Here is a 67,794-nt window from a genome sequence, read left to right as displayed (position 1 = left end):
TGTGCTTCCCATCCGGGCCACCTTTTCCTTACCCAGCTGCAGCAGGCAGCTAATGAGAAAGCCCTGGAGACAGCGTGAACAGGGAGAGACGTAATGCGAGGAGGCAGGAAGCAACTGCTCCGGCCAAGCACGGAAATCCCTTCCCTCGGCTGGTGCAAAGTTCAGCAAACATCCCCTGTTTCCCACTCCTTCCACCCAAACCACCAGGATGCTGGGGGCCCAGCACTCCAGAGGGATTTGTGGATCTTACAGCAAGCACAGCCCAGCAAGACAGCGTGCTGCAGCATGATCCAGTCCCTAATGGGGTGAATTTGTTTGTGAGGCCTCTATATGTTAGAATGTATAGGCATGCAGACCACATCTGGGCTGCCCTCATCCTTGTAGGGCACTCCCTGGGATATGGGGGAAGGATTTGACCAGTGGGAGCTGTGGGAGGGATGCATCCCAGTGCCAGAGGAGGCAGGGATGGGGTGCTGAGCTGCTGTACCTGGTGTAGCCGATGAGCACATTGGTGGAAGGGAGCCTGGTGTAATCCCACTGCATGCCTCCGTCCTGGTACAGCATCAGGATGTAGGACCTGAAGCCATCAGTGGTCAGGACAGCCTGGTACGTGATAGTCTGGGGAGAAGGGTTGCAGACAGGTAAGAAAGTGAAGATGTGGGGTTTAAAATTCAGGGTGTGGGGCAGTGCTTGCTGGGGAATGGCCAGACTGAGGTCTGGAGGGAAACAAGGCAAACACAGCTAGGCCTGGTTCACATTTCACATGGAAAATGTGATGGCTTTACTTTGAAACTGTTCCATGACAAGCTTCAAATTCACCCAATTTTATGCCTCCGAAAAACAGCATTTCTGGTGCATAATAAACTCCCACCACCTTAAAGAGAAAGGTTTTATGGAATGGGGGAAGTTCAACTAAAGGTGTCCCTCAAAAACCCTGAAAACCACCAAAAAATGGCACAGCCCAGTCCTTTTGGGCAAAATTCTTGAAGACTGGCCTTTGTCACAAAACTGGTCCTTATATTCAGGCACAGAGAAGGTCATTGCCTGCGGGTCTTGGTGTTTTTTGACAATTCAACAGCGCCTGTGTTCCATCAGCCCTTACCTTCCGGGTGTCAGTCCGTGCTGCGTGCACAGGTGCCTTCTCCCAGGTGATTTTCAGGGTCCAGGCTGCAGAGTAGGAGGACCTCAGGTAGCGCCGGACCTTCGCTTCCACGTCACGGACAAAGGGCGGCTTGGCCGTGTTGAGGGTGGAGAACTCCTGGTGTTGGGAACACCAACGTCTGTGTCAGCTCCCAGGGGGACAAAAGGCTGGGGTCACAGCTCCCAGTGGGCCTAGGCTGGGGTCACACTCAGAGCCCTGTAGCCAAAGTGCTGGATGGGATTTGGATGGCTCAAGAGGTGACATAGCACCAACAGCTCTTAGGTTTGGCTCAGAAAAGGGAAAAAATATTAAGGTCCATTAATTACACATCTCAAGAGGCATCCACAAAATAAGTGATGAGCTTATAATCCAAAGGTGTTTGTGCAATCGCGCTCCCAGGTGGCTCCACTCACCTGGTAAAAGGTGGTGCCAACACCTCTGGAGAAATCAGCGTTGTCCCAAAACACAGCGATCATGGGGACCTCTTCGTGGCCATTGAAGCCACTGGCAGGAGGGCTGGGGTACGTGAGGACGTTGTTGTCCGAGGCTGGGAAAATGATCTGTCCATTGTCTGTGAACTGAGCAGAGAGATCCCTCCATCAGGTGAGGTCAGGACCAGCAGCACTCCCAGGCATGGGGGTGGCAGCCCTCCCATTTCCAAGTCCATTTTGAGAATGCCCAAGGAAAGCCACCACCTGCCACTGCTGAAATGGCCACAAAGTCACCTTCTGCTGCAAACAGAGCCCAGCAGCATCCCAACAGCTGCAGCCCCACAACAGTCCCATCCCAGGCACCTGGTCCCTGGTGCCTCTCTCAGGGATTCAGGTGATGGCCAATTGCCCAACGAGTCAAGCCCAAGTGGACTCACGTAGAGAGAGCTGCGCAGAGTTCTCCCAAATGGGAATCCAGTCTCGGGCTTGAAAAGTGGAGAATTAAAATCCACTTTCCTTTCCACGTACTCCTGATCATTTTCCCTTGCTCCATACGCATAGAGGGGCACAGCTGGCGCTGGGAAAGAAAACAAACAATAAAACCAAACCACATTTACAGCAAAGCTTTTGGTTTGTATCAAAAATTTAAAAGGGCTGAAATTATCTTGCTTCTACTGGGACAGAACCTGGGCAGCAGAAGGATGGGGGAACACTGCTTAAAGCCTCCAGGGGCACTCTGCATGTCACCTTCCCTTGCAGGAGCTTGTTCCCCCTCCTTTCACAGCCTTACACAAACACAGCTGCCCTAAACCTCCTGTGATGGCCTTTGTGGTCACTGTCCCCTGCTCCAACCAGCCCTGTTGGGACACTGCCATTAGGAGGGGAAGGACATTGTACAAGGACTGTGGCAGGGGACAGCACAGAATTAAACACCCACAGCTCTTTCTAGAGACTTCTACAGCCTCCAGCTCCCTATTTATGTCTGAAAAAAAAAAAACATTTGGAGGGGATGGGTTTTCCAGCTGATGGGACTGTATTGAAAGCAGGCTCAGCTTGCCAACATTGCAAGCTCATGTGCAGGGGCTCCTCAGGCCGTGTCTCCCCCAGGATCCTGCCTTCAAATAGATCCCCTATTTTCTGGGCACTGAATGTCCCTTTTCCAGCTGATGGGACTGTATTGAAAGCAGGCTCAGCCTGCCAACATTGCAAGCTCATGTGCAGGGGCTCCTCAGGCCGTGTCTCCCCCAGGATCCTGCCTTCAAATAGATCCCCTATTTTCTGGGCACTGAATGTCCCTGAGGATGGGGACATTAGTTAGTCCCACCCAGGCTGCTCTGTGAGCATCACGTACCTGTGGGACTGGGCAGCAGGGTTGGGGCAGCTGCTGGCACTCCTGGTGGAGCTGGAACCACAGGGGACGATGCACGGGAGGTGGCAGTGGCTGCTCCTGGCCTGGGAAGCACCGCCTTGCCTCTGGGCAGGGGGGCTGCTGGGGCTGGGGCCAGGCTGCAGGAAGTGCCTGGGGACCCGCCCTGGGATCCCCCCCGGCCTGGGGAGCCTCCAGCAAAGCTTGACCCTGGGGTGGCAGCAGGGGCTCTGTTTGCCAGGCTGGTGGTCAGCTCCCTGCCCAGGGGTGGCTGCAGGGCAGTGGGTGATGAGCCACCAGCAGGTCCTGGCCCCAGGGTTTGTGCTCCGGGACTGCCAGCAGTGATCCCAGAGGGAGGAAGGCCAGGGAGCCCAGGTGGGGAGTGAGCCTCCATCTGTGCCCCGGGAAGGAGATGGGTTACATCCCCCTGTCCTGTCCCGGTTCCCTGGAGCACAGCACTCCCTTCTCCAGGGGCAGGGCTGTCAGCATCCCCAGAGGGGGCTCCAGGGCTTCCCAGCTGCTGGGGAGGCAGGAGCAAGGCAGCTCCCCCTGGCGCAGCAGCCCCCAGCTCTCCCTCTCCCCCTGCAGAGGACCCCACTATGGACTCACGTGCCAGAGGCCCAGGGCTGGCAGACACCTCCTCTGCAGAATTCCCTCTCTGTGGAGCAGAAGGCGGTGCTGGGGCAGCGTTGGGGGATGTGGGAGCACGAGGGGACGCTTCTCCCAAAGGTGCCGGCATGCCTGAGGCCACCTCATCTTCAAGAGACCACGACTGAGCACCACCAGCTGCTTCTGGCAGCCCCCCTGGCGACCCTGGCAGCAGGGGGCTGCCCCCACTCTGGGTGCTTGGGGCAGAGTTGGGTGCCAGCCCCGAGCTCAGCCCCTGTCCAGGGAGAGGCACAGAGCCAGGCACCGAGGTGATCATGCCACTGGAAACACCGCTGTTGTCTGGAGCCACTGGGACCAGGCTGGCACCAGGGGAAGGTCCCCCATTCACCGAGGCTCCTCCAGGCACCTCCACCACATCGACCTCGCTCAGTTTTCCATTGGAAAGTTCAGTATTGGCACCACTTTGGGATCCAGGGGCAGACACAGAGGCTTCCTGAGGGCCAGCAGCCCCCAGGCCTGTGTTCAAGCCAGCACCAGCTGCAGTAGCTCCAGGAAGGCCTTTTTCATCAGCAGCCTCGCCCGTCCTCCCAGGTGATGAAGACCCCTCTGTAGATGAGGAAGAAGATGCAGACTGCAACACACCTCCCGTTTCTCCATCAAGGCTCTCTGAACCAGCTGGTCCCATTCCAGGAGGAGCCTGGGACTGCCCTGTGGACCCTACAACACCAGCCCCTTCACTTGCCCCTTCTCCTGCAGCAGGAAGGACCCCAGTGCCAGCACCCAGGGCAGGCTGAACACCTCCAGCAGCACTGTCTGTGTCTCCCAGTGCACCCAGGCTGGATGGATCTGAAACAGAGGATGCTGCGACATCACCACTGGGAGAGGCTGAACCAGGTGAGGAATCTGCACCAGGCACTTCACCCTGCTGAGGGCTGACAGCTGAAGGACTTGTCTCCATGTTGGGATTTCCACTCTCTGGGTTTCCTGCCTGTGCTACATCCCCTGCACTCTCAGCCCCCTGCACCAGACCAAGCCCTGGGCCAGTTTCACCTTCTGGAGAGGCTGGGGACAGACTGTCAGGACCAGGGGCTGCAGATGAGATGGGTTCTGCTTCATCACCCCTTGACACAGAAGGTGCTGCCACATCATTGGGAGAGGTAATACCAGTTGGGGAACCAGCACTGGGCACTTGATCCACCCCAGCTGCTGCTGCTCCACTCCCTGCAGTGGAGCTCAGGGATGGCTCAGACTCAATCCCACTGCCTGCTCCTTCCACTGCTGGCTCTGCCACGCTGGCTCCTTGCCCTTCTGCTGCTGGCAGCCCCACGTTTGTGCCGGGCTGGTCCCCAAGGCCAGGTGAGGGGGGTCCCACTGGTTCATGAGCTGCTGAGCTGGGGGTACCCCACGCTGAAGTGGAGTCGGTGTCTGGCCCTTGGACCCCAGGGAGTCCTGCTGCCCCAGGAGCACCAGCTGCTGCTCCCCGTGGCTCTGACCCTCCAAAGGATGGAGACCCAGGTGCTCCCTGGGCAGCACTGAGGTCTGGGCTCACTGGTGTCTCTGCCTCAGACACGGGGCCAGCAACAGATCCCAGGGCTGGGGACACAGCCCCAGGAGCACTGGCAGATTCACTGGGCAGGTCCCCTGGTCCTTCAGGCCCTGAGAGATCAGACTCCATTCCAGCATTGCTGGGAGGTGCAGAACTAGATGAGGACACTTGTCCCAGTGCCGGGGCTCCTCCTGTTGCTGTTTCTGTTCCATCCCCAAGTGCTGATGGAGGGGAAAGTTCAGCAGGCACGACATTCCCGGTTTCTTCTGCTGGCAGCTCTCCAGTGTTAGTGAGGTCCTGCTGAGGGCCGACAGCTGAAGGACTTGTCTCCATGTTGGGATTTTCACTCTCTGGGTTTTCTGCCTGTGCTACATCCCCTGCACTCTCAGCCCCCTGCACCAGACCAAGCCCTGGGCCAGTTTCACCTTCTGGAGAGGCTGGGGACAGACTGTCAGGGCCAGGGGCTGCAGATGAGATGGGTTCTGCTTCATCACCCCTTGACACAGAAGGTGCTGCCACATCATTGGGAGAGGTAATACCAGTTGGGGAACCAGCACTGGGCACTTGATCCATCCCAGCTGCTGCTGCTCCACTCCCTGCAGTGGAGCTCAGGGATGGCTCAGACTCAATCCCACTGCCTGCTCCTTCCACTGCTGGCTCTGCCACGCTGGCTCCTTGCACTTCTGCTGCTGGCAGCTCCACATCTGTGCCAGGCTGGTCCCCAAGGCCAGGTGAGGGGGGTCCCACTGGTTCATGAGCTGCTGAGCTGGGGGTACCCCACGCTGAAGTGGAGTCGGTGTCTGGCCCTTGGACCCCAGGGAGTCCTGCTGCCCCAGGAGCACCAGCTGCTGCTCCCCGTGGCTCTGACCCTCCAAAGGATGGAGACCCAGGCGCTCCCTGGGCAGCACTGAGGTCTGGGCTCACTGGTGTCTCTGCCTCAGACACGGGGCCAGCGACAGACCCCAGGGCTGGGGACACAGCCCCAGGAGCACTGGCAGATTCACTGGGCAGGTCCCCTGGTCCTTCAGGCCCTGAGAGATCAGACTCCATTCCAGCATTGCTGGGAGGTGCAGAACTAGATGAGGACACTTGTCCCCGAGCCGGGGCTCCTCCTGTTGCTGTTTCTGTTCCATCTCCAAGTGCTGATGGAGGGGAATGTTCAGCATTTGCCAAGTCTTCTGATCCTCCGGTCAGCAGCTCTCCATTATCAGCAGGCGATCCTGAGGGCTGAAGGGCTGGAGGACTCGTGTCACTCTGGGTATCTTCATGGGGACTGGCATCCCCTGACCCTTCTGCCAGTGCCATGTCCCCCGTCCCCTCAGCTCCCTGGCCCTGGATCCCAGCACTGGGCCAGGCCAGTCCATCAGGTACAGAAGGTGCTGAGCTGGGGGTACCTGAATCTGAACTCAAGCCAGTGCCAAGTCCATCAGCATCCTGGGGAGCTCCAGCTGGCTGTGACTCCCCAGGAGATGGAGACACGGCTACTTCTGGGGCAACAGCGAGGTCAGGACTTGCTGGTGTCTGTGCTGCAGCATCAGCGTCAGGCAGGGCGCTGGCTCCAGCCTCTGGGGCTGGGTGAGCATCCCCAGGAGCACTGGGGGTGTCTGTGGGGGGTGTCAGAGCATCAGGAAGCAGCAGTGGCTGCTCTCCAGTGGGGGTCTGCCATGGGGCAGGCTGGAGGGATGGACTGGGCAGATCCACAGCTCCCACATCCCCTGCGGGCAGGGCAGCGGCCGAGACCGGGAGATTGGTGTCGCTCTGTGCCTCAGTGGGAGCCCCTGGTGCCGGCACGGAGGTGGCAGCGTCCTCTGTTTCCTCGGGCGCCGCTGGTGCCCTGCTGGCTGCAGGCGGCGAGGCTGAACCAGGAGCGTCTGATGGCATCCCGGGAACTCCCTGCCCATCCCCATCCCCATCCCCATCCCCATCCCCACCATCGGATGGTGCCAGCGAAGTGACCGGGCCAGGGAGGAGGGAGGACTTCCCAGGGCTTTCCACTGTTCCTGACAGCACTGGGCTCTCTGCAGGTAGGTGGGATGAGCTGGCTGTGCTGAGTTCACCCTTTATTGCATCTCCGGATTCTGAAGGCAAGGGACTTTCCTCACCAGCTGGGGCCGTTTCTCCTGCTGGCTCTGGGTTAATGCCCTCATCCCCACCAACTGCTCCATCCTGCTGGGCTGGAAGCAGCTCCCCAGCGCCAGGACTGGAGCCCAAGGAGCTGGCACTGGCTTCACTTTGGATATCTTCAGGCAGGATCTCACCTTCCTGCACTGCTCCCTGGGCAGTGCTCACCCCTTGGCTGGGCAGCACAGTGACACCAGCAGTTGGCTGTGGCACCCAGGTGACTGCCAGGGGAGGGGTGCTGTGCAGGGATGCAGTGCCAGGACTGGGGTCTGTAGTGATGCCCTCCTTCACATCCTCAAGGACAGGGGTGGTGCCGAGAGGGACATCAGGAGGGACCTCTGGTTCATCTTGCACTACTTCTGGGGTGACAGCGGGGTGCTGTGCAGTGATGGCAGCAGCAGTTGTGGCCATATTGGGAGCAGCAGATCTTCCCTCATTACTCTGAGTCATGTTCAGAGCCTTGGTCTCATTCCCCAAAGCTGGCACTGAAGGGCTGTACTCGCTCGTTGCCATCACCGGGTCCATCTCAGTCCAGGGAGGGAAGGTCTCAGCATCAGCTGCTGTGGCACTCCTCTCTGTGGTTTGGGGCCACTCGTCCTCTGTTGTCATGGGGAAGGCTGTCCCCACAGTGAAGGACCCATCGGTGGTGACGGGGACAGCAGTAACAGCCCCAAGCCCTGCAGAGAAGCACAAAGGGGAGTGTTACAGTGGGAGCTGGCAGCCTGCCAGTTCAGACACCTCTCCGTGAGAATCTCGAAGCTTCCACCATTTCTTAAACCTCTTCTGTCTCATCCCACAGCCTCACAAGGCCCTGATTTAAAAGCCAAGGAGTGCAGTCTGGGCTGCCTTGGGTACAGCCCTGCACGTTGCATCCTCAGCATCAGCAGCTGGCAGCTGAGGCCGGACACAACTCATGGCAGCTCAGAGGGAGACACTGGTGCAAGCCTGGAGGAAAAGCAGCTGCTGAAACCCAGTCCAGTCGTGCTGGGGGTGGTACTGGGATGCCTGGCCACCGGCTAGAGCTGGAGCCCAGTAAGTCTGGTTGATAGCCCTGGGGGTGTCTGTGGAGCTCTGCCACCCCAGGGCAGCCCTCAGCCCTCTTTCCATCACTGCAGGGACAGCTCTGCGCACAGTGGCTTCTGCAGAGCCTGGGGGGTTCTGTGTTTTTTCACCTTTTGAGTGTCTGAGGGACATTTAAATGCCTTTACACAAAGCCCTTTGTCAGACAGGAAAGCCAAGGCTTAGGGACGCCTTCCCTGACTGCAGATGGATTCTGATCTGCTGCACTTCAAGCAGGTTCAATAAAACTCTCCTGGGCTGGGCGCCTGCCTGCTCCTGCCCCCATCCCTCTTGCCTCCAGCTCAGTGAAGGAACCAGGGGTTCCCCACCCAAGGAGGAATATTTGCAAGCTCCCAGGACCAAGCCCTTCTTACAGTTCTCTCCTCCTGCTGCCAAAATCCTAGCCCACATCCAGGAGCTCTGCAGAAAGGAAGAAACACCTGCCCACATCCCAGACGTGTCTCCCAGAACCTGTGGGCACCCATGGGTGATGTTTCACACGGTCTCATTTTCAGGACAGGGACACAGGCTCTGGGGTGACCAAGGTGCTGCCGCTGGCTCCGTGAGGAGCCGGCTGGATCTGCTGACGCTTGGCTTTAGGGAGCTCCAATTAGGGGAGACCAAGGGCACCCCGATGGCAAGATCCAGCAGGGCTCTGCCACAGCCTGACAGCCCCAGCCTGTTCCCAATCCCGGTGCTCCAGTTCATCAGGTTCCCCCTGACAGGCAACCAGATCTCCCTGCAGCAGAGGTGCCTCCAGCCTCACCGCAGGCTCAGCTCGTTAGCTCCCAGATAGCTTGTGCAGGGTCATTAATGAGTACAGCTCCTGTGCCAGAGCAGTCCTCCAGGGGTCCGTCCTCTGCTAGACCCACATTCCCTTTCCTGGCAGGCTGCTTCAGTGTCATCTTCCCTGGCTGGAAAAGGCTCTTTGTAGCAGCCCCCTCAGCCAAAGGAGCTCAGCAGCTTCCCTCCCCATCTCAGGGAAAACAAAGTACATCAGTCAAGTCACCCCAGTTTAGTTCGGCCCACTCGCCCTGGTAAATCATTGTTTTATATTAATTCTTCAATATGAAGCAGGAAACGCCATCTACCCCACACACCCATTCATGGGAAGTTTGTGCAAGAGGGGGCCCCAGCATGGAGCAGCAGCATTTGCTCTTCCCTGGGACGTGGGAGGGATGGGAGCATCCCTGGGTCCTGCTCTGCCAGCTGCCTTCCCTTGGCTCCTTTGCTGGAGGGGCACAGCTGCCTGCAGGCTTCGGGGCTGGGCTCTCATCTCTCCCACGGCCCCATTGGGCATCACCTCGGGGTGATGCCTGCCCTGTAAAATGCTTTTCCAGCTCTTTGGCTGCAATGCCTTGCAAGGACTGGTCCTAAGAGGAGTTTCCAGTACAGCCAGGAGAGAAAAGCATCTCACAGAGTACCTGCTGCACTGTGGCAGGGCTCAGGGAGCACATGGGCTAGCAGAAGAATACAGGACATACCGTGCAGAATCCATGCGCAGCATCCCAGCAGCGTGGAGAGCGTCCATGCCCTGGTCCCCATGCCTCAGGCCTCCACACAGGCAGAGCACCAGGAAGCTCAAAGGGAGGAGAGAGCAGCAGGGAGCAGCTCCCTCCGTCCCTCCCTGCCTGCCTCTCCCGCAGAGCTGGAGTCCCACAGGTGCTCCCGCTCCTGCTCCCTCCCATTTATAGGGATGGCAGGAGGAGGCAGGTTGGGGACGTCCTCTCCCGCCCCCGGTCCCTTCCCTCCAATGTCCCTGTCACCCTTCCCTTCCGGTGGAGCCCTCCCCTGCCCAGGGGCTGGATGCCCTGCTCAGCTGGGCATGGGCGGGGGGTACCCAAAGCCCACCCTGCAGGGACCCACATCTCCCCAGGGACCTGGGCTCAGCCTGGTGCAGCTCCCTGGGCTGCCAGCACCAGGAGGTGAAGCTGAGCCCAAAGCTGTGTGTGGCACTGCCAACAGGGGCATGGCAGTCACCCCACTGATCCCACACAGCCTGTTCCCATGGCAGTCACCCCACTGATCCCACACAGCCTGTTCCCATGGCAGTCACCCCACTGATCCCACACAGCCTGTTCCTATGGCAGTCACCCCACTGATCCCACACAGCCTGTTCCCCATGGCAGTCACCCCACAGACCCCACACAGCCTGTTCCCCATGGCAGTCACCCCATTGATCCCACACAGCCTGTTCCCCATGGCAGTCACCCCATTGATCCCACACAGCCTGTTCCCATGGCAGTCACCCCACTGATCCCACACAGCCTGTTCCCCATGGCAGTCACCCCACTGATCCCACACAGCCTGTTCCCCATGGCAGTCACCCCACAGACCCCACACAGCCTGTTCCCCATGGCAGTCACCCCATACACCCCACACAACCTGTTCCCCATGGCAGTCACCCCACTGATCCCACACAGCCTGTTCCCATGGCAGTCACCCCACTGATCCCACACAGCCTGTTCCCCATGGCAGTCACCCCACAGACCCCACACAGCCTGTTCCCCATGGCAGTCACCCCACAGACCCCGCAGACCCTGCTCCACATGCAGGGTATGGTGCCACAGAGCAGTGTGTGGTGGTGACAGGGCAGTGCCAGCTGGTGTCACCATGTCTGTGAGGACACCATGGACACTAAAATCACCAGCTGAGCCATGTCTCAGCCCAGAACAAGGCAGGACACAGGTCTCCACCTGGCTCCCGCAGGGCAGAGGCAGGTTATGAAGCAGGGAGAAGCAAGGCTGGGGCGAGGCCCTGGGGTGTCAGTTGAGCTCCACAGTGCTCAGCTGCAACTGGGAGCCCTGGGGATCCCTCTTCAGAGCCCCAGCACACCCCAGTGGGGTTTGAAACCTGCACCTCAGGCTGGGCACAGCAGTGCTGGGGTGCTGGGAGGGGGTAAATGGTCCAGGGAAGCTTCTCTGCAAGGTTGGACCAGCATCCTCAGGGGATGGAGCAGAAAAGGAGCAGACCCAGACCCCCTTCCCTGCTGTGGGGATCCTCTGAGTCATTCACCCCTCTGTCTCACCCCCCTCGTCCTCCTGGAGCAGCAATTCCTGCACGCCCCCTTGAACACTGCTGCCAGCTCCCCTGTGAACAGCATTATGCAAACTCCCACCACTACATGGTTTTGTAGTCAATTAAACACTTCTTAACCAGAAATGCCCCCGGGCAGCTCCTGCAAAGTGTTATGAGGGGTGTTAGGCGGTACACGGTGTCCCGCTGGAGCCGGGCAGGCAGCACTCAAGTGACACCCGGAGCCAGCAGCGGGCACTGCGGATGGGGAAACGCCGGGGGAGGCCGGGTCACGGCTGAGCAAACCCGTGCTGTGAAACCCCCGCAGCACCCCCGGCAGGGGAACCGCGCACAGACCATAAACCGGGAACTCGCTCACCTGGAACCGAACACCCGCCCACCCAAATGCCACCGCGGGGGTGCACCGGGGGGACACTGCACTGGGGTCTGACAACCAGCCCTGCAGGTCTGGGGGTGACTGACCCATCCGGGACCACCTGAGCAATGAGCACACCAGGGCTGATGGAGGATTTGAGAGGTGTAAACCTGCCGTGGGAGAGTGGCTCCTGCCCGTGCTGACGATGCTGGATCACTTTGGAGAGCAACCCCAACGGGGAATACATGCTGACGCTGGGGAGTGTTGCTGCAGATGGTGTTTGAGGTGCAAAATGTGGTGGGAACCACAGGGATTGTTGCAAACATGCTGCTCAGCATAGAGGAAAACAACTCAGCTGAAGCAAGGGCTGGCCCCAGCCTGCCCGCAAGTTCCTGTCCGTGCTCCACAGAGGCCAGCACTGCCTGGAGACCCTTGTGCCTGCAAGCTCCTCTCTGTGCTCCACAGAGGCCAGCACTGTCTGGAGACCCTTGTGCCTGCAAGCTCCTCTCTGTGCTCCACAGAGGCCAGCACTGCCTGGAGACCCTTGTGCCTGCTACTGCTGCCCAAGCTGTGCCCCAGAAATGCCCATCTCCCAGCAGAGTGACAGGGCTGACAAACAAAACTCATCCCTCTGCTCAGGCATTGGCACACCCTCCCAAGAAAGCTCAGAGCCACCAAGGGATGTCTCATCTTGAGGACAGTACCCTGTTACCACTCTGGGAAGGGGCTTCTTATTGATCCTTTTGCTGTATCTGAAACCAAGGTCCTGGAAAAGTGCTGGTTCCTGTAAAAGTCATTAATCCCCTGTTACCAAAGACAAAGCGTCATGTGGGCACTGGAGCCCTTCAGGAGCCTGTGGCCAGGGGGCAATTCCATGAATCCCAGCAGCCAGGGGCTCTGCCCCATGCAGCATGGCAGAGCATGGCCCAGCACAGTGCCTTATCAGCTTTCCTGGAATTAATGGGCTGGTTGTTCCAGTCCTGTGGAGAACACAGCATCTCCCACTGGCTCCCCTCCAGCCTCCTGGCAAGGGCACTGGGAGAGGGCTCAGGGGTGGCAATGGGGGAAACCAGGTTATCCATCAACCCCACAGGTTCTGGATGACTTGGCATGCTGGGTGTGTTGCAACACCCTCCTGCCAAAGAGTGGGAGCTGGGCTAGAGCCATCAGCAGGGGTGAAGGGAAGGGGGACACTGGAAGGGACACCTGAGTCACAAGGGTCCTGAGACACGCCCCATGATTCTGCCAGGTCCTCTGAAGGTGACATCATGTTGGGCACAAGATTTGTTCCTTTGGACAATGCTGAGAGATTGCAATGTAAAGAGGCTGAGAACTCTGTTGTGGACTGGGAAAGCAGCAGGACTTGGATCCAGCCTCCCAAGCCCCTCTGGGCAGCAGTCTGTGCCAGGCCAGCAGCCATGGGGTGAGGGTGGCACCTCAAGGACAGCAGGCACAGAGAGTAAGGGCAGTGTCAGGGGCTTGTCAGAGCTCTGTGCCACCACTGCCAGGGCAGGGACACCCCTCCAAGGGAGCCACATCTTCCCTCTGTGCCCCTCTCCTCCCTCCCAGGCTGGTGACAGGGGGTCCAGAGCATCTCCTCCCCCCACGACCGCGGTGGAAGGCGGCTGTGCCAGCAGGGAACAGTGAGTACCCTGGTCACCTTTTCATCCCAGCACTTCAGGACCTTTTCCTCCCTTTGTGACGCAGTTTGGCTCCATTACCCTGGCCCTGGCACCCGGCCATGTCCTGGGGTCTGAAGTTATGGATTCAGCAGCCGGAGCAAACAGCCCAGTGGGACGCGCCGTGGGAGGACTCCTGGCCCGGCTCCAAGGCGTAGGCAGACCACAAGGATTTCTTTCCCAGCACCCCACCAGGCAGCCAGCACGGGGACTCCTTCCAGCAGGCTTTGCCCTGCTCCCCAGCTCCTTGCCCAGCTGCCAAGGGACCCCTCTCAGCCTCAAAAGGTCCAAGGAGCCCACAAAAGCCAGGCAGCATCCTAAAGAGCAAAGGGGCCACCCTGGGACGCAAGGGGCACCCCAAATGGGAGCATCCTGACAGGCTGCCTGGGCACAGCCTCTCCCAGGCCCTGTGAACTGGCAGGCAGCTGGGTGACCCCACGGTGTCTCTCCCCATCCTGTCCAGCTGCTGGCTCCTTCCCAGCCAGCTGACAATCCAGGCAGCCTGAGAGAAGTCCCCAGGTTAGGAATCCCACAGCCCCACACGCCCCCTCCCAGCCCTCCCTGAGCAGTGAGGGCTGCCAGGGAGGAGCAGGGATCAGCCAAAAACAACCCCTGACACGCAACGAGGCTATTTTGCTAATTATTTCAGTTTTCCATCTCCAGGAGAGGTGGCTTGCTAAGGCTAATAATTGCTTCAGTTGGATTTTATCTGGCTAATTAATCAGTTAATAAATGACTTTGCTGCAGGGGGTCAGATGTTACAGTGTCTCCTTAGTTGGGGACTGGAAAAAACAGGGAAGGAGCACAGCCCACGGGATTTCCACAGCCCCACAGTGCTGCCCCTGCAGCTGTGGGGTGTTTTGGGCCAGAGAGCTCCAGAGCAGAGACCACCAGTCTGCCAGGGTGCCGAGCCATCCTTGGGAATGTCTGCAGCAGCCCCTGGTGGGAGGGGACAGCACTGAGCCCGTCTCTCCACACAAAGCTCTGGGGACTCAGTTTTCATCACCGGTACCTCCAATAGATGGCAAAGCTGAAAATTGGGAAAGACAACTTGGAAAATAAAGGAGTCATCACTTCAACACAGAAAACAAGGAATTTCTATTTACTGCCCGGCATGGGTGTCATCCTCTGTCAGCAATGCCACAGGTGAGCCTTGGGCACAGCAGTACTGGGGGCTTCAGGTCTCCTTCCTCTCATTCCTCTGTCCCCAGGGTGGCTTTGATGGCTGAGGCAGCTCAGTCCCAGATGTAAAAGCCCAGTTCCATAGGGTCCCCTTCTCCCAGCCCCCAGCAGAGCTGGAGGAGGAATCAGGTCTGGAGCAGGGTGGTGGGAGGGCTCAGGCTCTTCAGACAGGCTGTGGGAAGGGTCAGGAGGGGACTGGGGGTACAGAGTGAAGGACAGGAAGCCCCAGGTTCAAGAGGAGCTGTATGGGATTCCCCAGGGGCCTGCACCACCATGGAGTGAGGAGCTGGCAGCAGGTGCGTGGCAGTCCAGGTGAGAGGCAGCAGTCAAGTCCTCCTCTTCCCTCGCCATGCCAGTGACAGGCCAGCACATGGGAATGCTGTCTGCAGGTCCTCACGGAGCTGGGGGGAAGGAACAGCCATCAAACTGTGCCAGACATCTCCCTCCCCCTGTCCCCACAGACAAAGGGCCTGATCCTGGACTGTGGCAGCCAAAGGAGGGTCTCCCCTTCACCTGAAAGGGCTCTGGCTGACATTCCATGCAAGATGCAGCCATTCCCCTCCCTGACTGGGGGAACCACAGCTGGCAGTTGCAGGATCTCCTCCTGCACACCTCACCTTGGACAACAGCAGCTCCTGCACCGTGGTGTTCCCCAGGTCCAGAGGGGTGGTGAGCCTCAGGGACAGAAACAGGTGAGATGCACCTGGGGGTTAAAAACAGGACCCTGGTTATTGCCCTTGAACTCTGGGCTGGGCCAGAGGACCTGGGGGTCTCTCCCCAGGGTTGCTGGCACAGACATGGAACTTCCTCCCAGGTGAATTGTGTCATGGACACACTGCACTGCCAGAACAAGCCTCTCACTGTAGAGCAACCCCACGTACCCCAAAGCACCAGCACCCCCACACTGAAAGCACAGCAAGAACAGTGGGGCTCCAGGGCCCCCTGCATGGCCCCAAGCACTGATGCTGCCCAAGGGTGGTGATGCCCACGGGCACTGCACTTACTGGTGTTGGGTGAGGCAGAGGGGCAGGTTGGCAGCAGCGTTGGCAGGGCTGTAGGTGTGCTGAGGGCAGCAGCCTCTGAGGTCTGGGCTGAGCTGGAGGCAGGGGAAGAGGGCTCAGTGCCTGGGCAAAGCAATGATAGGTTAGGGGTGCAGGGGTACAGGACGCTCCTGCAGCTGGGCACAGGCCTGGGTGAAGCCACCTGTGTGAAGCCACCCAAGTACATGAAACTCCTATGGGGATTTGTCACCCTGACCCCTCCCTGCCTTCAGGTGCCCCCCAGCTGAACCCACCCAGCTGCACTGGGGGTCCCAGACACTGTCAGGGTACCTGGAGTTGACTCCACAGTTGAGGGGAAGATGTCAGGAGTGGTCCAGTCTGGGTAGCTGGAAGAGGGAGTGCCCATGGGGTCTGATGTGCTGATAACAGGGCTGGCTGTGGTGTCTGCCAGGGTTGCCAAGGTCTCTTCTGTAGATTCAGATGAATCTTCTGTAGTTGTGGTGGGAGGAAGCACAGTGGGAGGTGAGGTGTTTTCAGTCTCTGTGGATGTGCTGGACTCCTCTGGGGTGGAAGCTTCTGTTTCAGGGCTGGAGGAAAGGAGGGTGGCTGTGGTGCTGGAGTCAGTGGTAGGCAGCAGTGTTGAGCTCTCCGTGGGTGCTGAGGAGGTAGGGAGAGCTGGGGACACAGTTGCTGTCACACCCAGGGCAGTGGTCTCTGCAAAGAGTGGGGACAATGAGATGCACAAGGGTTTGTGGTGAAGGGCTGGGTCCATGGCTGTGCTGGGCATGGTGCAGCATCACCAGCACAGTAAGCTCCTCCAGGAACTCAGAGCTGCATCAGCCAGGGAGCACTGGGAGGGGGAGCTCACTGTCCTGCATGGATCAAACACACAGATCTCTTCAATGGGTATCAGCCAGGCTGACCACATAAATCCCCAGCCTGACAAAGCAGGAACAAGCCATGGCCATTGCTGGTTTCAGGGCAGAAACTCCTCTGGGCACCAGTCCTCAGACCCATTCTCCCATCTTCACCCATCCCTGGAGGAAGTCAGACAAACCCGTCTGGCAGGAAGAGCCAAGCAGGAACTGGTGACCTGAGACAGTCTGGAAGTGCAGCAGCAGCAGTTTAAACAAACCCTCTGTGCTGCAGATAGTCAGGAACTGATAGCAGTGGGTGTAAATAATGGCAGGGGGGAAGCAGCCCCACAAAGGAACAGATCCCAGCCTGCAGCTCAGGATGAGCAGACGTGCTGTGACCCACAAAAGCTCTGGGAGGGAGGGAGGGGGTAGGGCACAGGAGGAATGTCCTCTCTTCCACTGTGGACTGTACCAGAGCAATGTGCTGTCCCCAGAAAAGCCCAGGGATCTGTAACCCTCTCCACAAGACAGGCAGGACAGCTTGGCTACCTGGACCTTTGTCCAGGGGTGTCTGTCAGGTGGTGGCTTTGGGATACCAGACTGGATTCCCCAGTGATCCCAGCACAAACCCAGTGAGTCTGGGGCTCTGCTTGCATGAGAATGCGAAACCGAAACACAAGCTACCATCTGCTTTCAGCCAAGCCAGCCAGAAGCTTCCAAAGCCCCTGGCAGCCAGGCCCTCTCTGCACACAGCAGCTGGGTAAATAAAAATACAGAGAAGGGCAAAGGTCTGACCCTAGCCCACGCCAGGTGAGCATCTGCACAGAAGGGCCTCGTCCTCACAAAGGGAGAAGCCAGTCCTCCTCTGCTTCCCATTTAAGAAGCAGGAAACAGCCCCACAGCATCCCAGCCCCCTGCACCCCAGAGGTGCCACCCCTCCACGCTGGGCATGATGCTCCCCACTCACCACCCACCCAGCAGAGAGCACTGCAGCCCACTGAGCCCTTACCCAGAGCCAGGTGCAGCACGGAGAGGCAGGTGAGGCTCAGCAGCAGCAGCAGCAGCAGGGGCCAGAGCAGGGGCAGGGCCAGCCCTCCTCTCTGCCCAGCCATGTCCAGGTGAGCAGGAGCTGACAAACCCCCACGGGCACTGCTCTGAGTGCTCCCCACAGCCCCAGCACTGCGTTTTCCAGGTCTCCTTCACCCAGCAGAGCAGGAGCATCCAGCTGGGTCCTTTCACCCTCCAGGTGCTGGCAGCGAGGCAGCGGCTTCCACCCGGCACGAACACTCCCAGGGACTGCTGCAGTGCCCAGCAAACATCAACTGCACGGCTGGACCCAGAACAGCCACAAAAAGTGGGCAGGACAGGCCACCAAGGCCACCACTACTACAGACCTGGCTCCTGTGGCCGTCCTCTGCCTGCTGAGGGGAGGGTGACAACGGGGAAGAGCCCAGGAATGCTCCAGGCTGCCCGGAACCCCGCGCTCCGCCGCGGGGGTGATGTTTGGTGCTGGCTCCCGGCACCAACGCCCTCAGGAGATAACAGCCAGCTCTGTGTGAGCCGAGGAGCCGGCCAGGGAACAGGCACACAGCTCAGGAAGGGCGTGCCTCAGGCTGAGGGTTTGTCCCCTGGGCTGTCTGTGCAGGCATCACTTCCCCGTGTCACAGCACGGCCCAGGAGCACTGCTGGGGCTGCTTCCTCCTTCTGGGCTCAGGGACAAGAGCAGGCCCTGGGCCAGGTATGGCATTCCACAGGCAGGCAGGCATGCTGGAGGACTGTCAGGGCATGGCCACCCTGCTGCTGAGCAGCTGCATGGGGGCACTGCCAGGGCACAGGCACACAGAGCCCACCACCAGGGTGCTGGCACTCTGATGAGGCGCTCTCACTGCGCAGGCACAGGGCCAGGGTGCTGCAGGTACTCTGTGAGGATACAGGGGCTCTGCTGGGGTACAGGGACACCAGGAATATGTGCATGGCAAGGGGTACTGGGGCAGGGTACAGTGTCCCTGTCCTGGCTGAGGTGCACGGGGTGAGCTGTCACCAGGGTACATCTGCAGTGCCAGGATAAAGGCTCCTGCAACAGCCACCAGGACACAGCCACAGTGACAGGACACAGGCACCCAGAAAGCTGCACTGCCAGGGCACAGCTCCCTGGGGGACTTCAGGGGTACATCACACTTGTCGGGGTACAGGGTACACAGATTGTTCACATGGGGGTGTGTACACACAGGCTCAGTGCTGGGGGCACGGCCACACGGCTGTACTGTCACACCACAGCACAGGTCCCCAGCCTGGCACCCAGCCACTGCCCTGAAGAGCCTGAAGACCAGGTGGCCCCTGGGGGAAGAAGCCAAGTGCTTGGCTGAGCAAGATGGGAGATCCTGTGGGGATTTACCACCCTGATCCTACTCTCCGGGTGCCCTGAGGCTGCACTCACCTGCAGTGTCACTGGGGGTCTCTGGCTCTGTTGGGGTGGAAGTACCAGGGGCGGTCCCAGGGACGTCTGTGGTGGTACCAAGGGAGGTCACGGTGTCTGATGGGGTCGTCAAGGGCCCATCTGAAGTTTCTGTCACTTCTGGGGTGGTGGAAGCAGAGGTGGTGCTGGTCCCTGGGGATGGGCTGCCAAGCAGTGTGGTCATGGCTGGCTCTTGGTGGGGGCTGGTGGCAAGCGTGGTGCCCAGCCCAGTGGAGGAGAGAAGAGCAGAGCTGGAGGGAGGCAGCATGCTCGTTTCAACTCCAAATGAGCTGGCAGCCAGGGCTGTGCTGGTCCCCACAGATGTGACAGTGGTACTCTTGTCATAGCTGGGTGTCATGGCCGTGGAGGTTGGAGGTGGCTTGCTGGTGGTGGTGAGCCCCAGCCCTGCTGGGGTGGTGGTGGCGCTGAGTTCCAGCCCTGCAGGGGTGGTGCTGGTGGTGGGTGCCAGCCATGCTGGGGTATTGCTGGTGGTGGTGAGCCCCAGCCCTGCTGGGGTGGTGCTGGGTGCCAGCCCTGCTGGGGTACTGCTGGTGGTGGTTTCCAGCCCTGCTGGGGTATTGCTGGTGCTGGGTGCCAGCCCAGGTGACCCAGGAGTGCTGTCAGCTCTGCTGCCCCTTGCCTGTGGTGTGGTGATGTTGGAGGCTGCCAGGCTGCTCTGCTGAGCTGTAGAAGCACTGGGTGTGAAGGCATCCATTGGCATCTCTGGGGTGGGGGTTGCAGGATGAGAGGAAGGGAAGGTGGCTACAGTGCTTGAGCTGCTGTTGGACAGTGGTGCCGTGGTCTCTGTGGGTGTCAAGGAGGTTGGGAGAGTCAGAGATGTAGGGTTTGTCATATCTTTGACAGTGGTCCCTGCAAAGAGGTGGGAGACAGCACACAAGGGCTGGCAGTGAAAGGCTGGGACCATGGCTGTGCTGGGAATGGTGCAATATTACCACCACCATGAACTGCCCAAGTCTTGCATCAGCCATGGATCATCAGGAATGGGGATTCCCTGTCCTGCATGGACCAAGCACGTGGATTCCCTGAACAGCAACGTGACAATCAGCCAGGCTGACCACATAAATCCCCAACCTGACAAAGCAGGAACAAGCCATGGCCATTGCTGGTTTCAGGGCAGAAACTCCTCTGGGAACCAGTCCTCAGACCCATTCCCCCATCTTCACCCATCCCTGGAGGAAGTCAGACAAACCCGTCTGGCAGGAAGAGCCAAGCAGGAACTGGTGACCTGAGACAGTCTGAAAGTGCAGCAGCAGCAGTTTAAACAAACCTTCTGTGCTGCAGATAGTCAGGAACTGATAGCAGTGGGTGTAAATAATGGCAATGGGGAAGTGCTTTGTGGAACTAGCCCCACAAAGGAACAAACCCCAGCTTGCAGCTCAGGGCATGTCCATGAGGGACCTGTTGCAACCCACAAAAGCTCTGGGAGGGGGTTGAGGGGTGCAGCAGGAGGGGATCTATAGCTGCAGGTCAAGGCTCTCAGGAGGTACAAGCTGCAGGTTTATTCCCAGTGCTCCACTCAACACTGCTCTTACTTTGCATCAAGTGCAAATGTTGGGATGGCATTTGAAGGTCTCCAGGCCTAGTACCTCCCAGTGAGGTTGCCATTTGGGCAGGGCCTACTGGGCAGATTGTAGCAGAAGCAATGACCCCAGCAAGGACCAAGGCTCAGCAAGGGGTCCAGCTGAGCCTAAGGTCTTCTCTTCCCAGATGGAGACCCACATCAGAAGCAAAGAAATAGAGCTTGTTGCTTGTGTTCTATAAAGCACTGCCCTGTTTGCTCACTAGGACAGGGATGTCGGAGAGCAAACAGCATCCAAAGTGTTTCACCTCAGGGGGCAAAGTCACCCCAGGGCCACCCACCACCCTGGAGTACGATGCTCCTCCTTCACCCCTCCACCCCATGGATATCTCCACACACCGCTGAGCCCTTACCCAGTGAGAGATCCAGCACAGCGAGGCTCAGCAGCAGCAGGGGCAGCCCTGCCGTGCCCCGAGTCATGTCCAAAGGCAGCGCCCCAAGGCCGTGCAAGGTGAGGGACCCGAGGGCACAGGGCGTGGGGAAGGCGCCAGCAGGGAAATACGCTGCCGAGTGATGGCTGGAGGTAGCTGGAGCTGCTTCCTTGTTCCCGGGCGGACGGAGGGGAGGCACCAGCGGGCACGGACACCCCTCCCGGGGCAGGTGCAGCGCCCTGGGCGCGCCGGGGCCATGGGAGCAGCACCTGCGCCCCTGCGTGGGGGCGGCGCCGGTGGCGGAGCCGCGCCCCTCGGGATGGCCTCGCCTGTGGGCACGCCCTCAGCGCCCGCCCCGGCTTGTGTAACACTCGGGCCGCGTGGCTGCCAGCAGGCATCGGCATCGGCACCGGCACCCGGAGCCCAGGTATGGACACCAGGAGCGGATCGGGCCGGGGACCGTAACACCGTTATTACCCGGTTCCCGAGGAGCAGCACGGGCTGGGGACCGGCATCCCCCGGGCTCTGGGGGCGGGCCGGGCCCGGGATTCCCGGGAAGCGCGGGCATCAGTCCGGCCTGTGTTCCTCTGGCAGCGCAGCCACGCTGCTCCGGGCGGCGCTGAGGATGCGGCGAGCACGGGGGAAGCGGAAGGCCGAGGCCACGGAGGTGCCGTGCGTGAATCGGAGGAGGACGGAGGGAGAGGAGGCGATACAGGAGGCCCGTCGGAGGGCGGCCCCGTCCGTTCGAGAGTTCAAGTACAACAAAAAGCGGGTTCGCCTTGTCTCGCAGGGCTCGGACCTGAAGGATGATGCTCGGTGCATCCTTTACTGGATGTGCCGGGATCAGCGAGTGCAAGGTGAGAACCGGCTGGTGGAAGGGGCTCCCAGGGGTAGTAAAAGCGCTGGTCCCTCCTTTGATAACTTTGGTGCTGGCCCCACTCTCTATAGGGGGGTCTGGGGGGAAACTTCCTATGAAGCCCCCATCCCCATCCTGACGCTGCCCTGTGTATTTTCCCCAGATAATTGGGCTTTCCTCTACGCCCAGCGCCTGGCCCTCAAACAGGAGCTGCCTCTGCACGTCTGCTTCTGCTTGGTGCCCAAATTTCTGGAGGCCACCATCCGCCACTACAGGTTCATGCTGAGGGGTCTGCAGGAGGTAGCAGAGGTACAGCCACGGGATGTCCGTGCTGGATGGGACAGGGCAAATGGGGAAAGGGGAGGCAGTTCCTCCCTTCAGCAGATCCGTCCCTTCAGCAGATGCTGCTTGGGTGGGGTTTGCAGAGCCATGAACTGTCCCACAGCCATTTCCGTGTCGCTGCAGGAGTGTGCAGAGCTGAACATCTCCTTCCACTTGCTGCTGGGCTATGCCAAGGATGTGCTGCCCACGTTTGTGACGGAGCATGGCGTGGGTGGGCTGGTGACAGACTTCAGCCCCCTCCGCCTCCCCCGGCAGTGGGTAGAGGACGTCAGGGAACGCTTGCCAGAGGATGTGCCATTTGCACAGGTGGGTGCCAGCACTCTGGGAATGGAAAACTGGCTGGTGAGATGTGGGACAAACTTGTCTCCTGTGTCTGACTTGAGCAGAGAGCATGTGTGTCATGTTGCCAGGATTGTTTGCTTCTCACACCCTTCTCCTCTGCTTTGCTGCCAGGTTGATGCCCACAACATCGTGCCCTGCTGGGTTGCCTCCCCCAAGCAGGAGTACAGCGCCAGGACCATCCGGGGCAAGATCCACGCTCAGCTCCCCGAGTTCCTCACCGAGTTTCCCCCTGTTGTTCGTCACCCACATCCGCCCTCCTGCCCAGCAGAGGTACCAGTAGGAGACACTCAAACCCATTCATGGGCAGGCCTCAGAGTGTTTCATAAGTCCTTTGTGATCCTGGGAGGGGTTGGCAGGGAATGAGGACAGTGGCCTGCCTGAGGTCACACACAGATGGTGTGGAGATGAGGATGCCCTGGGGAAAGGGAGGTTCCCACCTCATTCATTTAGTTCCCACATCTCTGCCATGCAGAGAGCTAGTTAAAAGGAAGAGGCTGGCATGGACTGGGGACTTTGCTGGTTGGGGACATAACATTCAGGGCAGCCCTCACTGAAGAGATTCTGCAGATGCACTCACTGCTTGGTTGCCGCCCAGCCCATCGCTTGGGAGGCCTGTTATTCCAGCTTGCAGGTGGACCACACCGTGAAGGAGGTGGAGTGGGCAACCCCTGGCACAGCTGCAGGGATGGCTGTGCTCAAGTCCTTCATTGCAGATCGGCTGAAATCCTTCAGCAGCCACAGGAATGATCCCAACAAGGCGGCTCTCAGCAACCTCTCCCCATGGCTTCACTTCGGTGAGTGTCCCAGGCTTCCCACTCTGCAGCAGGACTGAGCATTGTGGCTGGGTCCAGCAGCCTGACTTGGTGCTTCCCCATGTCCCCAGGCCAGGTTTCCACCCAAAGAGCCATCCTGGAGGTGCAGAAGCAGCGGCGCAGTTACAAGGACTCGGTGGATGCTTTTGTGGAGGAGGCTGTGGTGCGGCGGGAGCTGGCTGAAAACTTCTGCTACTACAATGAGAACTACGACAGTGTGCAGGGTAACATCCTGGGTCACGTGGGCCATGCTGGGTGCCCAGCTGCTCACTCCAACTTGGCAATCCTAGTTCTGCTAGGAGAAGGGCTGTGGGGGCACTAATGTCCCATCATTTGGTCTCTTCTGGAGGTAGGACAGAAGCTGACGAGTGCCCTCTTCAAGACTGGTGCCTCCAGGGCACAGTGGCCTCAGTAGACTGGTTGTCAGCACCCTGCAGAACAGGTTGCTCAGTGTTGCCCTTCATCTCTTGCTCACAGGTGCCTATGACTGGGCACAAACCACCCTGAAGGTCCATGCCAAAGACAAGAGGCCTTATCTGTACAGTCTGCAGGAGCTGGAGCAGGGGACCACACATGACCCACTCTGGAACGCTGCCCAGGTACTGCCCTACATCTTCCCCACAAAATGTTGAACTTTTTTCTGAGGCATGGAGGTGACCTGCCATGGCCTGACCCTCATGGCTGTCTCCATCCCTGCAGCTGCAGATGGTCCGGGAGGGCAAGATGCACGGCTTCCTGCGGATGTACTGGGCCAAGAAGATCCTGGAGTGGACGCACTCCCCTGAGGAGGCCCTGCAGTTTGCCATCTACCTCAACGACCGCTACGAGCTGGACGGGAGGGACCCCAATGGATACGTAGGCAAGCTGCAGGCTGGGGGCACAGGCTGGGAGGCCGTAGCTCGGGTGGCCAGGGCTGCAGTGGGGGCTCTCTGCAGGCAACTCCAGCCCATCCTGCCTTGCACTCAGATCCCCCTTGCTCTCTGGGTGCCCCTGAGCAAGGGGGAGAGCTAACACCGGTGTCCCTGTGCCCGGCAGGCTGCCTGTGGTCCATCTGTGGCATTCACGACCAGGGCTGGGCGGAGCGGCCGATCTTTGGCAAGATTCGCTACATGAACTATGCCGGCTGCAAGCGCAAGTTCGACGTGGAGCAGTTTGAGCGTCGCTACAGCCCCACACACTCCCAGTGACACCCTCTGGGCTGGGCAGATGTGCCTTGGCCCAGCTGCCAGCTTGCAGGGGTCACCCTGGGATGTCAAAGGGCTCCCTGTAGCAGCAGCACGCTCCAGGGTTTTGCAGGTCTTTGCCATCACCCACTCGAGTTGCTGGAGCCCTTCTGCTGGCACAAGGTTGCTGGCAGCTGTGAGAGCCCATCCTCAGCATGCCTGTACCTGCCAGAAACCTTTCTACAACCAAGGCCTCAGGAGTAGCCCAGGTCACCATTGCTGCTGGTAACCACAGCTGAGATTTGGGCTGAGCAGGGTGTTTCTAGGGAAAAGCCCCCAGGAAGAGGCTCTTCATGGAGCCAGTGCTGGTCTCTCATTTTTTAACAGTTTTAAAGTTTACAGTTTTTATCACCTGTGTTGATGGTGTTTATGGGGAGGTGCACAACACTGCTGTGAAGGGAGAGCTGGGTGGCCTGGAATAGGGATGCAAGCATGGACAGGGCAGCCAAAGCCAGGCCCCTCTGCCAGCAGCAAAAGCAGGCTCTGGAAGGGGACAGACATTACAGAGAGCCCCTCACTCAGTGCCTTGCACCTCCTGCCCTGAATCCAGTGGGCAGTTTGCAGGGGCAGGCCACAAACCAAATTAATCAGTCAAGGGGTAGTGACAATAACCCCCTCCCAGTGACTGCATCACCAGCTACATGAGCTGTCCCTTCCACTGCTCAGCAGCACTCCCTGCCTGCCCCATCACCTCCAGGTGGGATACACACCATTACCCCACCTGAAACAACATCACAACACAACCAGACTCCTTATTAACGTCGTTTATTAAGGACGGCATTTAATTGCTGTGCTGTGCAATAACAATCCCGTTGTGAGGGCTCCAGGTGAGGGCCAGGGCAGCCCCCAGCTCTCCCTCCCAGAGCTCCCTGTCGTGGCCAGTTCCAGTGTTAGCTGTAGTGGTCAGTGCTGGGCAGCAGTGTCAGTGCTGGGCACAGGCTTGCCCTGGAGACCTGTGCCAGGTTTGGGGGTCCTGCTGCTTCCACACAGTCCATGGTGGGGGGTGGAAACCATAACTAAGCCAGAATTCCTTCCCTCTTCTCAAAAAGTACTCAGTGCTTTTAGAAAGGGATCTGGGCAGCCTCTCAGCTGCTGTCCCATGACGTTAAAGTGCTTCAAACAAAAAAGGGTGGATGGAGGTGTGCTGCTGAGGCAATTCCAGGGAAGGGGGTCTCAGATCCAAGCAGCAGCAGGAGGGCTTGGCTTGGGCTTGGGGACAGGCAAGACCAAGGCAGACCAGCATCTGGCAGCCCCAGGGCTTGCAGAGACAGAGTGAGAAGAGCAGCTGCTCTTCTGGGGAAAAAAAGCAGAAGCAAGACACAAGGCAGGGGAGCCAGTGGGGAGCTGAACCCTGATTTTAGGACTTGGTCAGGATGCTGCAGGCAGGGGAGAGATGCAGCAGCCCAGCCCTCAGCAGCAAGGCTGCAGCCACATCTCCTGGACCCAGCCTCTTCCCCTCTCCCCAACCCTGCCACCCCCACAGGGAGAGCCTGTAAGCCACATCCCAGCCTCGAATCAGGGCATGTGCTGAAAGAGCCACTGCCCCCTGAGGCCTCCTGCCAGTGCATTGCTCTCTGGTCCCTCAACAGCCTCCTTGCACGTACACAGGCCACACCATCCTTCCTAACACCCCACATCCCACCTGTGCTCAGGTGGTGCTGCACATGCCATGGCCAAAGCATCCCCCCACGATGCAGAGGCACCTCCTCAGCTGGGCACAGAGCTCACCTTGTCCCACTGGGTCTGACCCTGCAGAGCTGTCACTTGTGCCAGGTGACACAAGTGCATCAGTGAGGAACCAGTCCTTGGCAGCACCCCAGTGCCAAACCCCTCTCCCCTGGGTATCCCCACTGCAATCAGGCTGCCTGACCATCCCACCACAGCAAAGCTGGGAAGCTTCAAAGCTTTGCCTGGCTCAGGGACCCTTCCTGCCCCAAGGGAAGCAGGAGATCCTGCTGGGAGAGAGGACCAGCTCCATCCAGGGGTGAGGAACCAGGAGCAGGAGAGCCCTGGTCAGTCCCAAGCAGATCACATGCCCCCTAAGAAGGCATTTCAAGCAGCACCTCCTTGAGGGGAACACACAGTTAAAAATACAAACAACCACATTAAAAAAATAAAACCAAGTCCAGCAGATTAAAAAAAGAAAAACACACAGCTAAACAGAGGCTTGGGGATGCACCTGGAGGGATAAGCCTTCACCTGCATCCTGACAGGTCAAAGGCAGAGAGGCAGCTCCACACAAGGCAGGTTCTGGTGCCACCAGAGTGAGGTCCCATGACATCCTTAAAGGAGGACGTATCTCCCTGGTAGGACAAACTGGCAGCATGAGGAGGAAGTAGGGTCAGAAGCCTCACCATGTCCCATGGAGGCAGATTTCTATGGAGCCATGGGGATCTGCCTGCCCAAAGTCCATCAGCACATTCACTTGTGCAGCTGCTCCAGGGGCAATGTCCCTCTGCAGCACAGGGAAATCTGGCATTTTCATCATTGCCACGTCCTCTGCTCTGATTCTGGAGTGAGAGCAACTGCTCTCCAGCAGTGTCCCACAGCACATTTGAGAAAAGGAGCTGTTAAATACACAACCAACCCCAAACCCCACCCTCCCTCCATGCACACAACCCCCAGCAGCAGAGTGGAGGATCACAGGACTGAGACCTGATTCCCTCCTCCAAGGAGCAGATGTGACCAGAGCTTCCTAGTATACAGCTGATGAGCAGCGAGTGCTGACCCTTCAGGGGACCCACAGGGATGGACAGCACAGCCCTGCTGGGTCCAGCATGAACAACTGCTAGGAAAAGGTCCCTGTTCTGCCTGCAGGACAGGCAGGAGCAAGCAAAGGCATCAGGGAGTGGGAGCAGTACCTGGAGCAGATCCACTTGGTGGAATATGCTCCTTTCCCAGCCCAGCAGAACTGTGAAAAGAAATCCCTTCAGGACAGTGCTCCAGGCCTCCCAGCAGTCCTCATCCCCAGTCCGTGTGGCTCAGTCTCTGGTGATGAAGGCCATGCACATAACAAAGCCATGATCTGCTCCTTGGCTGCTCGTGCTCACGTGGCTGGCCCTGGCTCTGGCAGCTGCAGCTCCCCTTCGCAGTCCGAGCTGTCGGGCTCCGTGCGCTGCCTGTCCAGCCGCTCCCTGCGCGCCTGGAGCCGCGCGCACCGCGGACAGCGGCTGCTCTTGAAGCACCACTTGTGGTAGCAGGCCTTGCACTCTGTGAGGGAGAGCGTGGCTGAGTGCTGGACAGGCTGACAGACTGCCTGACACTCCACACCCCGGGTCCCTCACTAGCTCATGAGCTTTGGAAGCACAGGAGGGAGGATTTCTGCTCTGCACAAGGTCCCTCCCCAAGCCTTCCTGATACTCCAAGGAAACAGTGACTTGGTCCCAAGTTTTCTCTGGCACTGCACCTAAAACCAGGGCTTGCATGTTGTCAGGAGCCATTTTATGCCAGTTCAGAGGCTGGTCCCAAGATGTAGGGCCATGCTCTACTCAGCCATTAATACTGGGCATTATCAAGGATGTCCCCTGAAGGGGCCTAGGGATTTCTCAGCAGGCAGGAAGGGCACAGAGATAAAGCCTTCAGGCTCTCTCTGCTCTGCAAGCTCAGCTCCAGCCATCCAAGCAGGGCAGGGGAGCTGCGTGCAGGCTGCAGCCTGTCCTGTAACTGCAGCAGGAGGGAAGCCAGGACTCCCAGACACCCACTCCCTGCAGTGACAGCCCAACTGCCCACAGCTGCCAGGGCAGGCAGCACAGAGCGTGGTCAGGAGGGGACCTACATGCTTTACCATGCCATCAATAACTGTGACAAGGATTATCTGCTGCTGTTGTAACATTGCGGACACAGGCCATGCATAGGGGCACTCTGGTCTGGCTGGCTACAGCTCTGTACCTCTTGCTAACACAAATTCCACTCTAACTGGAAGAAGACCTTGGTGGCCCCAGGGTCTGTCCCCCCTGTTTTTCCCCAGTATCTCACCTTCACACGTCTTGCATTTGTTGAGCTCAAAGGGAAAGATGATGTCGTCCTCATTCTGGCAGAACTCACAGATGAAGCCTTTGGCTTGGCACAGCTGGAAGGAAAAACAACGAAGAAAAAGCAGCTAAATGCTCATCTCCCTGGCAAGCAGGACAGAAGGCAGAGTGGAGCAGGACAGCAGGCCACAGTGCCCTGCTCTAACCATGTGGGACAGCCCTTCCCCAGCATGGAGCACAAGAAGGCTGAATCAACCTGTGTCAGGGGTGAGGGAGAACCAAAACAGGGTAGCAAATATCCCATTTGTGCTGGGTAGGAGCTCTGTAAAGCAGGCAGGAACAGTTAGCATTGAATCAGTTAATTTGGTGGCTGCTCTGCACACCAAAGCCTCCCATCAGTTATCTTTGCAGCAAAGCCTGCTCCCAAGGGTCCAGAGCCATGCAGGAGGCAGGAGAGGAGGCCTTACCATGCACTTGTCAATGTGCAGGCTGCCTGCCTTCAGGAGCTCTGTCAGGCGAGGCATCAGGTCCCCTTTCTTGATGGCACTGAAGTCACTCAGCGAGTAGAGGTGCAAATCCTCTGTCAAGTGGCCAGGCACTGTGTCAAAGGAGTCCAGGAGGCTGCAAGGACAGAGAAACCAGAGCTCAGAGCAAAGTGACTCCAGTAAGGTTCTCCCTTCACTCCTTATGCTTTCTCTCCCCCTCCAGGCCCCCCTCTCCCCAGAGCTCAATGCATAAGCTGCACAGATTCCCAGTGCAAGTTCCCTGGGACAGAACCAGGACAGCAGAGCAGCCCAGCACTCACTCTTTAGCCAGCCGGCAGGTCTTGAACATGTTCTTCATGTGGAAAAGCTGGATTCGCAGCAGCTGGAGAGGAAGAGGCACAAAGAATCAGTAAACAGAGCATGGTCCTCGCCCAGGCAGGTCTGCCCCATTCCTTGTGCTGCTCCTCAGCTGCTGCTCTCCTGTTTCCAAAGTGTTTACATCACACAGGGCAAGGCGAGCAGAACCACCATCATGTGCTCCAGGAGATAAACTGAAGCCCAGCTGGATACCAGCCAGAAATTCCTATTTGATTTTCCTATGAATTTGACATTCCTATGCCACTGAAGAAATCAGAAAACGTGAATAGAAAGACACAGTGATGAGATTTTAAGCCTCTAAAACTGAAATATCTGCTTTTCCCCAGCTTCCCTGAAATACAGTTTACAGTTGGCTGCCATCCACCTCACCCAAACTCCACTCAGGAAGGCAGAGAAAGGGTCTTACCCTCACTTGGTTGAGAGCCTTCACTTTCTGGTACAGGGCAGGGTTGATAGCTTGCACGTTGAAGAGTGGGTCACTCCAGATCTTGCTCAGCAGGTCTTTGGAGAAGTTGCTGACGTAGTACTTGCTGAAGTCCCACTTGCGCAGGATGCGGCTGGGGATGACGGTCTGGGCGTTCTCGTGGCAGCACTGGCAGAAGTACTTGCCCAGGTACTCGCAGTACCGCAGCCGCTTGATGTAATCTGGCCAAACGCAGGCAGACAGGCAGGGTCAGCCCAGGCACGGCCTCTGCTGCACTCCCAACACTGCTCAGCATTTCCCACAAACAAGGAAAGTGTACCAGAGTGCTCAGTACTGGGGTCTGCAAGCACCCTCTGACTGCAAAAGCCTTTGGGACCAATAGTCCAGTCTCGTGCAACCACATCTACCTACATATTCAGGGAAGAGCTCTGCAGCTGCAGAACTAGCTGGGAGCTTGAGGACCCAACATCTTACACTCTTACAAGCGTCAATATCTGAAATGCCCTCTGAAGGACAAACTGACTGCTCTTTGCCTCCACCAGCTCTGTGACCTCCTAGAAGAGAAGGCTCCTATGTGGATGGTGCACACCAATGTTCTGGCAGAGCTGGCAAAGGCAATATAGCACTGTTCCAGGGACCTTATATTGTGCTCTACCATCACCCACTCACTCAGCATCTTCCCACTTGTTTGTAGTTCCCCACCACTCTCCAGCTCAGGTCAGGCTCCCAGCACTCACCAGGATCAGTCCGGATGCCACAGCCTGCACACCGGTAATTCTGCTTGGCCACAGCCACCTTTCTCCTGCCCAGACACAGAAGACAACATGCATGACCCAGCCCTGGTGGTACCTGGCACCAGAAGATGGGTACCAGCACAGGCCTGGGAGGTTTATATGGACAACACACGGGGGAAAAAGCCCCACTATGTCCCAAAGGCTCTAACCCCAGGCACTGCCTCCATCTCACAGTGGTGACCACCGTGGATTTACCAGGCTCAGAGCAGGGAAACCCCAGCAACCAGAGGATAAGCACCCTTGGTGTGGATGGGGAAGGGATGGGAAGGGCAGGTCCCCTGAGAGCCCCCAGGCACACGGGTCCTTACGCTGGGGCCAGGTGAACATTGAAGATGATCTGCGGCCGCGGCGGGGCCCACTCCAGGTTTCCACGCACCCGAATCCTCAGCTTGTAGATGTCAGCGTGCTCTCCATCATCAGGAGAGATAGGCAGAGAGTCAGGGATGGGCAGCAGCTGGGAGAGGCAGGCAAGAGGGTCAGATCCCCATCTTGTAGGCAGTGCACCTGGCTGGACTGCCAGAAACCTGCAACCGCAGCCCTCCGGAAAACTGCCAGGCACCAAGCTGCCCCTCAGCTGAGTTGGGGGCTGAAGAAGGGCTGTCCCCCAGGGTCCTGGACACTGCTGTAGGAGCCTGCATCCATCTCCAAAGCCCAGATAAACCCCTTCCTCAAGCTCCACAAAGAGAGCACTGGGACAAGCAAAGACCCCTCAGCAATGCCCTGAAGCCAGGGGTTCAGGGAAGATCAAATGCAATCAGTGACAGGAACTCACAGCCTTACCTTCTGTGGGGCATCATGCTCAGGGACCAGCCACTCCAATTCAGAGGCAGCTGGGAGCTGCATGCCCTCAAACTGCTTCAGCAAGCCCATGGCCACCGCCTCTGCCGAGTTTGAATTGAGGAAGGAGTGGGATCTAGACAGCAAAGGAATTGTTAGTACTGGATGTCAAGCTGTGCCCTCCTTGCAGCCCCATGCCAGTCCCAAGTCAAAGATCCTCCCTTCCACTCTGGTACCTTAATTCTGCACTGCTACATAGGTTTAAAATTAATACACACAATTGATTTCTGTCTTTGCAAATGTGCCCAAGCAAAGCTGGCTAATGGCACCACAACAACTGTTCAGAAGAGCAAGCAAAACTTAACTCACTTGGCAAAACCTACTCCTGTTCACAGGGGGAGCAGCAAAGTGACAGCCAGTGCCTGTGTAAGCCATAAACAACTGCTCTCCCAGTATGTACCTACCCAAGCAGCTGCCAACCATGGACACAGCTTTGTACTTCACCACAGAAAGCAAAGAGGTCCCCACAGAGGGAGGGAGGGAGGGATATGTATTCCAGTGCAAAACAGAAACTGATGCACATGGAAGAGCAGAGCCAGGCAGGAAAGAGAGCATGGTACCAAGATGTGTCACCATGAGGCTGAAGACATACATGGAGTCCGAGGAGAGAAAGGACTTCCTGCTGGAGTCTGGGTTCCTCTTGATGTCTGCATCTGAATCACAAACAGACAAGGTGGAACAGATGGGACAGGGCCAGGGATGCACTCACTTCAAACCAAAGCTTCAAGGTAAAACTCATCAAGCTGTTCAAAAGCACAAGAACTACAGCATCAACTTCTACCAGTGGCACAGAGCAGCAAGGAGGGGTGCAGTCTAATCAGCTGTCAGAACTATCAGGGAAAGGCATGGTGGGGTGCTGTGAGCAGCCTGAAGTTTGGGGGAGACAAGTGGCTGCTGGTACAGGTCACACAGCAAGTCCTAGCAGTAACATGGCCTGAAATAGAACACACACAGAACACAGGAGCCTGGAGAGCAGGACTGCAGGGTTAGCAAGAAGGTTTAGTAGCTCTCTACACACAGTATAGATGCTGGAAGGGATTAGCAATGGGTTGTAGAGCCCTTCTCTCTGTTTGACTGTAACCTGTGAGATCAGACATTGGCCATGGCACAGTTTGTCAGTGACTGCACGGCCAGGGCTGGCAGCCTGTGCCCAGCACTGCCCAGACACAGCAGCACCCTGCAGAGAAAGGGCCAGCAGCCATGGGGCCAGCCCTCTGCACAGGTCACAGACTCATCTCCTGAGGAGGGAGGGTCCAAGGTAAGGTGCAGGACCCTTCAATCAACTCCCAAAGAGCCCTGGGCTGCCCCACAGCTCGGGTACCAGGCAGTAACTAGTGGAACCTTCACCACTCATCATTCTCTCACTCCAGCAGGTTAAACCCTAACAGGGAATCCATCTCAATGGTAGAAAATCCCTATGTCAGGACAATTCCAGTCATACAACACAGAGAGAAGCAGGTAGAAACCTGCTTCATGGCAGATAAGGTTCCCAGAAAAGGGAAGAAGGTATGTAAGGGGAAAGTACTACAGGCCAAGGCCAAAGCCACAACCTTCATCCCAGTAGGTGTGCTGGTTTGTACCTCTGGGGAGCTCCAGGAATGGTCTGCAGTGACCACAACACCCCCAAACAAAAGTCTGTAGCTTCCCCAGTGCCTGGCATGGGGAGGCACAGCTCAGGGTCCCTGCTCCTGTACCCCAGGCAGGCTGACTCACACAAATCTGCAGAGAGCCCACAGGATCCCAGCCAGGCCCCAGGCCTGCACACTGAGGCCAAGGGAATCAGAGCCTGTGATGCAAGGGAATCACAGCCTGAGCAGAGTGTCCCCCTGCCCCAAGCTTCTCTACAGAGAGCAGGATTGCCCTAGCAACAAAGGGACAAGTCCTGCTAATTTACAGACTCACACTACTGGAATTTAGCTTGGACATTTGACCTTCATTGTTTGACATCCATTGCTAAAATAGGCAAAGGAAAGCATCCTAATGTTAAGGATTCCACATATCTACATCATGCAAACTGAATTCTAGCTGCAGAAAACAGGAAACTCAGGCAAACAGCCTCACAACCTTGTAGGGCACCAGCCAGACACACCTGCCATGCTCTGGTGCCCTCTGCTCTGCACAGAAAGGTCCTGCATGGTCCTAGACCACGATGGAGCACATGGGGGTACACACAGCACAGAGTGGGCCAGGTGCTATGGGGAGGCAGAGCCAGCACACTCAGGCATTGACATGGTCTCAGAAAGGGCAGAGGGAGCCAGATCTGACTCTAGGCTTCCAGGGGAACTAACACTGGGATCCTGACACTGCTTGCTTCCCAACATTAACTGTAAACACTCCCCAAATCCTCATTAGCTACCCAAAACACCTCTGCTGCCAATGCTATCAAGTGGGATAGTCCCCAGGAGGTTTGTGAACAGCCCCCAAATCTAAGGACATCACCCCACACCTCTGTGCCAGCTTCAGCCAGGATCACAGCCTGGTCTGTGAACACAACAGGGCTGACAGGAAAGATCTGAGCAGCAGCAAACCCAGCAGGAGCAACGTGCTGGTGCTGAACACCTGACAGTGGAGACCAGCAGCAGCCCAGCAGACTGTTCCCTTGCTAAAGCAAACAGGGAGCACATGAAGGTTATTTAAACACTGCCAGCAGACCAGACCTAGTACTACTGTAAACAACAGAAACACTAAGCTGCATGTGATCCCAGTGACCAAAACCTCCAGCATGAACAAACTGCCTGTGCCCTGTCTGATCTCACTTCTTCTCCCTCCAGAACTCCTTTGTAGAAGGATTCCACTTCAAGTCAAGTCTGAGCAGAACAGGAAGGCTGTGCTTCAGATCAAAGCTATGGCATTCCAGCTCCGCCAAGTACAGCAGGATAATGCTCTCCAAGGCACGTGGGATGGAGACCTGGTCCCCCATTGAAGAGGACTCTGCTCTCATTCAGCCCAGGCTCAGCCTTCAAAATCTACAGAACTTCACTGTCCTGTGAAGTCCTACCCCAGGCAAGAGAGGTCTTCACAGAGCAGGCATTTTGACATATCCAAAACACTGCATGGCAAAATGCCCTGGGGGATGGAGCCCACAGCAGAACTCCTCTGAGTCCACTCTATTCAATCCTCCACAGATTTTCTTGCTGACATCTGGATGATACTGTAAGTAATTCCCAGTTGTGAACCAGGCAGGTTTGGAAGAAGTGTGCCCTGCACACACACACACACCTCGCACACACGCGCGCGTGCCAGGAGCACTGCAGGGTACCTGAGAACAAGGAAGCCATTGACACTGAGAGGCCGTTCTTGGACATTTGAATCAGGTTAGATCCATCGTTACCATCTGTATGACATGGTGATGACAAAACAGTTGACTTCAGTGCTTCAGCCAGGCCACAGAGAAAGGGCATAAAACAAGAGCAGCACTCACACGAGGAGAGCCCAGAACTGAATTCACACACTCCTCCCTGGGTTACAAAACTGAGCTCAAAACCTCACCCTCATGGACTGAAAGAAGAGGTTGCTGTCAATAGTGAGGAGACAAGAAGTTTAAAGCTGAAGACTGGACAACTTCATCTTCTTTTTAAAGTAAGAGAGATGGAGGTACTGCTGAGAAGGCCAGGGACTTGGGCTGGTCTCCTGTGGGTGATAAGCTCAGCCACCCAAGCTGCCAGGAGCAGAGATTACAGGTAATGCAGGTCGGGATGTGACCAATACCCACCATCCCAGAGGTAACTGGTCAGAACTATGGTTCCTTCTGCCTGGGGAGGAGAAGAGAGGATGGCAGCTCTCCCACCTCTCTAGCTGTGACCACAGTTATGTGTACCAGGCAATGAAATGGAAACCACCTACCAGCCAGAGGCACAGAATGTTACAGGGTTACAGAAGATTTTGAAGGAAAGTCATGCCACCACATGAGGGAAACAGATTGCTCTGTGTGCTCTGCTTATATATTTGTTTGGGAAAAGCCATCTTGAAGGCCATAGGAACAGAGCCTTTTTCAGCAGGATTGACCCCAGCACAACCACACCAGAAGTCTGTTTCTATGGAAGAAGCCAAGACAGCCCTTCCCTCCTACCTCGGATCTCATACTCTTCCACATCCTCGGCAGAGCCAGAGTCAGAGAGGCGCATGGAACCGTGGGAGCTGAACTGGGACCCACTGTCTGTTGCCATGAGACCTGTGAGGAAGGCATCACAGCCAGGTCACCAGTGGAAGCGCTCCAAAGGGGCACTGACAGCTGTGGGAGATGGGGATAGCCAGGTATGGCCAGGAAAGGAGGGATGGAGCTCAAGGATGGAAAACACTACGGGTTCAGAATGAAAGGACATTCCATCACTCAGTGCCAGCAGTGTTATCAATGGATGGTATCTATCACATTATGGTCTTTAATAGCAGCAGTTTCACACATCTTGGCACCACCTTGGTAGCAACTGAACTGCTTCCAAGGAATGGGCAGGAAGGCAGGCAGCTCTAGGATAGGTAATGGACAGAAAACCCACATCCCACTAGCTGATGAGCCCAAAACACATCACCCACTGTCTGAGCCCAGCTCCTGGCAGGCAGGGAACAGGTGCCTGGTGCGGATCTGCTGGCGCCGAATGCGAATCTTTTGTTTAAGCTCCTGGATCTCCTTGTCACTGTCTTCCTCCTCCTCCTCCAGCTGCCGGCTCATCATGTTGCATTTCATCAGCTCAATGGCAGCGATCAGGGACTCTGAGATGCTGAAGTGGGCGTTCTCCTGCAAGAGAAAAAGCATTCAAGGCTATGCCTTGGACAAACTAGGAAGACTTGGTAAAATTTTGTTCCCCACCTATGCCAGGAAAGAGCTTATTACTCATGGATGGTGGCAGAAAGATGTTAATCTCTGTCAAAATATGACTCTTCTGTCAGTACCTAGAAAACAAAGTCTTCTTGGCTTTATTTTTCTAGGTATTGATAGAATAGTCATAAAATACAAGAAGCAAAATACAAGGGGCATCCTACAAAGAGGATGTGCAACACATCCACTCTGAGGGTTCAGCACACAGCCCTGAGGGGCCCTAACATGCAAAGATGTCATGTATATGACAGATGGACAGATCCCAGCCACCAGACCCAACGAGGAGCTCAGCCCTGCAGTTTTGTGCACAGCTCTACAACAGGCAATACCATGGCATTATCCTCCCCATGGCAGGAAGTATCCCTGAACCTGCAGTAAGATACATTCCCCAATGCACACAGGCTGCTGCTGCTTCCCTCACCTTCTCCAGGTCTGCACAGCTGCCAAAGTCCTGCTCAGAGAGGTAGCTGATGAGGGACTGCCCTTCAGAAGGTCTCCTGAACATCCCTTCCCCCGAGCTCAGGTACTGCCCAGAGTCTAGAAATGCAAGAGACACAGGTATGAGGGAAGGATCTGCTATCTCCGTGCCACCAAGTCCTGCCAGCACCCTGCCAGCATCCCACAAGCAGGTGCCAGCACTTGAGGACACTGCAGCCCATGGAGGAAGCTGACCAGGACTGAGTGTCCCCCCTGGGGCTGGCTGTACTCACCATACTCCATGTAGAGGGAGCTGGGTGTGCTCAGTTCACTGCTCTGCGTGGAAGCACAGACCGGCCCTCTCCCTCCGCTGGGATCACCGTGGGACTCTGCAAGGGAAGATGACACCAGGCACACGTCAGTACCTCAGAGGTGCCCTGCCACTGCACAGGGTGAAATGAAAGGGGCTTGGCATCACACACACAGGCACAATGGATGGAAATAGAGACATCTTCCTGCTCCATGCCACAGCTGAGGGCAAGCCCAGGAGGAGACAAAACCAGAAAGGCATTTCAGGCAGGAGAAGGGGAATGAAGGAGAGAAGATCATGAGAGACATGGAACAGTCACATCCTGAGCTTTCCTCTGTTTACCCCAGAGCTGAGTTGGGGGACATAACAGGCTCCAGCAAGTACCTCTTGCCAGCCATTTCTTCCTGAGGGAGCATTCTGAGGGCAGAGTTATCCCCAGAACAGAGAACAGGAGACACAGGGAAACCACCAAAGGATCTGTGGGGGCCCCTGCCCTGCAAAGCAGCCTGGACACCAGTGTAAGGAGGCATTTGAAGGACATGCTCCTGCTCCACTGTACCCAGCCTCCCCACACAGCGCTGGAGCCTGGGAGCAGTGCTCAAGGTGACCTCCACGGGCTGTGGGCAGGGCTCTGCCCCTCACACGCTCTGTGGTGCAGCTCCTGCCAGACTGAGCCAGTGCAGACCGCCATGAGCTGGCCTGAGCACAGCCCAAGGACAGGTGGTGCTCTACAGAGAGCCATGGCCCCAGGGAGCACCTGGACAGAGTGCCTGGGTGACAGAGGACTGCTGAAGGAGACTGAAACACCCTGCCAGAGAGGGAGGAGCACACAGCTCTGCATACAGGGCAGGTGCCAGCTGACGATCCTGAGCATAACAGAAGGGCAACCATGTCCCTTTAACCTCCCACTCACTTTTGCTCCCAGCTTTGTGCCATGACTGCTATGGCTGGAGGTCTCTGAGCCCACCAAAATCAGCCTCTCCCTGTCAAGGCCATGAAGCAGCAGTCACCAGGATGGAGCCTGGGATCAACCTACCCCACAGGCTGGGAGAGAAGAGACTTGTCAGGGTAGGATACTCTCACAGCTACTCACTGCAGCCTGACAGGGTGCCCTGCAGCCACCTCAACACAGAAACCACCTCATGGGGTTGATGCCTGGGGATGTCACATACAACAGAGCCTACTGCTGAAAGGTAAAGCGAGGCAGTGCTCAGCATCATCTGTTGGAGCAGGACACAGGGCTGGACACATCTCTCTGAACACCCAACAGCCCCAGGGAGGAGCCTTGCCAGACACAGAACCCTCAGCACCCAGATGTGAGCTGGTCAAACCCAGTGGCACTCTTCATTGGATGCAAAACAAAACAGCCCATTCTGTTGTTGAGCTGCTGACTTTTTCTGCACATGGGCCAAAGGGATGGCAACACCCCATCATTTCTGCTTGGGGTAAAACCTGCCCTGAGCCCAAAAGATCATCCAGAGTCTCAGCTGTGGGTACATACACTGGAAACCAGTCAACATCAAACCTCCCTTTGCCACAGATCCATGAAATAAAAGGAGAAATTAGATGTCCAAGCCTATGTCTGGTTAGCTGACAGCCCTTATTCACTAGGTAAGAGAGGAAACCTCTCCTGGCTTCTGAGGCAGTGTGTGGAGGGAAGAGCAGGGGATGCAGCTCAGAGACTTGGTGGCCAGCACTCCCTAACGCCATGCAGGGCAGCTGGAAACACTTCTGGGTCTGGGCCACTGCTTCCACAAACCAAGCTGGGAGCTTCAGTCAGGCCACATGCATAAACCAGACCACACTTCGAAGCATCAGCTGGGACACAGCAAAGAAAGATTTTTTTTTTTTTTTTGTTTTCTAAATGAACACTAATGGATTGATGGCAGTCCTGAACTTGATGCAATGATCACTAATGAAGGGCTGTTATACTGGCTCCCAAACCTGCCACTGGATCTTCTATTATAATGGTGATGTCCCTGAGGCCTCCTGGGCAGACACAGGAGGAGAAGGGCAGCGTTAAGGGAGAGAAAACAGAGACAGACTGGTTACTACTCAGCAAGGTCCTCCACTCCTCCAATGAAGGCAGCATCAGGACAAACTCTCACAAACTGGTTGTCCCCTCACACCCCACTCTCTCCATCCCCATGTACTCACTCATTCAAGACCACAGGAGAACCCAGCAGGTTACCAGTGGGATGACATCCTACCAGCAGGATGAGCCCAGGCCCCAGTCCCATATCCCAGCCAAGCAAGCCCAGTGGAGAAGAACAGCCAATGCTACAGCATTGCTGCCATTTTCTAAGATTTTAGTAAAAGCTGGCAACACCAGTAACAGTTCCAGCCCAGGGCATTCTGGGAGGCAAGATGTCATCCCATCATTCCAGTGCAGAGTTGAAAAGCTAAGGGAAAAGATCAACCACTTGCCCACTGTCCCTCTCTCCAACGTGATCCATGGAATCAAGGGGGTGGCCAGCACCAGCCTTCTGGTACCAGGGACTCCCACACCCAGAAGCCATCCCAGAAAAGGTGTCCCATTACCGTGCAACTTCCCAGAAGTCACGTTGGTGTCAGAGTGTGAGCGCACGTGGCTCTTCTTGAGGATGCCCTGTGGAGCTGAGGACTGTCCCTCTGAGAAGCTGGACCGGCGCAAGAGGCTCAGGCTCCTGCTGCCACCTCCGCTCGCCCCCTGCTCCCCCAGGGACGAGACTGAGTCCAGCTTCTGGGAGCTGCTGGAGGAGAAGAGTTTAGAGCTGCTGCTGCTCTTGGTGCTGCTGCTGCTGCTGCTGCACGCCCGGCCCCGGCGGCCCAGGTTGCCAATGGCCAGGTACTCTGGCCCGTCATTGACATCACTCTGTGGATCATCCTGACTCCCTGTCCAAGTATCCTCGCTCTGGCTGGTGGTGCTGGAGCTCATCTCGCTGGCTGGAGAGAAGGGGTCTTTGTGTGAGGGGACGTGGAAGCGAGAGACAGAACTGGGCTGCTCCAGAGGGGACCTGCCCTCGCTGAAGGAGGAGGAGCGGGTGGACGGGCAGCGCTCCTGGGGCTGGCTGGAGTTGGAGCTGCCACAGGAACTCACTGGTCTCCTGTCTGAACAGAAGCAGGAGAATGATTTCACACACTGGCACAAGGATGTCCCCTATATCCTATGCTATAAGCTTGTGGCTTCACACCAACACGCCCACCCACCACAGGCAAATCCCTCCCTCCCATCATGGGCAGAAATCTTCCATACTCATCCACCCATGTAGGCCGATAAAAAAGTTAGTCTTTCCTGGGTCTACCCTGAGCTCCCCAGCCTACCCTACCTGAGAGGCCAGAGGAAGCTGGATGCTGGAGGCTGGAGAAGGACCCAAAGCAGCGCTGCTGAGTGCAGGGGGCAGCAGGGACGCACGGGGATGCAGGGAGGGCAGTCAGGCTCTGACTCTTGGTCACTGGAGATGGATTGTCACTTTTCCTGGTAAGCTGAAGAGAGGTGGCATCATCAATAAATCTGCATCTATTGGGCTACATGTAGCAGCAACAGAAAGGGATCAACCTGCAAATGCCAGGTCACCAACCACAAACAATGCGAACACAAGGGTGGGGAGGGAAAAACATGGCAGCACAGAAGGGAAGCAGCTCTTTGCTCACAGCTGCAGGACAGATTCCCACTGGGAAATTACCAGGCTCTCAGTGAAATGATCCAGGCAGCCCAGTGCTCCCGGGAGACGGCTCTGGTGTCCCTCAGCACTGTGCTCACACATGTCCCTTGTCCCAGCAGAAGGCTCTGACGCGCACAGGGATGGCAGTGACGTGCCAGCCAGCTGAAAGAACACAGCCCCCATTTAACAAAGCCTCACTAATTACTCTCTTTTGGGGACTCTGTGCAAAGAAGGCAGCTGCTGTTTCTGTTCTCTGCAGAGGGGCAGCTGGTGCAGGGCTGCACAGGGGTCACTGGCATGAGCGGGAGTTGGCACCCAGGTGTTCTGGGGCGTTGCCCATTCCCTCAAGAGCATGACTGTCCCTCATGACCAAGCAGCTCTGCATGCTGGCCCTGAAGCCTAGGACTATTGGAGAGGGCTTTAAAGGTGCCTCTTACAAGGAACTGGTCCTCAGGTCCTCTACTCAAATCCTTAGTGCGAGCCTGAACCAAGGTGCTCCACTACAGGCTCCACACAGCCATCTCCCCCACCCTGACCCCTTACAGGTCACACAGGCAGAACAAGGACCAGTTCCCCACTCTCCTCCCCTCTTGAAGCAACTTTTACTAGTTCCAAGTCCAGCTCCTTATCCAAGGGCTCCATATACCCTGAAGGTGACCTTGAGGGAGCAGCCACAGCCAGTTGGCATCTGGGGAGAGCCAGATGTAAAATCTGGGACCCCAACTCACCATGGAGGTGTCGATCTGAGCCAGAAGCCTGGGGTTGTTCTGCTCAACAGCTTCCAGGCACTGCAGCATGGCCGTGACGTGGGCGTCACTGAGCAGGAAGGCAGTATCTGGGGAGAAAAAATGCTGCTCAGGGGAGTCCCTCTCACCCACACAGTTTGACACACCAGTTGCTCACATGCAAATCAATTTTTCTGCTGTCCTCCCTCACTCCCACACAGCTTAGAAATGCCACCAGCTAGATATTTTCCTAGTAAGAAGGAAAAGGCCCATTTCTCCTTACCTGTGTAGAACTTCCTAATGTACTGCCTGTTCCCCAGGAGTGGCCTGAGCTGAGCTGACAGGCAGTGGCACTGCAGGCTGTGCTGCAGCCACAGCTGGGCAATGGCCTGGTCCCCTGGGCCCTCAGGGTCACGCTGGCCACTCTCCTGCAGGCTGATGAACTGGAAAGGGACGTCAAGCACAGGTTAAGGCAGGCAGAGACAAGAGAGACAAGAAGGGGAACAGAGCTTGTTCCACCGCATGGCTTTGGTCCCCTGGATAACAGCAGCTTTCACATGCCAGTCACTGTCAGCAGGAAAGAGGGCACGTCCCAGCAGCTCCTCAGCCACCAGGGAGACAAAAGCACCAGGCAGGAACAATGCTTCAAAGGTCAGCCAGTGACCAAAGTCCTCTGACAGCCACCAGCACAATGAATTTCTCTTGCACACTCTTCCACCCATGACCGTTGTCCCTGACCTGGAGCAACCCCACCCTTCCAAATCCAATCTGACCCCGCTGGTGAGGGTCATTTTCCTGCTGACACATTAACTGGAAAAGGCTGTGGCAATGCCTGAGCTGCTGCAGCTTGCAGAGCTGGACTGAAGGTACACCCCCATTCCCCCAGCAGCTGGCTGGCCACTGCTGTGTCCAAAGGGGCTGGCATAAATGGCCAGCCCTTGGTGCCCATCCATGGTGGGAACCATGGATGTCAGCACGGGGCAGCTGAGGACCAGAAGCTGCCACATGCCAGTGGCTGGCACAAGTCAGGAATGGGAGAATAAATGCATGCTGAGGCCAAAATCCAGAAATGGGACAGCCCAGACCCTTAGAGATCTGCACAGAAACATGAATTACCCCTGTGCACACACAAGCACTGCTTGTGCCAGTTCCCTTGGTGATGCCTGCTGCACCCAGCCCAGCAGCATAAGCAGCCAATTGTCTCAGCCCAAGCCACACTGAGTTCCCAGGACACAGTTTGTACCCAAAACCACAGCTGTGTCAGCCTCCACAAGCCATGGAGCAGCTTTACCCACAACAGCCCAGGCAGCACCGTCCCACGGGTGAGGCTCCAGCCCAGCTGCCCTGTCCCCTCCCAGTGGGCACACAAGGCCACCCCCAGAACCCACCTTCTCCAGGTGATGAGCAGAGCCTGGGCTCAGCCAGCGAATGTCCTTCACAAAGTGCCAGTAATCCTTCTGTCTGCAGCACACCTGCCAGGACAGCACAGTCAGGTGCCACCTCCCAGGTGCCAGCTCAGTGAGCACAGCCCCGTTAGCCCCTTGCTGACACAGGCCATGCTGTTTGCCTCAGCTTTATTCAGACAATGAGGGGTTCTCTTAGTTATTCTTCCTCTTAGAGAGGAACTGCAACAGAGTTTCTGTTTTCCTCTCCACCCTATTGGTTGTAAGCACAGACCAAAAAAGTGTCTCTTCACCAAAAAGCTAATTATTTTTACTTTTTACTTCCATCCCTATTTCCTCTTTCACAAGTGACAGAGGAATGGCTTCTGTTTTGGTGGTTTATTTGGTTTGGTGGGGGAGTAGTTTGTTTTATAAGACTAAAAACATAACGCGGCAATTTTAGTTTTCTAGACTGAATTTGGTTTTCTGGACAAACAAATTAATTAAAATTAACTCAGAAGTTTAAAAACCTCTTACCCTAGTATTCTTAATGTGTACATATGGATTTTTTACCTTTTTTTTTTTTCAATTCCCAACTGTAGGCAAAAAGCTTGCCAAGAAAATAAAAAGTAAACGGAAATGTTTTGCTGGAGCAACTGTGAGCCAACTGCTGTTAGAAAGATGGATTTTTATGGGCCTCCTTTTGCAACTCCTATAGCTTGATTGGTGTCACACATGCCTGATCAGAGGAGACATTCCTGAGAGGAAGAGCTGTCTTTGCCTACAGTAAAAGCACTGAGGAAGGTAACACACCACCCTGCTTTGCATGTCTGGCATGAACTGCTACCAACAGACAGACCAGCATAAATCATTTAAACCTCACTCCCTGAAGCCTGTGAATAGCAGGTCTGTCAGAAGGGAGCACTGCACTCCTCACATGGACAAGGCAGCTCCCCTCTCTGTCCATCTTCCAGGGCAGGTCCCTGGTCCAAGCAGCTGGGGACCAACAGCAACAGAGCAGCACCTCTACTAATGCTATCTGCAAACCTAATAAATCCAGAGAGCCAAGGTCCCTGCTCAGACAACCTGCCAGTCTGGCTCTTCCTGGAGGCTTTTAAGCTTGGGTTCAGCACTGCAAAGGTGCAGTTTCCTGATCTGGCACCCAGCTGGCCCATGCAAGCTGCCTGGAGCTCCTCTGTGCTGTTCTCTTCTCTCTGGGTGGCAGAGCCACTGATGGGATGCCTGTCCCCAGGCAAGCCCTACAGCCTTGTTCAGCCTTCCACTGCAAATAAATTGTGCTGGTAATTGCAAACTGAAGGGGAGATCTTTAAGCCTCTGCACACAAGCGGGAAAGGGAAATTCTTCCAGGCAGCCATGGAAGGGGGAAGGCTGGGTGAGCAACTGCAGGCACAACAAGAGCCTGGAAAGAGTGATCCCATTCACGCAGAGCGCAGGGCTGGCTGCCAGCTCCTGTTACTGACACAGCTAAGCAGAAACAGGGAAGATGCAAGTTTCTCCTGCCAGCCCTCGCTGGGGACTTGTCCAAGTGCAGATGATATGGGGCTGACTCACTGCAAATGCAATTTAATCACTTGGCTGCAGCAGAAAGAAAGGAGAGAGGGGATGGCCTCAGCACAGGGGGCACAAGTACTTAGAAAAACCATATTGGGAGTAGATGAGATAGAAAGAACGTGCACTCAGGTCCCTCTGACAACCACAGCATTTACCAGGCAAGCTCAGCCCCTGCTTGGATCACTTCCCAGCCTGTTACAAGCACTGTGCCCGCTCTGCTATGAGCACAGAAGTGAGCTGCAGCACCTGCTTATGACAGGCTCTGAAGCTGTGACAGACAGACAGACAGACAGACAGTCGTGGTGTCAGGACAGAGCCATACCTTGTCATGGATGAGACCATGGTAGAGGATGCTGTGCATGTCTCTGCAGAGCCGTTCCAAGCCACCATACTTGGACCAGACATTTGGGTTGCTGATGGACACCAAACCTTCCACTGTGGTCTTCAAGTTGCCAAGGAGCTTCCAGTGCTCTTTCCTGCACAGGAACACAGCAAGATATATCAGAGCTACACCAAGAGGAACTTCACAACAGGAACATGGTATTGCACTCTCTCAAAGGAAACTCTGCTCAGGCTAAAACCTTTGGTGATCCAGAAACCAGCAAAGGTGAGCTGAAGCACTTGGTGCATCCCTGTGATGTCCCATACATGGTTTGTGGACAACAGGCCACAGTGCAATGATTCTTCTGATGAGTGGTAGCCATCTCCAGGAGATACACAGAACAGACTGATGGCTCCTGCAATGCACCACATGCCCAGTCTGGGCCAAAAAAACCTGGGGATTAACTTTCTAGCAGGCTCTTGCTCCAGTGACATGTTCTCCCTAAGAGAGCAGCAGCCCCTCAGGAGCACAGCAGCTGCATGGAAGGGTGTGAGGGCCACCACACCAAGCAGGCCCTGTGCTTACAGAGCAGCACTCCTGAGCAATGCACATCACATTGAGAGCTCCAGTCCTGTCAGGATGCAGAGGTGCTCCTCTCCCAGGGAGGGGACACTTCATCTGCACCTCCAGCTGTACAGCTGCTCTCTTGGCCCTCACCTGCTCTAGGCACAACCTGCAAAAACATTATCACCTTATGGACAGAGATTAGCAAACTGCTGGTGAGCTCTAGAGTATGCACAACAGCTCATCAGTATCATCCCCCTTGGCTGCCCTGCACACAGCAAGAAATCACCATTATCTACCACAAAGCAGGAGCAATGGAGTAGAGATGTAACATCATTTGACTATAGAAAAGCAGCTTTGGGGAAGGAAGCTTTGGGTGACTGAGGTTCCCACTCAAGCTGCCTGACCATGTTGCCAGATGAACAGCAGCTGTCAAAAACACATATTCAAATAGGAGCCACTCTCTCAGAAGAACAAGAATGTTGAAACAGTTAGGAGGGTAAATAACCAAAAAAAAACAGAGGTCTCTGCAAGGTTTGTAACAAAAGCACCCTAACTGACACCCTAGCATGAAAGTTCAAGTTTTCAACTGGCAAGAAACAAGACGGTGTTTCAGAAGTTAGTCCTTCCCACAGCCAAAACTGAACTGGATTTCCAAAACACAAAGGGAAAAAGAAGGAAAACAAATAAATAACGTTATTTTAAACTGCTCTCATTTTCATCCCTTGGGGATCAAAGTGTGGGCCACATACTCCTGGTAATTAAAACAAAGTTTTTCTCACCAATATTCTTTTTGAGACTTGTTCACTACTGCCAAACTGATTAGTTGAACAAGCAGATTAATTAATCATTAACTATTGGCTCTAGTTCAAGCTGCCCTTCACTTCTCATGAGGGAAACATCACCACTTCCAGTGCCCACCTAAGCTTAAACCAGACAGGAGCCAACCCATCCCAGCAGCAAAGCCTGTCACCCTGACAGCACCACAGCCCTAAAGCTGTGACCTGCAGTGCCTGTAGCAGCATGTGTATGTTCATGTTGTACTTAAACTAACAGGCATGGGGCTTATCTCAGAAGACACTGAAGAAAAATGCACAGATGTAAATCACAGGCAGGTTCCTGAAGGAGATACAGCTTGGGAGGACACCAAAAATGATCCAGCTCTGCTGAATTTATGTGCTTTTCCCATCCCTGCCCCAAGCAATGCAAATGTTCTTTGGCTGTGGATGCCCAGAGAGGAATCAGCAGTCCCTGGTCAAAGAGCACCTGCAGCCACTGAGCTCAGAGCACCAGCAGCTCCTCCCTAAGGTATTTCCAACACTCAGAGTTAGGAAATGCAAGTGAAAGCTCAGCCACGCCACTGATATTGCAGTCAGTGAGTCAGGGGAACTCCCTCCCATGTTATTTCAGGCTATAAAAAACAGGTGATGCACACAAGGATGTGAGGGTAGCACACACAGGGATGTGCCTTTCCAAATGGTTGCTCTCATTAAAGGACTTGTGCATCTCAAGAGGTAGAAACCAGGATCCATGGCTCTTTTCTAGCATGGGGAAACTAAGGGTAAGCAATCCTTGAACAAAATAATCTCAGGATGTTAAAACATTGAACACAGAAGCACATAGAGAATAAGCCACATAATTAGAGCACCCTTTCAGAGGTGATCTTGAATCCACCAAAAGTGAATTAAGTCCTGGCAGGACAGTAAGTATCCTATGGGACTTGTTGGCCCAAAGCAGTTCACAAGTTAGACACACAAGACCTTTCTGATACCCAAACCCCAGCTGTTTCTGGGCTGGAACACTGAAAAGCACACAGGGACACAAGGCTAAAGACATGAGGACCCACATAACTGGCTGCAGGTGGCAGGGAAACTGAGAGAGCACAGCTAATCACATTTCAGCTTTGACTGGACTCTGGGGCAACCCTGAATTAGCAGCAGGGTTTCTCCCCTCCCACTGACAGAGCCTTGGTTTCAGATGCCAGGAGGGATGGAGAAAGCCAAGTTCCCTTTTCTGTTGGTATTCAGAGCATTACTAAGAAATCTGCTTTTTTTTCCTGAACGAGGAGGACTCTCCTTTGCTAGTGCTATAGAAAGCCTGGCATGGGGTAAGGCCAATTCATATTACATCATAACAATTCATATTACATCATTGCCCTTACAATAAGGGCAAAGTGAGCAATACCCCAGAGGGTCACAGAACAAGCCCAGAGCTTCCCCTGCAAGAACCACACACGGTTCTGCTCTCCTGATCCAGCAGAGCTTGGTTCCCCCAGCCAGAAGGGCCAAGGGTACTTGCAGGGGCCATGGAGCAGCAGAGAGATCTCAGCTGCATCCCTCTTCTCCCTTAAAGACAACCTCTGATCCTGCCTCCAATTTCAACCACCAGCTCCACAAACTTGGCACTGGGTCTCCTTTCTTTACCACAACAAACTCCATCTTCAAGTACAGCAACATCAACCTGTCAGTGGGAACTGTCCCAAACATAACTGAACCTCTTGCACTGGAGTGATAAAACACAGAATACAGAATATAAATAAACACAGAATATTTTTTGCTAGCCTTGTAGCAAAAAATGGCTTAATGCTGTCACTGCTGACAACAGGAAATGCTGCTTGCTCTTCCAAGGCTTCCTCAGCCCCTCCATGCCAGCAAGGGTAGGAACTTCTCTTGGTCCAAGTCAGCAAACGTGACTCACAGCAGAGGCAGGGAGCCACGCTGCTGACTTCTTAGCTTAAAATAAAACCAAACCTTGATTACTTTCCAAAACAGAATCACACAGGTAGCCAGTGGTCAAAACTGAAAAATGACAATGAAGCTCATCTTTCTTGCAACCACCACCTGCTGTGTATCTCCTGTGCTCTGCAGGAAGCATCCAGCAATGCCTGCTTGAATCCTGACCTCCGCCTGGAAGACTCTCTTGATCCTTCTTAGCACACTAAAGAGGTTGTGCCAGGGATGCTGAGGTTATGGAGGGACTTCTGACAAATCTCCAAGGACACTCATTCCCGTGCTGGCTGTCAGCTCCTCCTGCAAGGCTCCACCAAGCCGCCCTGCGCAGAGCCTGCTCCGCCTCGCTGTCCCCGGATCTCCCGGACAACCAGCAGCCCCTTCCCTGCGCTCCCCCGCCCGCTCCTCGGGGCTCGGCACTGCTGGGAACGGGGATTAAAGGAAGGCAGGCTCCGTGCAACCCATCTGCAGCGGCGGGAGTGGCTGACAGGCAGAGGAAGCCAGGAGAGCTCTGCCAGCCCGGCAGGGATGGGCAGGAATAGCTGAGCGGGCTGCCTGGAAAGGGGACACGCAGGGGAACTCGCATCCATGCTGAAAGCTGGCACTGATGGAAAACGGGGGCACAGCCACAAAAGGTGCCCCCAGCAAACACAGCCCAGAGGAGCTGCTGGCTGATGCATTCCTGCTCTGCACTGGCAAAGGATGAGGAAAGAAAATAGGGATTCAAGGTGTTTTTTAACCTTCCCATGGCAGATAGCTTTACCTGACCATCTGGCTAAGTCTCTCACAAGCAGATCACCACAACCTATGGACACAGGGTACTGTCCATTGGGCTTCAATTTGCACAGAACCTGCCTGTGATGAGCATGCAGGCAGCCAGAGGCAGTGACAGGCAGAGCAGATCCCCACAGCAGCCCAACACTCTGAGAGCAGCTGCTCACATCCCTCCACTGCTCACAGCACAGGTTCCCTTCAGGAACCCTCTCCTCTAGCCCTGCTGTCCCTGATGGTATTGCTGGTGCCAGAGACAAAGGTGGCAGCTCTTTGCTAACCTGCCCAGCTGACCACTGGCCCATCTGCTCCCCCTGGACTGCTGTGTCCTCTGCACCACCCCAGAGCCCTGCTCTCTGCCCAGCAGGACAGCACTGGCCCTCCAGCCTCCAAGGACAATGTGCCCCCTGGATATCAGCATTATAGCCCTGCCACTTGACGCATTTCAGACCTGCTCCTAGGAGGAAAAATCCAGCACAGGATCCTCATTGTCCTCTCCTGTGCTGGCTCAAGGATGGACTTCAGCAAAATAACTTTTGCCTCTGCAGTTTCTGTAATGCACAAGAAGATGGATCCAGTGATCTCCTAACAGCCACAATCCAGTGTGAAATGGCACCTCACTGGCAATAAAAATGCTAACCACATCACACAAAGGACAAGGCAGTGTAAGGCCCATGGTGGATCCTCCCCAGGGATCAGTGCCAGCCAGGAGAACAAGCATGCTCCTGCCTGTGCCAGCACCAGCGGGGGATGATGCCCTCCTTGTCCCTGGGGGAGTGCTGGGGGTGGCACCACCCCAGCCCTATTAGTCACACGATGGCAGAGTCTGGTAGTGCAGCACTTGTGCTTGCAAAGGCAAGAAAATGCACAAAGATGAGCCTGGAAAGACAAAGCAGTGAATGCAGTCAATTCCTTTTACCTTTTGGAACCTGCTGAGTTTGAAGCACTAGTAAAGAGGGAGAACAGCTCGAACTGTGCAGATCAGAAGGCACCCCAAACCTGTGCTATAGCTTTAAAAGCACTGGTAGCATTTCCGAGCTGATATGGCAAGCAGGAATAGAGTGACTGGCTGAGCCTCTCAGATAAGGAATGCTTCTCTCCCATATCAAGTTTCAGCTGCTCCTTCCTCCCCAGCCAACACCTCTAATTTCCATCCAACATTCACCCTGTGCTTGTGAGTGCCAGGGCAAAACCAATGCACCTGTAAAAATGTGAAGTAAATAGGACTTGCCACCAAAACACCTCCAGGGAACAGCCTCTGCTGCTCATAAATGCCAACAAAAAAACCAGGCCTGAAGCACATACGAGACCACACAGCCGAGGTCACCGTGCTCAGCACCAGCCATGTGCAGGCACAGGGCGTCGCCTTCGGGAATAAAGAGATAAATAAAGGAATTTCTGTTCAGCACCTAGAACAGGGGATGCAGCCAGGAAGGACAGGAGATAAGATCCCCGAGCAGCGAGCTGCAGAGCCACCTGAAGGGTGGCAGCACGGCGTCAGGGCGGGGTGGTTTCACCCTTAAGCTCAAGGGTGTGAAGCAGAGACCTGGCAGCTGCTGTGCTGGCCACGGCTGACGGGGGACACAGTGGGGACAGAGCACCGGTACTGAGGTGTCACACCCGCGGCCATCACCGCCCCTCCAGCGGCCAAGGCTCCTTCCCACGGCAGTGAGCAGAGATGTGCGGCCGCGGGTGGGTGACGGCTCTGACAGCCCGGCCCGCTGTGCGCTCCCTCCCACGAGGCACCGAGCCGGGGGCAGCGTCACGCTCTGCAAGCAGCGATCCCACTCGCGAGAGGTTTATTCATTGCCTGCTCGCCCGCAGGTACCCCCACACACCCACGCAGGACGCGAGCTCTCCAGGAGCATCCCCCGCGCATCCATCCCTACTGCTGGCACTGCTGCCACCGCACATTCCGCGCCGCATCCCACATACACACTCACACACACGCGGGAGTGCGGCCCCCCCAGGCGTGCACACGCAGCACCGGGCCGCCCCCAGGCGCACCCACACCGCCCGGCGCTGCCGCCGCGCCCCACACCGGCGCCCCGTGTCCCGCCTCCCACGGGCGCCCCCGCGGGCCGGGCCCCAGCGACACCCGCGCCCGCCCCCCCCGCCGCGCGTGTCCCGCCGCGCGCGGCCCCACCGGCTCTCCGCGTGCCCTGCGTGGGGCCCGATGTCCATCCCGGGCGCGCGCGGCCCCGCCGCCGCCACCGCGACACCGTCGCGCGGGAGGGGCGAGCGCCCGCCACGCCCCGCCGCACCCACGGACTACAGCTCCCGGCGCGCACCGCGCCTCCGCGGCGCAGCCAGTGCCGCGTGGACTACAGCTCCCAACGTGCACCGCGGCGCTCGGGCGCCATGACGGGCGGTCCGCCGCAGCCTCCTCTGCCCCGGAGCTTTCGGTGTCCCCCCTGTTCAAAGCGCTGGGAAAAAGCACAATGATTGCTGAAATAACCCTCACCAAATCCTGCCTTGGACGTGATGAGAAAATGCGATGGCAAAGGGACAAAAACAAACAACGTATCCCATAGGGACAGCTCATCGCTGATGACACCTGCAGAGACAGAGGGCTCTGCTCTGCCGCCCACTGTGAGGAGGATGTGAAAAATACAGCCCAGTGAGATGTGCCTTCCACCGAAATGCTGTGAAATGAAGCTTCAAAAAGGAAAAAGTGATGCTGCTGTCTTTCGACTGAGAACAGTCAATGACAAATTAGCACCAGAGATAAAACAGATATGTCTCTGGAGTTGTCTGATGCCTCAGAAACCAAAGCCAGGCATTGTAAAATGGAAATTCCCTATAACTGTTACTTGGAATTATAACTATATGCTGCATATATGAAAAAGCACCCCTTGACATTTACTGGTTTATTTTACCAGTACAGTACTTCTACAGTACATAGGGATACAAGGTTCTGTACTGCTGTTCTTGATACTAACAACAATAATGTATTTTTCAGAAGGTGCTTAATAATGAGACCGGGACTCCTCATGCATCATAATTGCATAGAAATGTGGAACAACAACTCGAGTCCATTTGTCAGGCAGAAATTCCTCTCTTGGAGCCCACTGCACTGATTGAAACCACTGCCTGGCATGTTAGGTCTCAGGGCATCAGACTGTGCTGACTCCCACAGTAAACATATTGGAGGAAATCAAGTCATCCGGACTACTGTGATTGTTAGATGATCATGCCTGGTGAAATAGAGCATGCAGATAAAACTAACAGATCTAATTTAGTTCTTTGTAGCTCTCAGTGCCACGTGGAAGCTTTGTCATTTGGCTGGATGCTGACACACTCCTGAGATCCACACAGCAAACCAAGAGCTGATGTTGGCATGGTTGCCTTCGTGATCCCCAACCATTCTGAACACAGAAAGAAAATACTCTTCAGGATCACAACTTGTGCCTGGTTCTCTGTTGTGCTGAGCAGCAGACAGCTGGCATCCTGTTTGTATAACAAACACAACTTGTGGATATGGTAAAATCCGGATTTTGTCTGATTTCCACTTGTCACGAGGAAAGGTAGCATCTGCCACCTTTGCAGTTCATGTGTGTGTTTGGGGTAAACAGAGCATTTGTTTATTGGCGTGACACAGTGCCCAGATGGAGCTGGACCCTACAGCCTCATGGGAATTTGACTTAATGCTTTTTCAAAAATTCATCTTTTGGCACCTCTCTTTTTAGTAGTTTGTGCTAATCTAGCAATAGCATATTTGCTTTAGAAATATAGCCTGATTGTAAGAACCTCCTACTCATCATCAATCACTTGTCATCCAATCTCACCTGGGGGAAAATGTTACCAAAAGTTTTTAAATCTGTGGGTCCAAAACTCCGTGTCTGAACTTCTGCACCCCATGGAGAACCCAGAGAAGAAAACAGGGTGGAACTGTCAGCCTCCAGCCCTGTGGTCACGAGTTTCTCCTGCCTGAAGGGAAAATCTTACACCAGCTGGAGGTGTCCTGTGACAGTATCTGAGCCATTCTCTTGTAGACAATAGGAAGCAGCAAGAGGAACATTCAGGAACACATTTTTGGCCTTAATTAAAAAGAGATGGATAAAGAGTGTAAATGGAGAGAGCAAAGCCTTGTCACCAGTCTGTAGAACAGGACACAGCTGAGGACAGGAAGCCTTCACTCACTGCTCTCGTTCTTGCCTTTCACGGTAACACTCCTGGAAAGATCTCCCATCCTGAAGTCCTGCAGAGTATTTGAGTGCAGGTAGCTGCCAGCACAGCAGCACAGAGCTGTGACAGGGATTACAAGCACGGGAGCTCGTTGTGTGTCAGGTACTCAGGATATTGCCCTCGCCACAGAGTGTTTATTTTAGCAAATGCACAAATGGAATATGTGGGCAATGAAAGAAATGTGGGAGTGTTCCTGCTGCAAGGAGGTGTGTCCAAGGTCATGTATGGAATTATCCCGACCCAAGGGCATTTGGAATACAGTCCCTGCAGTCTGGTATGGAGCTCCCCCTCTGGAGGCAAGCAGGCAGACCCTGAAACAAGCTGTCCTTTGGGCATGCCACCTTTAGGACAGCAGCCTCAGCTCAGCTCCCGCAGAAAACTCAGGGAGGTGTGGACAGTAATGCCAGGTGACCATTGTGATCAGAGGAAATAGATGTGGGTTTTCTTTTCAGCATTTACTTCCTAGCTTCTGCAGGAAGTTCGTCCTCTGAGATCACCCTGTCAGTCCATCTGCTCCTTCCTTTTCTGTCTCTGGAACTCAGTGACCAATTTCAACCAACCACGAGCAAGATGTAGAGATTCCAGAGATAATTACTATCCCTTAATTGTAATAGAATGTCAAATGAAGGAGGTGCTGTTGTGTAAAAAAGCCCTTTTATATGTAACTTGTTTAGCCACTAGGCACATGTGTACTGCTGACCCACCAATACCACAGCTCCAAGGAATGCAAGTGTATAGGCAGCAGGGAAAGGTTTTGCTAGATTCCTTGTTAAAAAAAACAATTTCTCTTCTGAATTTCTCAATCACATGATTCTGACCAAAAACTAGCAAAGATAACAACTCTGAAAAGAACCCAAAGAGAACAAACTATGGACACACTGTTCTGGGTTTAAGTAGTAATTTTAAGTTTCACGTGGTATTTTGAAATAAGAACTTAGTTTGAACTCTGCTGTTTGACATTTGAAAACATAATTGTACTCAAAACCACCCTGCATTGGTTTTGTTGTTCACAGAACAGATTATTTCTCTCAACTGCATGGGGGGTCACAGGCAAAGGCATCTCATAGTCAGCTTCTCAGCTGAACACCCTTCCCTGCAACACAGAATGGTTGGATTGGAGGGGACATTTAGAGGTCATGTGGTCTGACATTTTCAAACCGATCAGGCTGCTCAGAGCCCCATCCAACCTGACCTTGATTGTTTCCAGAGGTAGGGCATCCACCACCTCCCTGGAAATCTGTGCCACTGTTCTACCCCTCTCATTGTAAAACAATTCTTCTTTATATCCAGTCTAAATCGACCTTCTTTTGGGTTAAAGCCATCACCCCTTGTCATATCGCAACAAACCCTGCACAAAAATCTGTCCCCATCTTTCCTAGAGGCCCCTTCAAGTACAGAAAGCCTGTAATAAGATCTCCCTGAGCCTTCTCTTCTCCAGGCTGAAAACCCCCAAATCTTTCAGCCTGTCTTCGTAGAGAGGTGCTCCATGCATCCAGCCACCTCCGTGACCCCCTCAGCCCCCAGCAGTCTGCAGCCCGCCCAGGACTCCGTGTCCTACTGCAGAACCGTCCTGTCCTCCACCCCCTTCACCCTGCCGGCAGCTCCGCTTCCCCCGCCAGCCCCCGGGCCGGGCCGGTGTGCCACTCACTCTTCCCAAGGACACTGACCCTGGAGACGCCGCTTCTGGAAGCCAGCACACAGCGGGACCCGTATCCCCGCCATCGCCCCCCGCCATCGCCCCCCGCCATCGCCCCCCGCCATCGCCCCCCGCCATCGCCCCCCGCCATCGCCCCCCGGGCGCTGTACCTGCTCCTCCCGGCCGCCAGGAGGCGCGCTGCCAGAGGGGCGCTGCGCCGCTCCCCGGCGCGGGCGGCTGTGCTCTGGGCTGGGCGAAGCTGCTGCGCATGCGCGGGCCCGGCTGGGGGCGGTCCGGTGTGAGGGAGGCGGCCATGAACGCGTTCGGGGCTGCGGCACCGCTCCCGGGCTCCTCGGCCGCGGCGGGGGCCCGGCACGGCGGCGGCGAGAGCGTGGAGAAGATCGACATGTCCCTGGGTGAGGAGCGGGGCCGGGGCGGCCGCTGTAGGCGACAGGGCGGGGGGCTCGGGCTGAACCAAGTGCCGGGAACGGGGAGGGGCGGAACGAACCAACGGGGCTGTGCCGGGCACCGGCTCGGGCGGAACCAACGAGGGCGGGGGGTGGGGAGGGAAAGGACGAGAAGGACGAGACCCTCCCACAGCGGGAGCGCAGGGGGGGCGAGGGTGGCGCCGGGGGCTGGGCACGGCGGCGAGTCCCGGGCGTGGCACCGGGAGCAGCGGGGACCCGGGGGCGCGATCCTTGGCGGGGAAGAGCCGGGACCCCTTTGTGTCGCTTGGCGGTGTGAGCGGGCCGCAGAGCGGGGCTCTGCCCGCTTTTGGCCCGGTGAGGCCCGCAGTACTCGGGCCTTAGGCTGGGCGGGCTCGGGGAGCGTCCCAGGGCCTCGCCTGACGCTCGCATCACAGGGATGGGTGAGGTTTGGTGGTCTCTCAGCTGGCCTGGCCTTTTTAGTCTCAGGTTTGGAAATCAGCAGTGGCGAGTCTCCCGTGTAACCTCTTTGCAGGATGAGACCGAGCATGACGTCGCCTGTGCCGCGTAGTTTGCTGTGACAATGTGCCCCGCTGTCCCCTGCCCTCCCATTGCAGGGTGTGTGTGTGTGTTAGGAACTGGCACAGACTCGTTACAGACCTGCAGAGCTGTGTCCGAGAAACTGACACCCACACTGTAGATACTTGGTGAGGTACCTCAGAGAAGTTCTGTTCTGGTGCTGTGTACTGAGTCCCCTTAACACTCAGGGGCAGTTTGGTGTGTTCGTGGGCTGCATCTTCCAGTTTACTTTTATCAGGAAAAAAAAAGAAAATTTAATTGATTTTCTACACTCCAATACTGCTTTGTGATACTACCAGAGCATGATAGATTAGTGCTACCAGGAGACTTCCTTCAAAAAGCAGATTCATAGTGTGAGCTGAAATTATTAATGGTGGACTTGGTCTCTTTGTGGGCCACCATAAAATAAGAAGATATGTACAATTTTTCCCTCTGTAAATAATTCAGTGGAGTTCTTTGGGCAGTGGAGATAACTTGTGAAATGATGTTTAGAGTTTGTCTAAAGGTAGAGTAGTGCTACAGCATGCATAGAAAACTAAATCTGTTTTTACCCATTGCACACAATCTTTGTTTTCAGGGTTGCTAATAGAGTTGTTGATTGTGGCTTGTATTTTCACATATTCTACTCTTTCCTGGCTGAGTTAACCTTTCAGGCAGTCATTGCTACATGTCCTGTCCTAGCAGACTGCAAAGGGCTGTTGCAGTGTCATGAGGATGTTGTTTAAAGTGGTGTTGTTGGGAAGTGGGTGCTTCTTTGGGTGTGTGAGAACGTTGTCACCCCAGCTGCTGTCCCCAAGTGAAAGCTCTGTGTCAGGTGTAGCCACAGAGAAGATGCAGTCACACATCTAGTGTAATATCAGAGAAACTGACATGACCATAATCTAGGAAGTCTTAAGATTGAGATCATGATGTTGACTAAATTTTCATATAGTGATAAAGATTAAACATGTTTTGCTTGTGTTATGTGCAGCTGAGCTTCCAGTTTGATAGTGCTCCCAGATAACTCTGTTCTAGCTGTAGTTGTGGTCTCTCATCTCATGCTGGATAGGAGACTGCTTCAGTGTGGCTCCTGTAACAAATGCATGAAGTCCCAAATGTCCTTCAATTACCCAAATAAGAGAATAGCTGAATGTTAAGTCTAAATGTTGTAACCTTGTGTGCAGCAACTTGAAAAAAATTTATTCAAGATGAAGCAGATGAGCTGTGAAGCATGAATCCATGTTTGAAGTGGCTTTGGTTTTCTTTGTGTATAAAAGGATAGTTTGGAATCCTTGTTCCAGGGACACCCCATTTGGTAAAGAATTTGTGTAGGTATCAATCCCTGAGTGACCTGTATCAGTATTCTTGTCCTGGTAGATTTTTGCAGCAAAGTGAATTCACGTTCTCTTAGCTTTCTTTTGACACCATGCAAACCATTGGATAATAGTGTTGTGATTTTTGTTATGTTTTTTACACTGTTTTTTCTGTTCTGCCCCTTATGAGTCCATTTGAACTCAGCCACAAACACAATAACCCCATTTCCATCTTTCCCTGACTGAAAAAAGACTGTCCAGCTATTTGGGGAGGCTCCCTGTTGAGACATGACATTTTTATCAGTTGTGCTCTCATGATAAAGATGCAGTAAACACAGCTTGGCAGTTTCCTTTAAGGTGTTCTTGTAAACAAGCTGGCAGTCAGATAAAAGCTGCCACACCTCTTTTCTCTTCTCTCCTGAGCTGGCTACCAGGTCAGTGAAGGAAATCAAGCTGGTGTAGCATAATTTGCACTGGACAGACCTGCTGTTGGCTTTTCAGCAGCTTGTTTCTTACACATATTTTTGAACGGATTATTAGCTTGTCTGGGATTGTTTCCCTGGACAATAGATAATTTTGGATTGTAGATTCCTGGGGAGAGATGTCTTCCTTGCCTTTTTCCCCATCATTTCAGTCCTGGTGAACACCTGAAGATAACTGATGGCTTGAGTTGTGTCTGTGTGATCTTTCTTAAGTAGCTTAGGATGAAAGAACTAAGGCTGGAATTGACATTTTATCTGATCTCTGCAAAGTCTGGGCATGAGATTGGAATTTCATTTTCTTTCACCACGTACAAAAACTAATGATGTCGCTCAAATTAAAATTTAATGCTGGGCTGAATGCCATGATCTTACATTGATCTTACATGTGTCTCACATTTTCTGGATATATGCAACTGCTTCCCTTCTGCTGGGGCATTGGATTATAAAGTAACTTCTGTAAGACATAACAGGGACTGCATGTTTAGAGTGCTGATGTTTCTGGAACCTTAACTTGTATGTGCTGCCTTTGCAGGATTGACTGGTCTGTCTCCTGTGACTCCAGGCTCTTTGGGGTTTTTATTCAGCATTTTATACAGTATGTCAATTTTTCTCTTTTCTTTTTGTAGATGATATCATCAAGCTGAACAAGAAAGAAGAGAGAAAGCAATATTCTCCCAAAATAAAAAGAGGGCTTCAGCAGAATCGAGCTCAGCAGTTCAGTTCACAAGGCTCCAAGTGGGGAATGCAACAGCAGAAAGGTGTGTGTGCCAAACAGAACACAGATTCCAAATTATCTTCCTTGAGCTGAAAGATAGAATAATGAAATGTGTGGATTGACATGGTCATTTCACTTGTCTTTCAAATAATGTCTTCTGATTGTAATTCAGGGGTATTTTTAATCTATTTATACTTGGTTTTGTTTCTGATTCAGTGTGAGAAAGTAATTGACATGTTTGGCCACCAGGGAGCTTGGATGCTTGAAGGACTGTCTTTGACTCAAGGAAGAATTGGCTTGCTTTCTGATTCCTCAATTTAATTTTAATTTTGGAAATTGTGATGATGCCTTGCCCCTTCTCAGAGATGGACAGAACAAATGCTTATGCCAAAGCCTTTGTGCTGGGAGATGTGGAGGCCTTGCTGGAGCTTTGTGCCAAAGAAAAGCAAATTAATATTTGCTGGGTAGAATTCTCTTTACAGGCCTCCCCAAATTATCTGTCACTATAGACTGTGATTCTGGCTTGGGAATATTTAAATGGAGAGTGCACAGTGTGAGTTGGCTTTTCTTGTAAGAGCTTGAGATGCAAAGGAAGAACTGTGTCAGCCTTCTTAAGCCAATGTTCTTACAGTGGAATACAAAAGGGGGAAAAAGTCAGGCAGGGAGTGAGGAGAGGAAAAGTGCACAATAACACCTTTGCTGTAGGTTCCCCTGAGTAACTCACTTTTTTTTGATAAACAGGACAAGTTTGAAAATTATTCCCAGGCTTTAGCTCAGTACATGGAGAGCTCCTGCTTGAAGTGCAGGCTGGTTTTGCTTGCAATTAGTTTTGAAAAGTATCTATTTAGTACAGGATGATCAAAATATGGGAGAATACTGTCTGATAAGAAAGCTTACCACCATGAGCTAATTAGGTATTTAAGTTAATACATGCAATTTCTTGTTTAGTAGCATTCCTTTAAAACAAAGACACATCTGTCTGGTGTACTCACAATGATCCCTGTGTTATCTTTGTCTTGCTTAGTGTTTGTTGTAGCAGCAGCTCCTCCTTTGTGTCTTAGACACAAATGTCTTTAGGGATCAGTGGAATTTTGTTACTCAGGGCTCAGAGGAGTTTTGGTTTCTATGCAGATCCACACAACTGTGTCACTTGTACATCTCTAATAAATTGGTGACAGGACTGAAGAAAAATTTACATCTCTCAGCCCAGGTGTGAGGATATTTGTGTGGGTGAAGAGTAAGTGAATTTAAGTTGTAGATTATCAAACATGTAGGCTCTGTTTATAACTGCAGTTGTCAAGTGCAATTGTTTATCATCAAAAGACCACAAAAGAAAGAAGTATTAGGATTTAGAATTTTAGGAGAAACTTGATCTATGAACTTGAAACTCTAAATACTACTGTCTTAGGCAGTTACTTTTCTCTACTGGAACCTTACCAGCTTCTCTGCCTGTGTTCTAGGAAAAAAGCAAACAATTTCTTTGCAAAATTGCCAGATTCATAACATCTTGAAACATTGTGAATAGTTTCAACTGCTCCCTCCTATACAGCTGGGCACATTTTCTCCCAGTGAAAACAAATCTCTTGTATTGTTTTTAAGCAGAAGGTGTCATTAAAAAGTTCTTGTGAGCATTCTAGTTATTAGTAGCTTAGCAGTAGATTTATTGCTACTCTGATGCTATTGAAGTTACCCCCCTAATAAGTAGCAAAGCCTCTGTGGACAACTGCAGAAACCACAAATGATCAACAGTGTTCAGTTCTTGTGGTTTTAGAAGTGGCTGCCAAACTTTCTGGAAAGAAGTGAGGAATTTGAGCTGGATTCTGTTCAGCTTTTGGGGTTAAAAGCAGAGAGATGAGCATTGTTCATTTAAATAAAAGTTGTCCTTGGTGATACACAGAATGCAACTGCACAAAGCCCTGTGCAGCCTGAGCTAACTCTGAGGTTTTCATTTATTTGAGCAGAGGTTGGTTTATAGAGCTTGTGAGGTCCCTTTCAGCCTAGGCAACCCTGTTTCTCAGCTTTTCTCTTGGAAAAGAAGAGCATTTGCTAACCAGACACAAAATGTGTGTACACAGCAGTTCTCCATGGCAAATTGATCTGGGCTGGATTCTGACCAGTGGCTTGCCTCATGTCATGGCTCCTGTCTTGTGAGAAAGCACAGATTTATTATCAATGCTGATAAATCAGATATGTTAAAACTAAATGTGTCTGTTGCTAGAGAGCTGACTCCTCAGTCTGAAATTTGTATTGCAGTCTGAGGTTCTAGAGGCAAGGGTACTTGAGAACAAAATTGGAGCATGGTCTGTATTCACAGCATGAAGCTAAATGACTGCAGACTGGGTTAATCAAACCCTGGTCACTGGAGGAACTACAGACCTCAGACTTGCAAGCCTTTTATATTCAAAAGCTGCTTTCAGCCCTCAGTTTGGCTGCTCTGCCATGCAGACTTCTAATTGAAAACACTTCAAATGTGATATAATTCATGTGCTGTTTAATGTTCTTTCCTTCTAAGTCATGTCTTGGGAACCACTGGTTTAAATAAATAATCTTTGAAGCTGTTTTGGCTTTTTTTTTCCTTTTAAATTAAACTAGTAATTTGAAGTTTGCTGAATGGGTAGGAAGCTGAGGGACTCTGGTTTGGTTTTATATTGTTCAGTACTTGGTGAAGTTCCATTTCAGAGTATTTTGGTATTTTTCTGAGCTAGAAGACTTTTAAGTTCTCCCTGCAAACATGTGAAATAGGAAATTTTCAGCAGAAATCAATGCGATGAACTACAGTAAAACTGTGCTCTGTGTGAGAAACTGATCATTGCTGTGCTGGGACTTGGGCCAGGCCTGCCAAACAACTGAGTGACCAAATTGTCTTCAAGTGTAGTGGTGGCCTCTGCTCTAAGGCTTGAAGTGTGCAGCCACATAACTTGTGCTGCCTGCAAGGCATCTTAAAGCATGAACCTTTTCCTTTCAGGAAGAATTGATGAGCTTTCTGTGCTTGTTGCAGGTTATGGAAAGAATCGTTTGGGGCGCAGAAAGAAGATAGCAGGGAAGAAGCGTTCTTATGGAGTCATAACTGGCCTGGCAGCCAAGAAAGCTCTGGGTTCACACAAAGGAATCAGTCCTCTGAACAGACAGCCACTGAGTGAAAAGGTAATTCATCAATGCAACCCTGGTGATTCGTGTCAGAACAGGTTAAAAAATGAAACACGAGTGCTTCAGAAAAGTGCTACTGAAATATAAAATGGAGACAAATGGTACAAGCTTTTATCAAATTGGGAATGTGTTAGCTTTGGTCTTGTTTGTTTTGAGTGGGCTGGATAATGACTAGGTGTAAAAATAGTTTCTAACACCTAATTGAGTTGCAAGTCATGAGAGTTGAAGTACAGAAGTATATTCTGTGCACGTATGGAGGGAGTTACTTGTATTTTTACAAGGAAAATTGTTTTTTTTACAGACCAATAATTCAGCCAACCTGCAGGTGCTAAACTTGTGCTGTTACAAAAATGCAAGTTTTTGCAGAATACTAAACTACATCAATAGGCTCCCTTCTCTGCACTGCTCCAGTGCATTGTTGCCTGCTTCATCTCATTCAGTATTGTAGAATTGGTATTGCCTTTGGATTTCTGACAAAGACTAATTTTAAGATACAGCATGGATTTTTGTCAGTTTAGGGAGATATGGTAATGAAAAAATAATTGCTAAGGTATGTTGCTTTTTGTTTTCTCCTGAGGATGTGGAGAATATAGAATTCATGAAATTGTAGAAGGTGTTTTCAAACTATACTAGATTGTGAAAGGTAGGCAAAGCCAAGTGTATTCTAATCACAGTTTGTAAATGGAAGCTGAAAGAAACATGTTGGTGTGTGTGTACAGCATACATTATGCTGAATATATTTACTGTTTTTTAAGAATGCACAGCGGAATTACCCAGTCTTGAAAAGGAAAACAAACCTGCAGAGACAATCTGAAATGCAGAGAAAACAAGCTCCTGCCCTCAGGAGGTCTGCCCTGCTAAACAGGAGGTAAATTACCAAGCCTGCTTTCTGAACACTACTTGGCAACTTCCCATGGTGAATCTTGTTTGACAGGACTGAGGCTAAGAGTAGACAGTAGGTACTGGAGTAGCAATATGGTCAAGACCTTGTGTGTGAAGTTCTACAAATCTGCAAGCCAAGAATGTGCCAAACATGGGCTGGATACAAAGCAAGATGTTTGTGTGATGTAGAGCACTCAGGAAGTGCCTCTATGTGTGAGCCCCTGGTATTCTGCCTTCAGTTCAATCACAGGCAGCCTATATTTGAGCAACCTGATCTTGTGGAAGGTGCCCCTGCCTGTGACATGGGGGTTGAATCTTTAAGGTTCCTTCCAGCCCAAACCATTCTATGTTTCATGATTCTGTTTGGAAATGGCTGCTGTGGATTTTGATAGCTCAGAAGGGTTAGCCATGGTTTAGTGAATTTTCTAAATGCCTTTGTGGAAGCTGGTGCCATCTGCAGCTTCAGGGAGGCCATTGCATATTTTATTTATGATGGAATTACCATGTGTTATAAACTGCAATGGAAATGGTCTCCATGATAAAAGGGTTCACTCTGTGACTGTATTGTGAAAACTGTAAACAAACTTTCTTTATTTTTAAAAGAAAATTTTAATTTTAATTTTTAAATTTTTTTTTCTTCTAACCAGCAATGTTTAAAGTGCTGGAGGATGCTGAGCAAAGTGAAAAGCAGAATTAATGACCATATTGTTCTGTGATGTATGAACATTAGGCTTCTGTGTGCCAGCAGTGATTTCTCCATTTATGAGTAACATGTTTCATTCCTAGTGAATGAGGAGCTTATCCCAGCTGAAGCATTCAGCCTCAAAGAGGCAGCACTAAAGATGTCCTTATGGATGTTTTGGGCACTTTTTTGACTTCCAAAGTAGTGTCTCTAGGGTGTTTCCTGTGGAGCTTCTTATAACTATATTTTTTAATAAATATTACAGGAATAACATGTCATCTACGTTTGTCAGAATTGGAAACAAACTGAATCAACAGAAAGATACTCGTCAAGCAACTTTCCTGTTTAGAAGGGGCCTGAAGGTAAGTACAATTTTTTAAAAGAACAAGGCAGCTGGGCTATAGATTCTAAGCTAACCTGTAACACTGATATTAATGAATAAACTTCAAATATCAGATCTGAGTAGAAACTTCAGGTGCCCTGGGAAATAGCCACAGGTTCTAGGGAAGTGCACTCATTCTCTAGTTACTCTAATCTACTGAGTCTTGCCTCACATTCCAGTGTAATTGAGCAATTCTGAGGGGCATGGAACTTGTCAGTGTTTGAGGGTAGTGTCAAGGTATTAATTTTTCCTTTCAAAAGTTAATGTTAGAAAGATCTGTCCAGCTTTTAAAAGTCATATTCAGGTGAATAATAAAGCAGAAACACATTTTAGAATCTGATTATGGTTTGGTTTGCTTTTTTAGTTATTTTGGGGTTATTTATTTCATTTATTTTAGTTACTTAAGGATTTTTTAGTTATTTTTAGTCGGATGGAGAGATTAGACATTGCACAAAGTGGTGGGTTTGGTTTTTATTTGTGCCTTCATTCTACATCTGCCATTGTTGTGAGTGTAAGTAGCTGTTGTCTTCCTTCCAGATGGTTTGCAAAATTACAGACAAGATCAGGAACTAGACAGACTTTTCTTGCTACTGTAGTAACATTTTGATCTTAGGCTGACGTAGTCCTCCAAAATGTTGCCATTGCTCTATGGGCAGTTTTGTTTAAATCATTTTGTGTTCTTAAAGTAATTTCTTTTCAAGGTCTTATGAAATTAATAGGACTCTTATCTTTGAAGTCCCTCTGAAAGTACAGCCCTGTTTGTGCAGCGTGTACTAACAACTTTAAACTTCTCTTTTTGAACTTCTCTATTTCCAGCTGCTACAATAGGAATTGAAACAATATTCAAATCTGGTGTCTGTACTGATGTGTTTTCAGGTGCAGGCCCAAGTGCAGTCAACAGATGATCTTGATAATCAGACAGTAAAGAGAACTCGTCAGTAAGTATCTAATTTGGAAATCTTCAGCTTTGTAGCACATAAGAGTCTCATTTTAGCTTAGACTTCCCAGATATGATAATAGAAGGGGGGTGGATTTTTTTCCCCTCTAGGCACATCAACCAGAGTGACAGTGATCCTCCCCCTATTCTCAGTTATTTCCTAAATTATCTTCTAATTTAACCAGGAGGAGTTGGTTTGCATAAGACATTTGCAGGAATGAGGGGGAACATGGTAAGAGGATCAGGCTAATCTCTAGTACTCATGAATACTGCATAGACTAGAAGAAAAATTCAAATGTCAATGTTATCCTGAGCTCTTGTTGTAATTTTCCTTTTATTTAATATCCATATCAGCCTGTGAAGCAGTTTAGAAATGAAAAAGGCAGAGCCCAATGAGGCCACTTGGCTCTTCCCCCATATACTCTTCCCATACTAATAATCTGTGCTTGCTGGGCTCTTTGCAGGGTGTTTCTTGGGAACACAAAAGGCTGAGGAAAGCAGCAGGTGCCACAGAGTGGAGTCTGTCACCTCTTGAATTTGCTATGTGGGCCATTTTGGCCCCATCTGTGGCAAAGAAACTGAATGTTTTACAAAAGTAAACTCTTGGGTCAGGGCTGTAGTTCTGGTGTACCTCAACAGCCTGTGATTTAGTGTTCTCCTGAATAGGTGTAGGTAATGTAAAATGTGCAAGAATCAATAGCCAAGTGTCAATAGCATATGATCTTTGTACTGGCCAACATTCTGAAATCTTGCACATTCTTGCTGGCCAATATTTTGAACATACCTTTAAAGATACCCTGACTGAATTCTCTGCACCATTTTTGTAAATGATTTTTGTCTTTTCAAACTAGATGGCGAACTTCTACCACAAGTGGAGGGATCCTGACTGTGTCTATTGACAACCCAGGAGCAATCATAAGCCCAGTGTGAGTTTTCAATTAAGTTGTGAAATGTTCTGAACATAAATGAAATTGCTGCTTTGAACCATTTAGTGCATTCCTTGCAGGTATTGTTTCAGATGACCTCAAAGTCATAGCTTCTTGTGAAGGCTTTTAAGCCTGGCCCTTTTCTGAGTGTTTCTGAGCAGTGTTTGAACAATATCACAGCTGGATCTCACATGTCAGCTCCCAGTTAGGAGCTTGATGTGGTGTATAGAGTGGAAGAGTGGTGGGCTGGTAGATTTTCACTTTGTCTGTCCCTTCCAAATCAGGCCACGTCACAGCTGTTTTCCACCTTGTAGTGGAAATAAATGAGCACCTACTTGATATGTAATGGTAACAGTTCCTGATTCATAAAAATACTGCTGGACTGGTGCTTAAAGACAGCATTGCTGTATTTGTGTTTGGGAAGCTGATGGTACCGTTGTTAAAGTGTTACATTTTAAAAATATCTTGATTAGCATTTCCTTGGTAGTGTTTTATCAGTAAGGAAGACTGTACCAATATTTATTTTTTGTATTTATAGGATTAATTAACTACAAATTACACATTTGTCAGTAGAATTGCAGATAAAAAATAAGATGGTTTCCTGCTGGGACTCTTTGTGTCTGATAACAATAACAAATGGTCCCTTTTTTAGTTCTGCCTGACTTACATTCTTGAATTTGTGCCCTCCAGCTTTTTAGTCAGCCTGGTCAAATGGTTTGATGAAAAATTCATACCTCTATCAGCATTAAGGCTTTCTTGCATAAAACACATGTTCATCATGTTCTTTGTAACGTTCTTCTTTCACAGGTCCCAGAAATTACGATTAACACGTAGTCCTGTGCCATCGTTTCTGATGAAGAGGGACCAATCTGAAGAGAAGAAGATTCCAAAAGGGGTTCCATTGCAGTTTGATATAAACAGTGTTGGAAAACAGGTAAATGCAATTTTCCTCTCATAACTCTGAAAGTTGTTTCAAGACCAGTAAAAGCCAGTGAGGCACTTTTCTCCTAGACTGCCAAGTGACAGAAAGAGAGAACTGGTGACTACTTCTTGTTTCCACTTCAGGCTTTCCGCTAACTCGCTGTGTAACTTCAAGCAAGTAGCTAAACTCACTGTTCCTGTTCTTCTAGTTCATGCCTTGCATGCCCACATGATTTAAATGGGATTTAAAATGTTGAATATTTCTAAAAGGTTTTTCTGCTCTGCTTGCATCAGCAACTGTGAATAATTCAGGGATGAGCTGCATTCAGCTGTGTGACCTGCCTGGAACCCTGGCAGCCAAATTTGTAAGGCAACTTTTGCTGTCCGTCTAGGGAAAAAAAAACAACTAAATGTGAGCATTTAAGGGCTTGAAAGATGAGCAATTTTTCACAACTTTCATGAAGACAGGTGATTTGGTGTAGCAATCCTAATGCTGTCATTGAAGGGATTCTTCCAGGGTGACAAAGTTAGACACTGTTCTTTTAATCAGCTCCTTAGTGCCAGCTGTAGAAATCTGCATGGAGTGAAGGCATTGATCTGCATTTGTTCCATCCAGGAGTAAGAATATGTCAGAAAGTCTACTAAGGTAGTGTAAAATTAATCAAACTTCTGGATTAGACTCCGGCTTGCATCCTTAGCTGAGTGCACTGAAAGCAGCCTGCATTAAAATGGTGAAAATGTTGCATTTGTTGAAATTGCAGAGAATCTATGTGGGGAAATGTGTACTAGAAGTTCCATTTTTCAGTCTGTTTGTCCTCAGTTTAACTTACAACATTTTGAGTAGGCTTTGAGTATTGACATTACATACCAAGTATTCTTAATGAATTTTGAAAATGCAAGCTCTTGATCTGTAGTCCAATCTGATTTTTAAATGTTGTGGGAAGTGACAAAAAATCCAAGTGAGGCAACTGAGTCAAGTGATGATACAGACTGAAGAAGAAACTGTTCTGTCTCCATTACTTTGATTAAATTAACCCAACACCTTTAAAGTTTTGGTTAAATTACTTTGTTTTTCAGACAGGGATGACGTTGAACGAGCGATTTGGGATCCTGAAGGAGCAGAGGACAGCGCTGTCTCAGAACAAAGGAAGCCGTTTTGTAACAGTGGGCTAACCTGGCAGATGGACTTGGGCACTGAGCCCACCTACCTAAGTCCCTGAAATAGAAGTGGGCAGAAGAATACAGCATATGTCACTAGAATTCTCCAGACATCTTGCTAAGATGGTGGCAGAGCTATCTCTCCTTATTACTTTTACTTGGAATGGTAAAAGACTTTAATGCCCTGAGGGAGAAAAGTGGAAAGAAACTGATCCGACATAGTGGCACCATCACCTGTTTGGAAAAGATTCTGTTGCCCAGCTGAGTTCTTTGACCCCTCTGTTATGGTAAAGATTGTTTAAGTGTTTAATTACAAACCCCATTTTAGGGTTTTTTAGGGACTGCCTTTGAGCTCTTTCAGAGACCAGTTTAGCACAGAGCCTCAGTCCGTGGATACTTTGGTAGCGATGTAGCGGCATTTTTCATGGGAGCATTGGTTCTGTACTTCTTTGTGCTTTTAAAGTTCCATTTTTTTCCTTTCTTGAAAACTGTTTTGCATCCTCACATTCACAAATAAAGCTGTTAGCTGAGACCCAAAATTTGTAACTGGGATGGAGACTATTCTACTCTTATCCTTAAAAGTGGTCCAGATCATATACATATTGGATTACTGCAGAGGCAGTGTGAGTGTCCTTTGTATTCCAAATAGCTCAACTTCATCATTCTCCTCTGTAAATGGAGTTTATCCATCTCCTTTTCTTCTTATATTTCTGATTTTTATTTCTTTTTGAAATGTTTTTCACAAACTAAATGCAATAACTTCATGTTTTTGAATAATTTGATAGGAAAAATACAGCCTTCCTTCACAAGGAAGTCAGCAGTATGGTAGAGTTTCTTGCCCTCCCAGATACAGGATTCTCATCCTGCATATTTTGCCCCAGAGGGTTTTCTCTAACTCAAAAATAGCTAGAGGCAAGCAA

At 53.0% G+C, this 67,794-nt stretch overlaps 4 protein-coding genes across 9 annotated transcripts; 2 read left to right on the top strand and 2 right to left on the bottom strand.

Moving 5' to 3' along the window:
• Positions 1 to 14,488: 14,488 nt before the first annotated feature.
• Positions 14,489 to 19,323, bottom strand: LOC131087602 (mucin-2-like). Its single transcript, XM_058031378.1, has 5 exons — positions 18,821 to 19,323; positions 15,857 to 16,240; positions 15,530 to 15,649; positions 15,143 to 15,228; positions 14,489 to 14,926 (listed from the first exon to the last, which is right to left on the bottom strand). Exons 1-5 carry the CDS (start codon positions 19,194 to 19,196, stop codon positions 14,852 to 14,854), a joined length of 1,041 nt encoding a protein of 346 aa, XP_057887361.1. The 5' UTR covers positions 19,197 to 19,323; the 3' UTR covers positions 14,489 to 14,851.
• A 1,843-nt stretch (positions 19,324 to 21,166) lies between these two features.
• On the top strand, positions 21,167 to 24,733 carry LOC131087319 (deoxyribodipyrimidine photo-lyase-like). 2 transcript variants are annotated; one of them, XM_058030878.1, is made up of 10 exons: positions 21,167 to 21,236; positions 21,404 to 21,666; positions 21,829 to 21,974; positions 22,131 to 22,313; positions 22,461 to 22,619; positions 22,945 to 23,143; positions 23,233 to 23,385; positions 23,639 to 23,760; positions 23,861 to 24,020; positions 24,197 to 24,733. In XM_058030878.1, the coding sequence occupies exons 2-10, from the start codon at positions 21,435 to 21,437 to the stop codon at positions 24,346 to 24,348; spliced, it is 1,506 nt and encodes a 501-aa protein (XP_057886861.1). In that variant the 5' UTR covers positions 21,167 to 21,236; positions 21,404 to 21,434; the 3' UTR covers positions 24,349 to 24,733. The 2 variants fall into 2 exon arrangements, with proteins under 2 accessions (XP_057886861.1, XP_057886860.1); XM_058030877.1 differs by having other exon boundaries at positions 21,829 to 22,313.
• A 400-nt stretch (positions 24,734 to 25,133) lies between these two features.
• On the bottom strand, positions 25,134 to 54,587 carry RUBCN (rubicon autophagy regulator). Of its 5 annotated transcripts, none has more exons than XM_058030876.1 (23): positions 54,517 to 54,587; positions 44,459 to 44,612; positions 42,571 to 42,654; positions 41,466 to 41,625; positions 41,186 to 41,292; positions 40,479 to 40,619; positions 40,122 to 40,278; positions 39,355 to 39,903; positions 38,758 to 38,802; positions 36,797 to 36,892; positions 36,508 to 36,623; positions 35,804 to 36,005; positions 35,343 to 35,444; positions 34,533 to 34,607; positions 31,866 to 31,926; positions 31,217 to 31,349; positions 30,745 to 30,890; positions 30,380 to 30,444; positions 29,625 to 29,863; positions 29,161 to 29,222; positions 28,823 to 28,976; positions 28,360 to 28,453; positions 25,134 to 27,594 (listed from the first exon to the last, which is right to left on the bottom strand). In XM_058030876.1, the coding sequence occupies exons 2-23, from the start codon at positions 44,495 to 44,497 to the stop codon at positions 27,431 to 27,433; spliced, it is 2,991 nt and encodes a 996-aa protein (XP_057886859.1). In that variant the 5' UTR covers positions 44,498 to 44,612; positions 54,517 to 54,587; the 3' UTR covers positions 25,134 to 27,430. The 5 variants fall into 5 exon arrangements, with proteins under 5 accessions (XP_057886859.1, XP_057886855.1, XP_057886857.1 ...); XM_058030872.1 differs by lacking the exon at positions 54,517 to 54,587 and adding an exon at positions 50,669 to 50,746; XM_058030874.1 differs by lacking the exons at positions 34,533 to 34,607; positions 54,517 to 54,587 and adding an exon at positions 50,669 to 50,746.
• A 47-nt stretch (positions 54,588 to 54,634) lies between these two features.
• On the top strand, positions 54,635 to 67,413 carry FYTTD1 (forty-two-three domain containing 1). Its single transcript, XM_058031522.1, has 9 exons — positions 54,635 to 54,762; positions 57,751 to 57,882; positions 60,838 to 60,983; positions 61,742 to 61,854; positions 62,816 to 62,912; positions 63,809 to 63,870; positions 64,721 to 64,795; positions 65,603 to 65,729; positions 66,794 to 67,413. The coding sequence occupies exons 1-9, from the start codon at positions 54,660 to 54,662 to the stop codon at positions 66,887 to 66,889; spliced, it is 951 nt and encodes a 316-aa protein (XP_057887505.1). The 5' UTR covers positions 54,635 to 54,659; the 3' UTR covers positions 66,890 to 67,413.
• Positions 67,414 to 67,794: the final 381 nt, after the last annotated feature.

Source organism: Melospiza georgiana, chromosome 10 (genome assembly GCF_028018845.1).
Source record: "Melospiza georgiana isolate bMelGeo1 chromosome 10, bMelGeo1.pri, whole genome shotgun sequence".
NCBI lineage: Eukaryota > Metazoa > Chordata > Aves > Passeriformes > Passerellidae > Melospiza > Melospiza georgiana.
The sequence above is the reverse complement of the archived record's forward strand: the minus strand, read 5'-3'. Positions and strand labels throughout refer to the sequence as shown.

Excerpts from the sequence above, each read along its gene's own strand:
- RUBCN (XM_058030872.1), bottom strand. The coding sequence starts at position 50,706 with ATGGACATCGGGCCCCACGCAGGGCACGCGGAGAGCCG. Across the intron at positions 31,350-31,865 it reads TTTCTCTCCTCGGACTCCAT|ATCCCACTCCTTCCTCAATT; the intron begins GTATGTCTTCAG and ends TTTGCTGTCTAG. Across the intron at positions 28,977-29,160 it reads ACCTGCCGGCTGGCTAAAGA|CCTCCTGGACTCCTTTGACA; the intron begins GTGAGTGCTGGG and ends CTGTCCTTGCAG.
- LOC131087602 (XM_058031378.1), bottom strand. The coding sequence starts at position 19,196 with ATGACACCCAGCTATGACAAGAGTACCACTGTCACATCTGTGGGGACC. Across the intron at positions 15,650-15,856 it reads AACTGTGGAGTCAACTCCAG|GCACTGAGCCCTCTTCCCCT; the intron begins GTACCCTGACAG and ends TGCTTTGCCCAG. Across the intron at positions 14,927-15,142 it reads AGGAGCTGCTGTTGTCCAAG|CTCCGTGAGGACCTGCAGAC; the intron begins GTGAGGTGTGCA and ends CCTTCCCCCCAG.
- FYTTD1 (XM_058031522.1), top strand. The coding sequence starts at position 54,660 with ATGAACGCGTTCGGGGCTGCGGCACCGCTCCCGGGCTCCTCGGCCGCG. Across the intron at positions 57,883-60,837 it reads GGGAATGCAACAGCAGAAAG|GTTATGGAAAGAATCGTTTG; the intron begins GTGTGTGTGCCA and ends TGCTTGTTGCAG. Across the intron at positions 61,855-62,815 it reads TCTGCCCTGCTAAACAGGAG|GAATAACATGTCATCTACGT; the intron begins GTAAATTACCAA and ends TAAATATTACAG.
- LOC131087319 (XM_058030877.1), top strand. The coding sequence starts at position 21,435 with ATGCGGCGAGCACGGGGGAAGCGGAAGGCCGAGGCCACGGAGGTGCCG. Across the intron at positions 23,761-23,860 it reads CACTCTGGAACGCTGCCCAG|CTGCAGATGGTCCGGGAGGG; the intron begins GTACTGCCCTAC and ends CCATCCCTGCAG. Across the intron at positions 24,021-24,196 it reads GGACCCCAATGGATACGTAG|GCTGCCTGTGGTCCATCTGT; the intron begins GCAAGCTGCAGG and ends TGTGCCCGGCAG.